The following is a 72,089-nucleotide window of genomic DNA, read 5'->3' as shown; positions in this document are numbered from 1 at the left end:
CTGTATATAATATGTGTGTGTGTGTATATGTGTATATATCTGCTTGTATGTATATATATATATATATATATAAAGAAAATTTAACTTAAAGGAAAATAAGAGTGGGAAAAATTAAATGGAGCAGAGAATAAGGATGGTACACAAAAACCATGTTTCAAGATCTTATCTATACTCTACAACAGATCATAATTTTTGCTCTGAATCTTTTCAGAGCCAAAGCAGAGGAGGGAAATGATATGTAGTGTTCATATATTTTTTTTAAAGTGTTATTCAAAAGAAGCATGGAAGAAGTATCTCCCATGAGTGGTAATAAAGATTGTATTAAGAAATTTAGTAAGCATTGTTCTCAACATATTTAGAGTACAATGCATGTTTCACCTTTTTAAAAAATAACATTTATTGATTAATATAATCCTATGGCCAAACAATGCAGTCCAGGTATGTAACAGCAGTTTGATCTGGCTCTATCTAATAATAAAATGGATAGATGGATAGATTTGTTAGATAATTTTGTGTCACAGTGATATATACTTTTAGTCTAGGAAATAATTCATACTTCTTAATCTGATGGGGTATTGTTAAAGATGTCGAAAGAAAGAACTTTATTGACTAAAATTATGGAGCACCTAGAGTTAGCAAGGTATTACCATGTAACACAAAGAACACATTCCAGTTACATAATTAATGAGAATCTAATGAAGGGACTGTTCAAAGAGGTGTGGGCTTTGTTAATGGAAATTAACAAGGGGTGATAGCAACAGCCAGAACCATGATCACCCAGACCTATAGGGATTAGGGGAGGAAATGGTAACCAGAACCCAAGAGACCTATGGCTGTTGCTGGGTTTGTAGTTGTATTGTAGTTGTTCAGGAAAAGGTTCCCTGAAAGGAGCTATGGCCTTTTGTAGGGAAAGTCAGCCACTAGCATCCTGTGGCCTAACAGGGAGTGAGGGGAATAAATACCCTATCCTCTTCCCAGACTGCTTATCCTCCTGGTGCCTCCCACTAGCCGGACCCAAGTGGAAATGAGAGGGAAAAGAGCCTAACTGATAGAATCCGTAGAAGTCAGCCTCCCAGGCACAGAATAGAGAGAAGAGAAGGGAATTTTCTTGGAAGGGCAAATGGAACTTATTTAGCATATGTATAAATTCCTTTGTTGGTTTCTTTATTTTGAGGATATTCAAAAAAATAAACAGAAGTACAGAAAATGAAACATATTCCTATATTTCCACCACACAGAATATAAACAACTGTTAATTTTTCACCAGTCCCAACCCCTGGCAACCCCTAATTTGATTACTGTTCCTATAGTTTTGTATTCCCACCAGTAATGTATGAGAGTTCCAGTTGCTCTGCATCTTTGTTAGCATTTGGTATTATCATTTTTAAAAATTTTAGGCATTTAATGAGTGTCTAGTGGTATCTTATTGTGATTTTAATTTTCATTTCCATTATGATATCTGATGTTGAGCATCTTTTCATTGTTTATTTTCCATCTGTATCACTTCTTTGGTAAAATGTCTATTCAAATCTTTTTTGCCTATTTTTAAGATGAATTGTATATTTTCTTACTATTGGGTTTTGAGGATTCTTTTTCACTTCACAAAAAAATTATTACCAGTCCTCTTTGAATGAAGTTGCAAAAATCTTAGTCTTTGCATCAGGATTGTTAGTTACATATATTGAGTTGGAGAGCTTTTTATATGCTCTTTTTAGAATAATTTTCTAACGTTCTGTAGTGTCTTCAGTTAAATGTTCAGTTCATTTCTCTTTCCTCTTAACTGAAATGACTTCACTTTAGGCCATATTTTTCCTCTGAATTTGAAAATATTCTATAAATTTGTATTTGGATTATTTTCATTGTTCATATGTTTTAAATTTAATCTAATCCTAATCTAAATTTTTCAGGGGTGATTCTATTTTATTTTTTGGCTATCCATTTACTGTTAACATATAGGTTTATTGCATTGTGTTCAGCAAGTATAGCCTGTGTGGGTTCTTTTATTTATTTACTTACTTATTATTTATTTATTTATTTTAGTAGTGAGAGCCTTGTGGACCTCGGTGAGGTAAAGTCTATGTGGTTGAGTCCAAGTGTGTATCCTCCATTTTTGCCACTACTGTGTGGGTTCTAATTTTTGAAGTATTGAGATTTTCTTTGTAACCTAACATGTGGAAATTTTTTGGAAAATGTTCTAGGGGCTATTAGTCAAAAGCCTATTCTAGGTTAAATGCTGTTAAATCTACCTTATTATAATTTTATTATTCTAATCTTCCATGAACTATAATTTTTGATCTCTTTAATTTTTTGATTTCTGAATGAGGCATGTAGATTTCACTATTATAATGGGTTTGTTCATTTTTTCTTGCCTTTTTAACATGATAATTTATTTGGCTGGTGTGGTAGGTTCACATAATTTCATGACTATTATAGTTTCTTTGTGGATTTCATAGGATAAAAATACAGCTTTTCCAGTAAATGCTTTTTTTGTCCTGAACTTTATTTATGTAGCACTAATATCAGTATGTTAAAAAGTATTTTGCAGATATATATTTTTCTACTCATTTATTTTCAAACTGATGTCATTGTTTCTTATAAATAGCACATCGCAAAATAAATACATAAATGTATATATTAGCCCAATCTGAAAATTTGTCTTTTTAAATAGGAGAGTTTGGTCTATTCACATTTATTTTGATAATTGATATGTCTGGTCTTCTTATCTTATTTTTTTCATTGTACATGTGTCTTCTTCCCTGTTCCCCATTTGTTTGTGTATTTATTTATTTTTAGCTCCCACAAACAAGGGAGAACATGTGGTATTTCTCTTTCTGTGCCTGACTTATTTCACTTAATATAATTTTTTCTAAGTCCAACTATGTTGCTGTGAATGGTAGTATTTCATTCTTTTTTTATAACAGAGTAGTCTTCCATTGTGTAGATATACCACAGTTTCCTTATCTACTCATCTGATGATGGACATTTGGGCTGGTTCCAACTCTTGACTATTGTAAATAGTACTGCAATAAACATTGGCATACAGGTATGCCTTCAACATGATGATTTCCATTCCTTTGGATATTTCCATTCCCAGCAGTGGAACAGCTGGGTCATTGATTTTTTCTTCAATGATATCTATGTCTTTGTTGAATTTCTTATTCAGATCATGCATTGTTTTTTTTTTATTTTGTTAAACTGTTTGTCTGTATTCTCTTGTATCTCAGTGAGTTTCCTTAAGATCATTAATTTGAATTATTTTTTCAGCAAGTCAGCAATTTCCAATTCTTTCGGATCAGTTACTGGATCATTGTTTTTTTGTGTGTGTGTGGTTTCAGGTTTCCTTAATTTTCATGTTTCTTGTTTCCCTGCACTGATATCTGTACATCTGGTGGGACAGTCACCTTTTTGAGTTTTATAGAGTGGGTTGTGTAAGAAAAGACTCTCACCTGCAAATGTGTCCCAGTGTGTTGATTGGGTAGAATGCAATGGCTTTGTTTCAGATGGATGCAGTAGTGTAGACTATCTAGTTTCTTCAACTATAATTCACTTTCGCTTTGTCTGCAAGTGACTCTGCAACCCATGTTTTGGAGGTTTGTGATAGTAGTGGCACAGCTTTGTCATGGGAGGTATTTGCTGGGTTGGTTCACAGGATACAGGTGTGTACATGCCTTTGGGTCACTGTTGCTACTGGCCCCAGGGCAGAGTGCACTCTCTTCGTGGCTCTGGCACTGTTTTTCATAGATTTGGGTCATGGGAGTGGGAGGGAGTACACAGTTTGAGCTAATGTTCTAAGAGTGATGCAGTGTGTTTTCTAAGGTGCTCCCCACACTTGGCTCCAGGCTTATCCTGCCAAAGGATCTGTGAGCCTCTGTGATGAGGATAGGAGTGGGTTGGGGTCCTCTGCCTACCTTTTCGCATCAAGGGAAAATTTTTCCTTCACCAGTCTTGGTGTCAGAAACATGGGAGCTGATACCATGTGCTTCTCTCTACTCTTTATGCCACCATCCTAGTCTTTTGTGATCCATAGGGATCTCATCAGTCTCCTGCTGTACTCCTATGCTCTTCCACCAATGCTCCCATCAATATCTAGCTGTCTGTTAGTCGTTCTGGTCCTTTTGTGTGGAAGGAAAATGCCCTAAGCACCTCTAGTGTGCCATCTTGCCTCTGAACATATCATGTCTGGTCTTAGGCTTGCCATTTTGACTTGTGTTTTCTTTTAAGTAGTTTTTAATAGTTTGAGTGCTTTTCTAGTTACTGCCTTTTAGTTTTTAAACAACATATTATAGTGATATCAGCGTTTCTATTAATGTCAAGAATTATTCAGAACCTATAAATCTCTTCAATCTCCCGGAGCAGACAACTGCTTGGCATTCTTCCTCTTCAACACCACATCATCAATTTTTATTTTAAGATGTTTAAAAATTTTTTTTGATTGATTTGGGTGTATTTACCTTCTCATTGTGTTTCTGATTCTTGATTTCTTATGAATAATTTTTTAGGAATTGAACTAACTTTAGAGATAATTATCTATTTCTATTTAAACTCAACTACAGTTTATCTTTTCTTTGCTTCTCTTTTTTTAATATTATTCTCTTTCTTGAATTTAGTTTTTACTTTGTTAGAGTACAGTATTTTGTAATTTTCAGAAAGGTTATGGGTGTTACACTTTGAGATCTAGCATATTATTATTTTTTCTGCCTTTAAAATAGTAGTTTAACTTGGTATGTACATTATATTTTTCCCTTATTAATTCAAGTATTGCTTCATTGTCTTCAAGCATTCTTTATTGCAGATGAGGACTCTAATGGTGTTTTAATTTTCCTTTTTATTTCCTTATATTCTTCATCTCTTTCATAGTTTATTAGAATTTTCTTTTTATTAGAATTCATATATTTTAATTGAATGTGTCTAGATTTTATTCTTGCACTGCTGTCTATGACTTCTTTCAGTATGAAGAAACTATCTGGGGGAAATTTTGTTGTTGATATTATTGTTTATTATATTTATTATTATTTATTTGTTTGTTTCTATTTTATGTACTCTTGAACTACTATTAGATGGATGGTAGAACTTTTAGATCTATTCTACATATCTCTTATCCTTTCTTTCATCTTTTTCATCTCTTTGTCTTTTCACTGAATTCTGATAAAATTTTTCAGTTTTACTTTCCAACTCACCAATTTAATCTTGAGCCTCATTCATTTTCCAATTCAGCCCATATTTCAGAAATCTTGATCATTTGCGAAAAACTGCTTCTTTTTTTTATAGCATCCTGTTTTGTTTGATGTATTTTTTTAGTGGCACCTTTTCCTTTTGAAACTACCTGCAGTTACTAATTTTAGTTATTTTACTATTCTTTGCAATTTTCTATAATTTTATTTCCTTGGGGATTAGTTCTTTTGTGTAGTTTGGTGCTTTTTATTTTATTTATTTGTTTATTTTTATTTTATTTTTTAAAAAGATGACCGGTAAGGGGATCCTAAACCTTGACTTGGTGCTGTGAGCACCACCTTCTCCCAAGTGATCCACGGGCCGGCCAGCTTGGTGCTTTTTAAAACATTCAATTGACCTTATATGTTTGGTTTTTGGTTACCTGTTCATATTAATAAATGAAGGTCTATATTAGAGGTCTTCATTTGAGAGCCACAGATCACTAAGCAGTCCCTGGATAAAAATCAGGGGGTTCATGCATTCAGATGAAAACATTATACATATATTTTTACTACCCTAGAGATGAAATTTAGCAATTCCTTCCATTATGAATGTAGGCAACAACTACAGGAATATTAGAAGTATTTGTGACTTGGTCACTGATAGATATCACAGATATTTCCATACCACATTAATTTATAAATGTGGATTACAATCATCACTACTTCAAAATTTTAGCAGTGTTAGACCTACTGCTTGGTCTTGTTATCTTATATATCAATAAATAAGCAAGTATAGTTACATATTATGATTTAAAAAATATTTTGATAGCTTCATTTCAATGTAATTGGCTTCCTTTTAAATACTTTTTTAAAATACACATATTGTAAATTTCAAAACATTATTCTAAGAAGGGGTCTGTAGGCTTCAGCAGAAAGCCAGAGAGGTTCATGGTACAAAAGAGTCTAAGAATCCCCAGTCTGGGCTGATTACTATTGCTTGGTGGGCCATCAGTCTGGTTAACGGTATTTGTTCCTTGCTAAGTATATGAGCCCTGGTTCTGTTGGTTGTGCAAAGGAGAGGTATGATGAGCTCTAGAGCAGACTTAGGTGTGGGAGTTACTTGTTTTTTGGTGCAAGATCCCCCAATTTGTGAGAGCACTACAAGAGCCTGCTATTTGTGATAGCGGCAGGGGTAGGGGGAACATATACCTTCCAAGGCCCTCAATATTCATTCTGTATTAGAACTCCCATTTTTATGTGTGTGTGGTGGTTGGGGGGCAGGGGGGTAAAGAGAGAAATAAGTTCTCGTGTTCTATTGCACAGTAGGGTGACTGTGATTAACAGCTAAGTTTTGTATAAAACTCCCATTTTTGTCAGAGAGCAGGACTCATGCTTTCTGTTTGGGCCAACACCATAGCAAGTGGAGATTTCCTCAGCTATTCTGCTGCCCTTAAGTATCTGCCTACCCCAGGCCTACTCCTCCTACCCCCTCTTGCCATTGATTCAGAGGTTTAATCTAGTATTCTGTTAGGTTCAATCAAATTTTTAGATTCTTTCTTTTTTTTTTTTTTTTAATTGGATTAAGGTGTATTTTTTGTTTGGTTTGTTTGTTTCCAGCTCATTTGGAATTTGTGCTCATTCTTATCTAATCTACCAGAAAATTCTTTCTTTTGATGCACATTAATGCTATCCTTCAGGCATTCCAGGCTTGCTCTGGATTTATTTCTATTTTTAAGCTTCCTCTGATTTAGGGGAGGTGAAACAGATGAACAACCGTGTTTAGTTTGCCTTTTTTAAACCAGAAGTCTTATCTTCTTTATATTGATTTATATTGGTTTAAGTACTAACTTAGAGTATATAGCAATGGTCCTCAAACTTACAGACCCATTTCATATTTTTTTTGAAATGAAAAAACAATTTTATTACAATAGTATCAAAAACAATGTAATACTTAGGAATAAACTTAACCAAAGAGATGAAAGGCTTATAAATGGAAAGTACATTAATGTTCCTGAAAGAAATTAAAGAAAATACAAATAAATGAAGAGACAACTGGTTCTTAACTGGTAGACTTAACATTGTTAATTTTTTTTCATTTTAAAAAAATTGATTATGCATATTAATGGAGCATAGAGCTGACCATCAGAACCTGTGCACAAGATTTAATGATCAGATCAATATTATCAGCATGCTCATTACCACAAATTGCAATTATTCCCTCTGTTACCCACCCAACCTCTCCCCAGCCTCCCTACCCTCCACCACTCTCCCCATAGCAACTCTAGGTCTGTTCTCTCCCTCTGCAAGCCCAATGCACCACTGTTGTCTTTCTTTCCTTGCTTCTTTCTCTCTTAGCTCCTATTTATGAGTGAGGATATATGGTATTTTTCTGTCTATGCCTGGCTTATTTCACTTAACATAATTTTCTCTAAGCTCATCCATATTGCTGCAAATGGCAGAATTTCATTCTTTTTTATGGCTGAGTAGTATTCCATTATGTATATATATCATATTTTCCTTATCCAGTCATTTGTCAATGGACATTTAGGTTAGTTCCATATCTTGGCTATTGTAAATAGAGCTGTGATGAATATAGGAGTGCATGTATCCCTTCAGTGTGATGATTTCCATTGCTTTGGGTATATACCTAGAAATGGGATTGCTAGGTCATATGGTGGATGTGTTTGTAGTTGTTTGAGAAACCTCAATACTGTTTTCCTCAGTGGATGTACTAATTTACAGGCCCATCAGCAGTGTAGAAGGGTTCCACATTCTCTGCGTCCTTGCTAGCATTTGTTATTCTCAGTGTTTTTGATTTATAGCCAGTCTGACAGGTGAGATATCTCAATGTGGTTTTAATTTGCATTTCCTGAATGATTAGTGATGTTGAGCACTTTTTCAAGTATCTGTTGGCTGTTTGTATGTCTTACTTCAAAAAATGTCTGTTCAGCTCCTTTGCCCATTTTTTAATTGGATTATTTTTTTTACTGTGTAGTTGTGTGAGTTCCTTGTATATTTTGGGTATTCGTTCCTTGTAAGATGTAAAGTTTGTAATATTTTCTCCCATTCTGCAGGTTGTCTTTTCACTCTGTAAATTGTTTCCTTTGCTGTGAAGAGGATTTTTAGTTTAAAGTAATCCCATTTATTAATTTTTTCTTTTGTTGCTTGTGCTTTTGGTGTCTTATTAATAAAGTGTTTGCCAGTCCTACTTCCTGAAGTGCTGCCCCTCTGTTTTCCTTTAGTAGCTTTATAGTTTCAGGTCTTATACTTAAGTCTTTAATCCATTTTGAGCTGATTTTAGTATACGGTGAGAAGTGCAGGTCTAGTTTCATACAGGCATTGAATCTGTAGATCACTTTTGGTAGTATGGATTCAACGCAATGTTGAATCAATGTTGATTCTTCCAGTCCAAGAGCATGGAATGTCTTTCCACCTTTTTGTGTCTTCTTTAATTTCTTTCAGTAGTGATTTGTAGTTCTCTTTTTAGTGATTTTTCACCTTCTTGTTTAAATTTATTGCTAGGTATTTTATTTTTTTGGTCCCTACTGTAAATGGCCTTACTTTCTTGCTTTCTCTTTCTGCTAGTTTGTTGTTGGAGTATAAAAATGCTACTGATTTCTGTGTGTTGATTTTGTATCCTGCAACATTACTGAAATTGTTAATCAGCTCTAACAGTTTTTTGGTAGAATCCTTAGGTTTGTCTATATGTAGGGTTATGTCATCTGCAAACAGGGACTTTATTTTTCAATCTGAAAGCCCTTTATTTTTTCTCTTCCCTGATTGCTCTGGCTAGTACTTCTAATATCATGTTAAATAAGAGTGGTGACAGTGGGCATCTTTGTTTTGTTCCTGTTCTTAATGAAAAAGTTTTTAGCTTTTCTCCATTCAGGTTGATATTGGCAGTGGGTTTGTCATATATGGCTTTTATTGCATTGAGATACTTTCCCTCTATACCTAGTTTACTGAGAGGCTTTATCATGAAGCAATGTTGAATTTTGTTGAATGCTTTTTCTGCATCTAGAGATAATCATAGGGTTTTGTCCTTGATTTTGTTGATATGGTGTGTCACACTTATTGACTTGCATATCCTTGTCTTGTTGAACTATCCTTGTCTCCCTGAGATGAATCACACTTGTTTATGGTATTTAATTATTTTCATATGTTGCTGTATTCTGATTGCTAGTATTTTGTTGAGGATTTTTGTGTAAAACTACAGGATATTGGCCTGTAGTTTTCTTTTTTTGTTATATCTTTGTCTGGTTCGGTATCAATGTGATGCTGGCCTCATAGAATGAGTTTGAGAGAATGGACTCTGTTTCAATTTTTTAAAATAGTTTGAAAAGAATTGGTATTAATTCCTCTTTAAAGATCTGATGGAATTCAGCAGTAAAGCAATCCAGCCCTGGGCTTTTCTTTATTGGGAGACTGCTGTTTACTGCTTCAATCTCATTGCTTGTTATTGGTCTGTTCAGGTTTTCTGTTTCTTCATGGCCAGTCTTGGTAATCTGTATGTTTCCAAAAATTTATGCATTTTCTCCAGGTTTTCAAATTTGTTGGCATATAGCTGTTTATAATAATCTCTAATGATTCTTTGTATTTCTGTGATATCAGTTGTGATGTCTCCTTTTTCATTTTTGATTTTTGTTGTTTGGATCTTCTCTCTTTTTTTTTTCTTTTTTTTTTTTTTGTTGTTGTTGTGACCTAGCTAATGGTTTGTCTATTTTGTTTATCTTCTCAGAAAACTAACTTTTTGTTTCTTTGATATTTTGTATTATTTGGGGGTTCTCTATTTCATTTAATTCTGCTATCATTTTAATTATTTCTTTTCATCTGCCAACTTTGGAATTGGATTGTTCGTTAAGGTATACCATTTGATTGTTTATTTGAAATCTTTTCATATTTTGATGTAAGCATTTATTGCAATAAAATTCCCTCTTAGGACTGCTTTTGTGGTATCACATAGGATTTGATATGATGTGTCTTTATTTTCATCGGTTTCTAGAAATTTTTTGATTTCCTGTTTAATTTTTCTTAGATGCATAAGTCATTCAGGATCCTGTTGTTTAATTTCCATGTATTTGTATAGTGTCCTGAGTTTTTCTTGGTTTTAATTTCAAGTTTTTATCCATTGTGGTCTGTAAAGATACTTTAGATAATTTTGATTTTTTAAAAATTTGTTGATAGTTGATTTGTGACCTAACATGTGGTCTATCCTGGGGAATGTTCCACATGCTGATATGAAGAATGTATATTTGTAGTTATTGGGTGAAATGTTCTATAGATATCTGCCAGGTCCAATTGGTTTCAAGTGTAGTTTAAATCCTGTTTCTCTGTTGATATGTTGCTGGATGATCTGTCCAGTGTTGAGAAAGGAGTGTTCAGGTCCCCCACTATTATTGTATTGGCATTTGTCTCTTTCTTTAGGTCTAATAGTGTTAGTTTTATATATCTGAGTGTTCTGATGTTGGGTGCATATATATTTATGATTGTTATGTCTTCTCGCTGGACAGATCCCTTTATCATTATATAGTTGCCTTCTTTGTCTCTTTTTATGGATTTTGGTTTAAAGTCTATTTTATCTGATAGAAGAATAGCTACTCCTGCTCATTATTGGTTTGCATTTGGGTAGTATATCCTTTTTTTTCCCCATCACTTTTTGTCTGTGTGTGTCTTCAGAGGTGAGGTGAGTCTCTGGTATAAATCATATAGTTCAGTCTAGCTTTTTAATCCTATCCATATGTCCCAGTCTTTTGAGTGGGGAGTTTAATCCAATTACATTTAGGGTTGTTATTGAGAGGTATTGTCTTACCCGTAGCATTTTATTGCTTTTTGTTTAGATGTTTTAAATATATTTTGTTCCTTTCTTCCCTTTTTTTTGTGTGTGTTTTCAATGTTTATTGTTTGTCTGAGGTGTAAGATTTAGTTTCTTTTCTCTTTTTCCTTTGCATTCATATTTTACCAGTGGGTTTTGTTCTTTCTTGTTTATTCATGGTGGTGATGATTGTTTTTTGGATTCCAGATGCAGGACTCACTTGAGAATTTCTTGGAGGGCTGGTCATGTGGTGGTGAACTCCTGCAGTTTTTGTTTGTCTGGGATATACACTATTTCTTCCTAATTTCTGAAAGATAGCCTTGCTGGCTATAGTATTCTTGCCTGGCAGTATTTTTCTTTTAGTATTTTGAATATGTCATCCCATTTTCTTCTCACCTGCAGAATTTCAGTTGAGAAGTCTGCTGTTAGTCTGATGGGGGCTCCCTTATCACTTGATGCTTTTCTCTTACTGCTTCTAGGATTATCTCTTTGTCTTTGAGCTTTGACAGTTTGACTATAATGTGTCTCAGAGAGGGTCTTTTTGGGTTAAATCTGTTTGGGTTCTTTGATCTTCCTAGATCTGATGGTCCATATTTATTCCTATACCTAGGAAGTTTGCCATTATTATTTCATTGAATAGATTTTGAATGTCTTTACTTTTCTCCTCTTTTTCTGGAACACCCACAATTCAGGTGTTTGTGTGCTAGCTCTTTACTTTCCTCATTTTTTTTAAAAAATCTTTTTTTCCATTTTTTTTTTGTCTGCCTGGATTATTTCATAAAGTACATCTTTGAGATCAGAAATTCTTTATTCGGCTTGTTCTAGTCTGCTGCTTAAGCTCTCAGTTGTGTTTTTTTTATTTCATTGAATGAATCCTTCAGTTCCAAGCATTCTGCTACATTATTTTTTAAGCTATTAATCTCTTTTTAAATGTCCTCCTTCATATCCTGGATATTTTTCTTTGTTTCATTGTGTTGTCTGAGTCTCCTTTTATCTCATTGAGTTTCCTTAAGATTGTTACTCAGAATTCCTTTTCAGTCATTTCAAGGGTTTCCTGTTCTGCAGGGTATGGTACTTGAGTATTACTACATTCCTTTGGCAGTGTCATGTTTTTTCTTTCTTTCTTTTTTTTTTTCTTCAGATTTCTAGTATCTCTACTACAGTTTCTGGCCATCTGGTAGATCAGTTGCATCTTCTATCACTCCAGAGTGGACTTTGAAGAGAAAAACTTTCTCTTCTCTTTCCAGGTTCCTCTGGTGACTCTCCTTGTGTCATTGAAGTCAAATATGCTTGGGCCATCTGCACGATGGTCATGGCTGCTGCTGTGGCAGCAAGCCATCCTTGAGGTATGAGAAGCTGTGGTGGCAGCTGTTGCAGAGTACCTCCACAGAAGTGGTGTATATTAGTTTGTTTCTCTTGCTTATAACAAAATACGTGGAACTGGTAAATTTATAAGAAAATAAAATTTATTTGCTTATAGTTTCTGAGGCTGGGAAGTCCAAAGTCCATCTGGTGGTGGTGACAGCAATCCAGGGGTCTCACACTGCAAAATGGTGGAAGCAAAGAGAACAGAGAAAGATACAGAATCTCCTCTTCTTTTAAAGCCCTCAGAATCATGCCCCTAATCACCATTTCTAATCCATTCACTATTGCACAATCCTACAATCCAATCACCTCTTCCAGGCTCCACCTTTCAACTACCATAATAGGGTTTCCTACCCTCTTAACAGGCACAGTGGGGGGCCAAATTTCTAATACATAAAACTTGGGGAGCACAATTCAAGATTCAGTGAGTTTTGGGGGAACATAATTCAATCCACTGCATGGTGTGAGGCCTGCCTTCTGTACAGCAGTGGTGTTCCTCCTGCCTTCTGTATAGGTCGGGATTAGGAGTGCCCAGGGCTTTTCCCTGCCTTGGACCTCCCTGTCATGGTAATGCCACTCCTCTTGCCTGCAGACCCATTTTAAAGAAAAGTCAAAATTTTTGCAGACTCATACAGACTTAGGATGAAAATCACTGTTGTACCCCAAAACCCCCATTGGATTTGAACTTACTTTATTCTTTTATTTTTTCCTTCCTTTCTTCCTTTCTCTCTTTCTTTCCTTTTTCTTTCTTTCTTCCTTTCTCTCTTTCTTTCCTTTTTCTTTCTTTCTTTCTTTCTTTTGGTCTTTCTTAATTTCCCTATCATTTCAACAATGGCATTTGTAAATAGGAAAGTCGTTCCTCTCTCAGGGCAGTGATTATCCTGTAGTTCTTTCTCTTGACCCAGCATACCTCCTGCAGAGTTTGTAGTGGTCTGTTTAACTATAATTATATTCTTTGGTGAGACACCTATCTTATATTAGGCATTTTTAACCGATGGGGTTCAGAACATATAACCTCAAGATATGGCACCTTGGCATACTGAATAGTTTGAGCTGAAGGAATTCGAAAAACAGGAAGTGTAGATAGAACTCTGAACTTTTCCTGAAGCAGGTCAAACAAACAGGAATGTGAGAGGAATCCAAACAAGCAGACCTTGCTAACTTTCCCCCAGTTTACTACTTTTAGCCCATATGCTTTGTCCTATCACATTTTTCCATGACACTTCACTCCAAACTTAGCATAGAAATGTGCTCAGGTTTAACCATTTAGTGGGCACCTTCATTTTCATATGATGTTTCCTGAGTTATATTAAACTTATATTAAATAAATGTGTATACTTTTATCTTGTTAATCTTATTTTGTTACAAGGATTTAGAAGAGAAGAAAGATTTTTTTCTCCTTTATATAATCATCCTTTGTTTGCTTGCTAAGTGAAAATAATTTGTGTCATATATTTAGTAAATTCACACGTATATTTTATCTGTCAGGTTACACTCTTTTGCCTGATATCCAGAGAGTTCCAGTGTTGGAGCCTTATCTATATGGATCCAGGGTAAGTCACACTTGCAAGGACTGCCAACAATAGAATTCTGTACTTTACATTTTCCAACATTCAAAAAAGTCTCAATGATTTGACACTGACATAAAGGTATTTTGATTTGCATCGCATTAATTATCACTACTTAAATTTGGAGATCTAAGACTTGGCTCCTGCTTATATTTCAGTTTTATAATTGTATCAGAACTTTTTAAATGGCAGGGAAGAATTTTATTTGGGAGAGAGAAGATAAAAAATTGAAAAAAACCATTCCACTTCTCCTAGTCTTAAGCATAAAACTCAAAATCTAAAAATCTTAGTCCCATCTTGGGTTATGTTTAAACAAAAGAGTGCCAAGGGCTGGCTCCCTAAATATCACCAACACAATCTATTGGTAAGGTAGAGCTGAATTTCTTGCTTACTATTCTAAGGTATTAAGAACTATATCACAAAGCTTTGTCCATGCCTGGGAGGGGAGAATGTAAGATCAGAATTTATTAAGGATTAGGAGTTTGGTTTACATCTGCTCTTTAAGTGTGAGGACTTGATGAGGATTGTATAAGATCAATGATATAACAGATTTGTAGAAAGAACCAGGGGAGGATTTTAAGGCAAGGGATTCAAATAGTCCAAGGCATAACTGTCTGTTCATACTTTCCATTTTTGTAATGAATACTCAATCCATTTGTTTGAGCAGAACAGTCCTGGAAAGTAAAAAAAAAAATGCTAATGAAGACAGTGGAATAGCAAAATCATGTGAATATAGGCTGTAAGGTGTGGTTTCCTTTCTCAGTGCCCAGGCCGCATCTGTGAATAGATGGTTTTGGTTTTCAAGAGTTATGTAGATTGTATAACCTGCATTTGCTGTACAATTAAATCTCAATGGGATCCTCCTAATTCTCTACAACCCCTCACTGGAAAGTTCTTGAACAAAATTTCATCTAAAGTGAGAATACTTATAGTGTAACTGGCACATTCTGAAGTCTTTGGATCATGATGTGAATATCTGAAGCTCACATCTAGGAGACGAAAGACCTGAGAGCCAGGTCCTCTACTCCCCAGCATGGGCTACCTACACTGAGTATTATAACTTGGTAAGCAGCAAAGAGGATTTAGCTATGAAAAAACAGTCACAGGGTGAGAGGTTATAACATCTAAGCAATTTGTTTCTAGGGTGACCAGTGAGGCTATGAGGACAGGATTAAAATTACGAATCTTCAGGGGTGGTGTCTTTGTTTGGACTGCTGCAATAAATTACCATAAACTGGCTTAATTCCATACAGTGGCTTAAATAACAAACATTTATTTCTTAATGTTCCGGAGGATGGAAGTCTGAGATCAGGATGCTAATATAGTTGGGTTCTTGGTGAGGGTTCTCTTCCTGGGTTACAGACAGCTGTCCTCTCCTTGTATCCTCACATGTGAGAGAGAGAGAGAAAGAGAGAGAGAGCTCTTGTCTCTTCTTCTAATGGCACTAATTACCTCCCAAAGGCCCCATCTCCAAATACTATCACATTAGGGATTAGGATTTCAAATATAATTGGGGTGGGGGGGCGGGGCAAACATTCAGTCTATAGAAGGTGACTTTAAATTTCTCCAAAGCATGTGCCATCCAGCCTTCTCCTTCTCCCTCCAAATACATACCACTTCCTTACCTCTATATAGAAATCCAAACTTTCATTTTATTAAAATTTGTGCAGAGGCTTCTGGTTATCTACCCTCTTCTATTATTAGGGAACTTTAAAAGAAACATGATACCCAAAGTATCATAGCACAAATCAAGTTATTTTGTGCCTATGTATTGAACCAGAAAAATTATATATTTTTAAACAGTAACAAAAGAAGAGGAGGAGAAAGGATGAGTAAGAAAAGAAAATAAACATTTTAAAGTTTTTTTTCAGTGATGCTTAAAGGATCTCTCTTACTCTCAGAAACTTCAGAGAAAAGACCCTTTTTTCCCTTCCTTCCTTCCTTCCTTCCTTCCTTCCTTCCTTCCTTCCTTCCTTCCTTCCTTCCTTCCTTCCTTCCCCCCATCCTTTCTTTCTTTCCTCTCTCTCTCTGTCTCTCTCTCTTTCTTTTTTTGTAGTCTGAAGCAACTTCCTTGTCAACCACCAATCTAACCTCTGTCAGTAGAAAGCTATGTGCTGGCAAACTGTTTTTAACAGTTCATGGCTGGAGAACCCCGGCCAACCCCCAAGGGTGGGACAGAACCTAGGCGCCAAGAAGTATCCCTAGGCTGCTAATTTGCTGGACACACAGAGCCCTCTATAACCTCCCCCTAGGTTGTGGGTGAGTGGAACCCATTAACATTTAAAAATATTTGGAGAAATCAGAGGGGGGAAAAGGTATTTCTGGAGGGCCAGTACTCACTGCACTTTCAAGCATGCCAGAGTTTGTGGGCATGGCTCAGGCTTTGATAGAGAACATATGGGCGTCTGCTGCTGCCGCATAAAGATGAGGAGGAGGGCAGGGAACAAAGGGGGCTTGTGAGGGAATGTTCGAGTGGAGGAAATACTCTCTGTGGAGGAGGTCTTACTTAGTGCCTATCCCATGCTCAGCTGGGGGAGGGGAGAGAGGACAGGAATGGAAGATTTTACCCTCACATGGCTTCAAGAATAAATGCTGGAGACTGAATGGCAGCATAGAACTGACTGGTTGGGCTGCAGAGACTTGTTTCTGCTGGTAGACAGACATATGCTTAGGGGTGAAGATGCAGCCAACAGCAGCCACCACCGGTGGTATCCTAATGTTGCTCCTTCTCTTGGAGCCTCTTTGTTGGAGGGCAAGAAAACAAGGAGATGGATTGGAGGGGAGGAAGGATTCTTTCTACTTTCAGTGGAGACAGATTTGTCCTTGTCTCCCACCCTTTGCCCATCCCATTCACATCGAAACAAGAGAAAATGAGTTACATATCATGACTAGGTATATTTCAAACACAAAAGTGTTATTATTAACTAAAGGTTAGGGTCAGACTGTTGAAAAAAACTGTCATTTTTGAGTAGAATTTTATTTTGGGTCCTGGTTTATGTATGACTCACCTTCCCCAGCATGTTTATGTAAGAAAAGTCCATGTTTAGGCATTTACTAACTCATGCCAATGCTAATATATGATAGGAACCACTATAGTTCTTTATAAGAATAAGTAAACTACTACTGCCTTTACTCAGATAATGATTGTAGATATAAGCTAGTTTATGTGTTTCCATAAACATGATATACATATTTCATTTACAATGTCCTCCCTTCCCCTTTCCCTTTGCTCCCCAGCCCATTACTCACCTTCTGCCTCAGCTTCGAAAAACTAGTCCCACATTTTTAATACTGCTAAGAGCTCTCTTCTCTGTGGATTCATCTATGTACCCAGACATTAACACTTGAAACTGCTACAGGATTGTGATGGCAGCGAAATCAGTACCAATTGGTCCAAGCAGGCCAAGCTTGTAGAGTCTTCAGACTCACTTCATTCATTCAACAAATATTTATCAAGTACCTACTGAGTCATGGGCTTTAGGGATATTCGATAAGATAGTCCCTGCTTTCCAGTACTGGACATCACAGTGATGCATTTATTATGTCAAATAGTTGATTCTGGCTTGCTTGAAAATCAAGCAGAGTACCATTACTTCATTAAATTGTCTTTATTGCTCCAATGATTTCTATTTTATGTTGACTCTATCAATTAAGTTTGGCTAAATCTGCCTTTGTATGTATTTTAAGTTTGGCCTGAAGGTTTTTCCATACATAGTGAACTGTAACATAACTTGATGTGTAAACAGACCATAACCTACCCTTGTAACAAGTAGCAGCGTCTCAGCCAATCACAGCAGCCAAACTTTAGTCAAACACAGGCAGCCAACTGTTCAAATCAGGTTCAAATAAGGCAAATGCCCAGCTGTAACCAATCCAGCTGTTTCTATACCTCACCTTCACTTTCTATTTCCTTTTTCTGTCCATAAATGTTGTCCAACCATGTGGCGGGTCTGGAGTCACTCTGAACCTATTCTGGTTCTGGTTGCTGCTCAATTTGTGAATTGTTCTTTGCTCAATTAAACTCTGTTAAATATAATTTGTCTAAGGTTTTTCGTTTAATAATTCTTACTATTTCAGATTGTTCACAACATATTTAAACTTATGTTACTAAGATTGCCTGTTCTACTGTTCAAAAACTGGCAGTAAAATGATAAGGCTACTCTGTGGCTTTGAATTTTAGGTGCTTTATAGTTTCCATGGTGTGTGTGTGTAGCCTACAATACACCCATTAGTGTCAGAGGTTTAGTTTTGGCAAAAGCAATTTAAAAACTGCTGTTAATTAAAACACTGCTTAAAAACTAATCTTGAGTTTGCTTCAACTGTTTGTGTTAAAAATTACATTTTGCTGTTAGTGCTTTCACATTCCTTATTGCTTTTTAACATTTTAAGACTTTTCTTTACATTTAATTTGTTCTAAGCATTTCCTCTTTCCTTCTCCTTCTTCTCCTAAGCAATTAGCCAGATCCATCTGAATGTCAAATTTATGGTCAGTTACTCCATGAAAAAGAGTTTTTTAAACTAAAATCACTGGAGATTACTTCAGATCTTATCAGATATTCCATCTATAAAGTATAATTATTATAAACTATCAGTCTCCTTATCTCAGAAATAATACACATCTGGTGCTATCTAGAAATAGAGCCTACAACTCGAAGTCTAAAACAATGGTCTTGACCAATTTTTAGTCAGATGAAAACTATGATTTCTTTTACCAGAAAAAAGACAGTGCACATTAACACCAAATTTTGCCTTCATCCTTGATGGAAACATTCGCGTCATCTTTCAATTTCATTTTTCAACCAAATTTTTGAAGTACTCTCATATATGTTAGTAAAAACTGCACCTCAGGTGAATAGCTATACTTCCTTTTGAGGTTAACTTACATTTTTATGAGCTTATTGTCCCTTGGACAAAGACCATTTTTTATGTACCTGAGAATCAGTGTTTTGGGTATAGAAGGCATTTAAGTGTTAAATAGAACTTACGTTCCTGGAAACAAGCATCATAGGGAATGAGAAAATGGAATATTAGTCTTGGTCATGTCAGTAGATATAGAAATTGACCTAAAAATCCTGAAAATACTCTTAAATTTATCTAGTTTTTATTGATTGAGAGCAAACAAATGCATAGTATGCTTATGTCTCTCATCTCAAAATTGCCAGATCCCTTTTATGTGAAGATTCAACTGCTGGAAATTATTCATAAAGTTCCAAAGAAAATCCAGAAATTATTATTAAATTCAACAGTGATTCTCTGAATTCACTGTTCTGATGCAAATAATTAAGTCTGGACTAGAACCGTTGAAGATTCTACTTCTGTTACATTTTCTTCACCAAGCTAATTATAGAGTCCTTTAAAATTAATTATGCATCAGATTAGGGAGGAGTTTCAAGATGGCGGTGGCTGCGGCGGCTGGCACGCGGAGTAGCTGAGGTGGAAAAGGTGGCCACTGGGCCTCAGGCAGCCGGGAAACTTGTGGACCTTCCTCTTGCCATCTCTTAAGGGAGGACCACTGCTGCTGGCCGGTCGTGGGGGGTGACCGCCACTTTGCCCCCGGCAGGAGAGGCTGCCTCATTTACAGGCAACAGCTTTGAAGTGTGGAGCAGGAAAAGAACTGTTTCTTAGCTGCAAAAGCGAGTCTCTAAACAGGGAACACGGCGCCAGGGCTGCTGTGGATGCAGCCAGGATCCCAGAGGCCGGGGCCGCGCTGAAGGCGGCCAGCTGCCCTATTCAGGATTCGAGGTTTCAGGCCGGCATTAAAGAAGATTCCTGGGAGCGCCCGAGCCGCACTGCGACTGAACCGCCCGAGTCGGCAGCAGCCGAGAACACGGAAGGCGACAAACCAGAGACAGAGAGCGAGCACCTGACCTGGCACAGCACTGTGAGTGACCCCCTGGTCCAGCTCTGTTCGGGGGGCGGATGCCCACCTGGCTCCCGCCTGCACCACCAGGCCACTCACCGCCTGGTGCTGCCTCCATTTTCCCAGGTGCGGGCAGCTCCGCCTGCTCGGCCATCACTGAGCCCTCCCACTTGCTTGGCCTGGCGCAGGGCTTTCCGGAGCCTGCAGACCGGCCTCCTCTCCCACTCCCTCCCCAGTTCTCTCGCGGGGCTGGTGGCGGTGGGCGTCCCCAGCCAGTGTCGGGAGGGCAAGGATGTACGGGCAGGCCGACTGTCACTCCACCACACCCTGGACTCCGGCCCCCGGTAAGCTTCCTGTTACTGGGAGGCAGATACCATCTCTGCGGCCACCAGTTTGGAAAAAAGCCTAACAATTTTCTGGTTGGGAATAGTGTGGTAGGAGAGTTCCCAGGTCCGCTTGAACCTGCCAGAGAGCAGGCTGCAGGCGGGCGCTAGGCTCGGTTTATACCGGGGGAATACAAAGGTGAACAAGACCCGAGAAAGATCTACACAGTGCTACAAAGGCACCCAGAGCGACCGGTCGTCTGTGCCTAGCAGAAACCTGGTAGACTTCCTGGGCGAGGCGGTGCCGAGCAGGGTCTTGAAGGCCCAGCTGATAGATGAGGGGTGCAGAAGACACGCCCCAGCCCAGCACAGTGCGCACAGAGGGGAGAGACGAGCGGCCAGGGAGGCGGAGACTCGACAGAAACCACACACCCGGTGGGGTCGCCACTGCACGATCTAACAGCCTGGGCCAGAGCACACGGAACGGGGAGAAGTCCTGCACAGGAAGTGAAAGCTCAACAGAGATCACACACCCTGTGGTACGTGATCCACCAGCCCAGCAGAGTCCAAGCTGACCAGAAAGGTGGCTCCCCGGAGAAGCCCAAGACCCGAGGCAACCACACACACAAGGCACTAGAGGCCAACTGAGCAGTCACGGAGGGAGCCATACCAAATTGCCAACCACAGCAACATCCTAGTTAGTCATTAGTCTCAAACCGGTGGTCTGTGCAACCCCCTGCCACAATGAATAAACACCAAAAAAAAAGATACCAGAAATACAAAAAATCAAGAAAGTACACCACCGAAAGTTAATAAATCTCAAACTCTAGATCCTATAGAACAAGAAGCCCTTGAAATGACTGACAAGGAATTTCGAGTGATAATTCTAAGGAAACTGAATGAGATACAAGAAAACTCAGCTAGACATCATGATGAAATGAGGAAAAGTATACAGGATCTGAAAGAGGAAATGTACAAGGAAATCAATGTCCTGAAAAAAGATGTAGCAGAACTTGCTGAACTGAAGAAGTTATTCAGCGAAATAAAAAACACAACAGAGAGTTTAACCAGCAGGCTTGTCGAAGTTGAAGAGAGAACCTCTGAACTTGAAGATGGGCTTTTGAAATAACACAAGCAGACAAAAAGAAAGAAAAAAGAATCAAGGACATGGAAGAAAATCTGAGAGAGATATCAGACAACCTCAAGCGCTCAAATATCCGAGTCATGGGTATTCCAGAAGGGGAGGAAAATGGAGATTCCATTGAAAACATATTCAACAAAATAGTGGCAGAAAACTTCCCAGGTATAGGAAAAATCACAGATCTTCAGATCCAGGAAGCTCAACGATCTCCAAACGTGTTCGACCCAAAAAGGCCTTCTCCAAGACATGTCATAGTCAAATTGGCAAAACTCAGAGACAAAGAGAGAATCTTAAAAGCTGCAAGAGAGAAGCGTCAAATCACCTATAAGGGAGCCCCAATCAGATTAACATCAGACTTTTCATCACAAACCCTAAAAGCTAGAAAGGAATGGGATGATATTTTCAAAATACTAAAAGACAAAGATTGCCAGCCAAGAATACTCTACCCTGCAAGGCTATCCTTCCGAAATGAGGGGCAAATAGTATATTTCTCAGACAAACAAAAACTGCGGGAGTTCACTACCACACGACCACCCTTACAAGAAATCCTCAAGGGAGTACTGGGTTTGGTTCCTGAAAAATAACTACCACTGCCATAAAAACCCAAGAAAAATCTAAACCCGCTAGTATAATAAAAATTGGCATTCATGAAGAGAAAACAAGCTAACAGAAACACTATCTACAACCTAAGGAACCACCAAACAAAGAAAGCAAACAGTAAATCAGAAAGCAAGGAACAAAAGAAACCTAAGACAACCAAACAACCAATAAAATGCTAGGAATAAATCAACACCTTTCAATAACAACTCTTAATGTAAAAGGCTTAAATTCCCCAATTAAAAGACACAGACTGGCCGACTGGATCAAAAAGCAGGACCCAACTATATGCTGCCTACAAGAGACCCACCTCACCCATAAAGATTCACACAGACTAAGAGTGAAAGGATGGAAAAAGATTTACCATGCAAACAGAAAAGAAAAACGAGCTGGAGTGGCTATTCTTATATCTGACAAAATAGACTTTAAACTAAAAACCATAAAAAGAGACAATGAGGGACACTACTTAATGATAAAAGGTCTGATCCATCAAGAAGACATAACAATCATAAATATGTACGCACCCAATGTTGGAGCAGCCAGATTTATAAAACAAACTCTATTAGACCTAAAGAAGGAAATAGACACTAATACCATAATAGCAGGGGACCTGAACACCCCACTGTCAATATTAGACAGATCATCTAGGCAAAGAATCAGTAGAGAAACACAAGATCTAAACAAGACTCTAGACCAATTGGAATTGGCAGATATCTACAGAACATTCCACCCAACAACCTCAGAATATTCATTTTTCTCATCAGCACATGGATCATTCTCCAGGATAGATCACATATTAGGTCACAAATCAAGTCTCAATAAATTCAAAAAAATTGGAATTATCCCATGTATCTTCTCAGACCACAATGGATTAAAACTAGAAATTAATAACAAACGAAACTCTGGAAACTATACAAACACATGGAAATTAAACAGCATTCTACTTAATGACATATGGGTCCAAGAAGAAATCAAGCAGGAAATCAAAATATTTATTGAAACTAATGAAAACGATGATACATCATACCAAAACCTGTGGGATACTGCAAAAGCAGTATTGAGGGGAAAATTTATTGCATTAAATGCTCACTTCAGAAGAATGGAAAGATGGCAAGTGAACAACCTAACACTTCACCTTAAAGAACTAGAAAAACAAGAACAATCCAAACCTAAAGTTAGCAGACGGAAAGAAATCATTAAGATCAGAGCAGAACTGAATGAAATTGAAAACCAAAAAACAATTCAAAAGATCAACGAATCAAAAAGTTGGTTGTTTGAAAAGATAAATAAAATTGACAAACCACTAGCATGGCTAACAAAAAAAAGAAGAGAGAAGACTCAAATAACAAATATTAGAAATGAAAAAGGTGATATTACAACTGATTCATCTGAAATACAAGGAATCATTCGAGACTACTATAAACAACTATATGCCAACAAATTTGAAAATCTGGAGGAAATGAATAAATTTCTGGACACACACAAGCTCCCAAAACTGAACCGTGAAGACGTAGAAAATTTGAACAGACCAATAACAATAAAGGAGATTGAAGCTGTTATCAGAAGGCTCCCAACAAAGAAAAGCCCAGGACCAGATGGATTCACAGCAGAATTTTACCAAACATTCAAAGAGGAATTGACACCAATTCTTTACAAACTATTCCAAAAGATTGAAACAGACGCAAATCTCCCAAACTCATTCTATGAAGCAAACATCATCCTGATACCAAAACCAGGTAAAGATATAACCAAAAAAGAAAATTACAGGCCGATATCCTTGATGAATATAGATGCAAAAATCCTCACTAAAATACTAGCAAACAGAATACAGCAACACATACAAAAAATTATTCATCACGATCAAGTGGGATTCATCCCAGGGATGCAAGGTTGGTTCAACATACGCGAATCAATAAATGTGATACACCATATTAATAAACTCAAACACAAGGACCATATGATCAACTCTATAGATGCTGAAAAAGCATTTGATAAAGTTCAGCACTCATTCATGACAAAGACCCTTTTTAAGTTAGGTATAGAGGGAAAGTATCTCAACATAATTAAAGCCATATATGCCAAACCCACTGCCAATATCATCCTGAATGGGGAAAAGCTGAAAGCTTTTCCTTTAAGAACAGGCACTAGACAAGGATGCCCACTCTCACCACTCCTATTCAACATAGTGTTGGAAGTACTAGCCAGAGCAATCAGAGAAGAGAAGGAAATAAAGGGCGTCCAGATTGGAAAAGATGAAGTCAAACTGTCCCTGTTTGCAGATGACATGATCCTATATATCGAACAGCCTAATACCTCTACAAAAAAACTGCTGGAATTGATAAACGATTTCAGCACAGTAGCAGCATACAAAATCAACACACAAAAATCAGTAGCATTTCTTTTCTCCAATAGTGAACATGCAGAAGGAGAAATCAAGAAAGTCTGCCCATTTACAATAGCCACCAAAAAAATAAAATACTTAGGAACTGAGTTAACCAAGGAGGTGAAAAATCTCCATAATGAGAACTACAAACCACTGCTGAGAGAAATTAGAGAGGATACAAGAAGATGGAAAGATATTCCATGCTCATGGATTGGAAGAATCAACATAGTGAAAATGTCCATACTACCCAAAGTGATATACAAATTCAATGCAATCCCCATCAAAATTCCAAAGACATTTTTCTCAGAAATGGAAAAAACTATCCAGATATTTATATGGAACAATAAAAGACCACGCATAGCCAAAGCAATGCTGAGCAAAAAAAAATAAAGCTGGAGGCATAACACTACCTGACTTTAAGCTATACTACAAAGCTATAATAACCAAAACAGTATGGTACTGGGATAAAAACAGACACACTGACCAATGGAATGGAATAGAGAATCCAGAAATCAACCCACACACTTACTGCCATCTGATCTTTGACAAAGGCACCAAGCCTATTCACTGGGGAAGGGACTGCCTCTTCAGCAAGTGGTGCTGGGATAACTGGATATCCATATGCAGGAGAATGAAACTAGATCCATACCTCTCACCGTATACTAAAATCAACTCAAAATGGATTAAGGATTTAAATATACACCCTGAAACAATAAAACTTCTTAAAGAAAACATAGGAGAAACACTTCAGGAAATAGGACTGGGCACAGACTTCATGAATACGACCCCAAAAGCACGGGCAACCAAAGGAAAAATAAACAAATGGGATTATATCAAACTAAAAAGCTTCTGCACAGCAAAAGAAACAATTAAAAGAGTTAAAAGACAACCAACAGAGTGGGAGAAAATATTTGCAAAATATACATCTGACAAAGGATTAATATCCAGAATATATAAGGAACTCAAACAACTTTACAAGAAGAAAACAAGCAACCCAATTAAAAAATGGGCAAAAGAGCTAAGTAGGCATTTCTCTAAGGAAGATATACAAATGGCCAACAGACATATGAAAAAATGCTGAACATCACTCAGCATCCGGGAAATGCAAATCAAAACCACATTGAGATACCATCTAACCCCAGTTAGGATGGCTAAAATCCAAAAGACTATGAACGATAAATGCTGGCGAGGCTGCGGAGAAAAAGGAACTCTCATACATTGTTGGTGGGACTGCAAAATGGTGCAGCCTCTATGGAAAATAGTATGGAGGTTCCTCAAACAATTGCAGATAGATCTACCATACGATCCAGCTATCCCACTGTTGGGAATATACCCAGAGGAATGGAAATCATCAAGTCGAAGGTATACCTGTTCCCCAATGTTTATCGCAGCACTCTTTACAATAGCCAAGAGTTGGAACCAGCCCAAATGCCCATCATCAGATGAGTGGATACGGAAAATGTGGTACATCTACACAATGGAATACTACTCAGCTATAAAAACGAATGAAATACTGCCATTTGCAACAACATGGATGGACCTTGAGAGAATTATATTAAGTGAAACAAATCAGGCACAGAAAGAGAAATACCACATGTTCTCACTTATTGGTGGGAGCTAAAAATTAATATATAAATTCACACACACACACACACACACACAAAACCGGGGGCGGGGGGGAAGAAGATATAACAACCACAATTATTTGAAGTTGATAGGACAAGCAAACAGAAAGGACATTGTTGGGGGGGAGGGGGGGAGGGAGAAGGGAGGGAGGTCTTGGTGATGGGGAGCAATAATCAGCTACAATGTATATCGACAAAATAAAATTTAAAAAAAAATACATATATATATAAAAAAAAAACTCAGCAAGAAAAAAAAAATTAATTATGCATTCAAGAGTAGTGCTAGTGGTATATAGGTCCATATCATAATTTGTTCCTTAATCTGTATCCTGTCAACAATAGCATTTAATATTTCATGTCTGTTTCCTTTCTTCATCTACTAGTAAAACTGAAACATAGGTGCCTATCTTGGTTTGCAAGGAAACTGAAATAACAAAAACATCCAGTGGTCATTCTTAAAAATGCTATGGCTTATTCAGATTATCCACAGTTACACAGTTGTTTTTTAAAGAGGCCTTCTGAGTTTGATGTCAGGGACCTAGTGCCAATGAAGCATCTCAGGAGTTAAGATTACCTCAAGCAGTTGTTGTCTAGCCTTAAGCTGTCCACTGGATACAGATCTGCATACACAGAAGGGGTTTGGAGTTACCCAGCTGGACATGAGGGGAAGACTGCCCCAGCAGCTGCAGATGATCCAAAAGCTCTTTGTTTTCCATTACGAATTTTATAGCCTCATTTCAGCTCATCTCTGGTTGTACTCAGCTGTCCTGCCCTGCACTGTATTTGCAGAGTGGCTCTGCTTTGGAGTTTTAGTCTGTTAGTCCCAGTCTTGGCACATATGCAGTGAGGCTTCATCAATAGCAGTAGATACTATCTTATTTGCACCCTTCATATGCGGAGATGTAACATGTTTACTAAGCTGCATAGGTATCTGTCTTACATAACTCTGCAAACAACCTCCACTGCTGTCTGAAATTCTGAACTTGTTATTTGCCATCCACTTGGCCTTGAGCCCATCCATATTTGAACTATTTTAACAACCAGGTCCTGAGACTAGCAAAACCCCACATCCTTGTCACAATCCACTCAACAATCACCCACAGCCTAGCACTCATGAAATTCAATAGTCTATTGCATGTTTATTCCCATTATAATGTAAACCCTGCAGTGGTTTTATTGATGTGAACTAAAGTATTAGCTGATAATTTTTATAATATGAATTTGTACTTATAACCATGTTCTCTCATTAATAACAAGCTTTCCTAAAGCACTCAGGAATTTGGTGGAAGATGAGATCAAGGCGTTCCATTTATACAGTTTTGCAGAGCTGCACAAGTCATCTTGAATTGGTCATTATTAACCAAAGAAAGGTGATTTTTTTTCTTTTGTGTAAAATATTAAGTAAAAAATGTAGCCTTGATGAGAAACCACATTCAAGAAATAAGGTTGAAAAGACACTGAGCACATATCTCAATGATGCAAAGAAATAAAAATCTAACAGGTTAAGTCATATACTTCATAGCAGAAGGCAACCAGACCCTTAGTATAAACTAAAAATACTTTGCTCTTATAGCAAAATTGTGCATATCAGTGCAACTCTCAAATGACATTTACAAAAAGAGTAACATATATTAAATTTGTATAAAACTTACATCATAAGAGTAATGCTTATTTTTCCATTATAAAATGAATATAAGATTAGCACCTCTGTGAAGAGGTGAATTGTCATTCAGGGATCCTGTTTATCTGACTTAGTTATTCCTTCTAATAGAATTAGCAACAAAGATCTGACATAGTTACTACAATAAAATCTTTGTTGAAACACTAACACTAGTATTCTAATGTTTATAATCTGATATTTTAGGCTCCATTTACTACAGAAGAGATTAAAGGCTACAAATCGTCTCCTTCCTGTAGCATGCTCCATGGGGAGAACATGTTGTCCCTAGTGATGTTTCAGTAGTTCTCCAGCTGGTGGGTTTCCATAGGTGTCTCTCAACCTTTTTATAACCTCTGCCCTTCTTTGATAAAGAAAAATCTCATATTTCTCTGGAATTACTTTATGCTCAGCCTGCAAAAAAGGAAGATGAAGAAAGGTGAGGAAAGAGGGAGGGATCCTTGCTCCATTTGTTTTGTGTTTCCTGGTTTTCTTACCATACATCAAAATTATATCAAAATTGTTTTTTTCTGTCACTTTTGGAAAATCTTGTACTGTTTATTTGTTTCCAAATATATTTTAAAAATTGAACATGTTTTATTCAAGTTATGTACTTTTTATTCTTAGGTTTTATTGTCCCCTTCTAGATATGCAGCTTATCCTGAAAAAAAAAAATAGGAAATGTTTAAAACAGGCTAAATTTTGGGAGCATGGGATATGTTTTTGAGGGTAAAAATATGGATTTGGCTTATGTATACTTCAAAATTATAATCTCGTTTCTTAACTATTGAACAACTGGTTTGGGGACAAAACAGGCAGCAACTGACTTTGTAAGACAATGAAAAATCTATTGTATCACTCCACTTATCCAGCCAAATACAACATGAAGCATTCCTAGGAAGTTTCTTGAAACTATTAATAATCACTAGCTAGCAATACTCTGAAGGCTATCGTGCTTTCATTTCTTCTTGTCTTCTCTAGTTGATACACTTTTTCATTGATGACAATACATCTTAATATCTTTTACCCATGTAGTTCTTAAAATTATTTTGAATTATTATTGAAATCTACTTTTTATTCTAGTCCTGAATTTGGTTTATATGGCTACTAATAATTAATTGATTTGTTGCGGAAATGAACTCAAAAAGGAAGCAGCCTCAAACACTCGGAAGGTTGGAGAGCCAGGTGTTTATTACGCTAGCGGGACCAGATGGGCTCATGTCCTGAAATCCTGGTCCCCAAACCTAGGTCTGACAGGGCTTTTTGTAGATGGACTGTTCCAGGGCTCTTTACACATTTTTTTTTTTTCTTTTCTCAGCAGTTTAGCTGGCATATGCGGTTTATGCAGATAAGCTCTTGTTACAAAAGCCAAAAGAGCAAGCAGAGATTTATAGCCAGAGCAAACAAAGTTAGTTTTAAGGACAAGATATTACTTCTAAAACAAAGGCCTGGGAGAAAATTATTTTCAACTAGTGGAGTGTGCAAATATAGTTTCAAGGACAAAACAGGTTTATGAGAAAGTTACTTTTACATTTTCCAACAGTTTTACTTAGCAAAACGGGAGATTTAAGTGGGATTTCTGGACTTGTCATGCCCTCTCACTTGTAATGATAGCATAGCACAGTGTCCACATAACTTTTGTAAAATCTTTTGGTAACATCTCTGATCCCCTGGAGTAGTCATTTTTTCTGTTCTTGCTGTGTGCCAGTGTTGGGCTGGATCACAAACCCCTCTACTCTGTCCTGTGCAGGTCCTGAGTCAGGGAGTTGAAAGTGAAACCCAGTAGCTGCCGGCAAAGTGGACATACTTTACTCTTAGAGCTCTGCGGACCAGCAGTTCAGAGCCACAGTCTTCCATACCAAAGAGTACACAACAATGGCAGCAACAAGCCAAAAGGTACACCGGCCTGCGTGCGCACTAACTCTATTCCCATGAAATTTGTTTACAACAGATGTGCTGAATCATACCCAGCACGGTATGAGGTGAGGGGGCCTGACCAAACTCACTCCACTTTCCTCACAGCCAGACTCCGGATTAAGCATTCATACACATGTGCCACCTTATCCTCATAGCAGTCCATTGAGGTAGTCAATGTTATCCCTACTTTCCAGATGCGGAAATTGAGGTTCAAGGAGATTGAGTAACTTGCTCCAAGGTCACTCAACTAGTGAGTGATTGAGCTAGAATTCAAACCCAGATCTATCTGACTCCAAAGCATGTAGTCTGCAATGTGACTCCAAATAGCTTTCAGAAGTAGTACTTGATCTTTTATCTTATAGCATTCTGTAAATCCTCACTGAACTACTTCTGGAGCCAATCAATTTACTTGATCTATCTCGTCTATACTTTCGATAAAGAAATATCTCACACCACCCTAGAAAATATGTAGGCCACATGATGATGCTCCCGTTCTTCTGGTCTCCCATCACCCTCATCTAGAGATTATTACTAAGCAAATCCCTGATATAGTCTCCTCAGGCCAAATATGTGAATGTCTTCTTCTAACTTATAGAGGCAATTTTTCTCCTTAGAACTCATATGAGTGAAATAAGAATAATTTTTCCCCAAACTTAAATGTTCAAGGAGCTGCTAGAGACATTAAAATATTGCCGTCTGTTACAAGTTAGCAAAGTCCACCGATGACCACAATTCAACACTCCAAAACTCTTGTTTGAAAACAATCCAAAGCATTGCCATCACAGGATATAGGGATGATGACTATGTCTCTGGGAGCATTTTTTCCATTTTTGCAAATTGAAGGATGTTAGCTGACAGGAATAGAAGAACATGAGAGGGTCTTTTGTGTTGGCAGTGAAGGCTCTGTATATTAAAATACACAGTCTCGAGTTTCTTCAGTGAGGGAAACCAAATTTGAGGATCAACTTCATTTCTCTCAGGTGTCTTATTTTCTTTGCAATGGTACCATTTCACCTTGTGGAATTTTGTCTTGGAAGTTTCTAATGATGAAATTAACTAATATTGCTATGCTCTACACTAAGAGGTAAAAAAATCACATTTGGCACTTTGGACCAATTCCTTTTCCTGACAGTACTGGTGGCAAGCTGGTTGAATTCCACAAAACATAATCACTGACTTTCAGCCACTCCTGAAATACGGGAAAGTATCATTTTTATGTGCTGAATGATGAATGTCCTCTGAGGAGATGCAAAAGAATAAATGTTAGCATAAGAATAAATGTTAGCACAAGTACTATTCAATATCCTGGTTAACAGCAAAGATATTTAAGAAGATACAGGGACAAATATAAACAATAAAATTTTAAAGACCAATATTTTAGGAATTCAAATATATGGTATATATTCTTCCACTTAAAACTAGGTGCAAACAAAACAATGTTGCATTGTATCAATGGAATAGATTCTAATTTTAGAAAATTCAAGTGCTAAGCTTAAATTGAATTATAATTTGACTGAGATATTTAATGAATGAGTCAGTTCATAAATACTGAGAGTATTTTTTAGGTAGATGACAATTACATTGAATTGTTAATCAGCTGTCTGAGTGTTCCTGTATGTTTTTTAATTCAGTTTATTTAATTTGGTAATGTACAAAAGATTAGTCTCTGAAATAGGGAAATATCAAAAATAAGTCACATAAAAATTTGAAATTATTTGTTGGATTCCAAAGTCTGGAAATATAATAAAATTTTTTTCTCAACAAGCTCTGTATATCACTAAATTCTTACTAGATGCAATCATCAGATCTAAGACTATGTTGCAGATGGGTATTGCTTTTCCCCAAAGAGTACATTTATTGTTTGGAGAACATAATATATCCTTCTTGGAAGTAGCTCTGCTGGATGGTTTCCCTGTTGTGCACAACTGAGTTATTCTGAGTTTACAAAAATGAGAGTTTAGTTCATTTTATTGATATTTATGCAATGTCTATGCTAGAATGTGGGAAAGACACAAAGTATTACCCATCCCTAAATTCCAGGAAGATACCATCTGATAGGAATACTTTATTTTTGAATAGTACTACTATTTGCCTTTTACAGTGAATGCTACATGCCACATTTTCATTTTATTCCAATAACTGAAACAGAGCAGATGAGAAAACTGGACATAGAGAGCTTATGGAATCTATTTAATATGCAATAGTTGGTGTAGAGATCAGGACTAGATCCAGTTGTCTAATCCATAAACCATAAAACACCAGAAGTCTGAAAGGTAGGCTCTCTAGTCTTGGTTGACCAGTTGCTAGTTTTGCAGCTTCGAGTCAATCACTACCTCTGGCACCTCTGTTTTTCCAGGTGTATAATAATAAGATTGGGATAGATGATCTCTAATATTTATTCTAGTTATGAAGTTCCAAGATCATATTTAAGAGAGGAAGTGTGACAACATGGAAGGCTAAGGCATAGTTTTTTCAGCTTTCTCTTCCTGGGTTAATACCCCTCTGTCTCTCTCTATAAATCCAAGTAGAACCGAGTTTTTCTGGGTTTTTTTTTTTTTTTCCTTTTTTTTAATTGTAAGATAGTTGGTTGTACATATCTGTGGGGTACAGAGTTGAATATCAATACCTGTGTGCAATATGTCATGCTCAAATCAGTACATTTAGTATATACAACAATATACAATGTAATCATTTTTCATGGCCCTTTATCAATTGGTAAGTAATTGAGATTTTCTAAAGAGGTCTATGTTATCTTCTCTTCCTAAGTCACTTCATTATAGGTTCTTTAATGCTTCACTGCAGTGGTTCCCATTTTTAGGGTCTCTTTTTCAAAGGCATATTTGGCTCCTCTGACCATGTTAAAGCTCCCTGCATTAGAAAACTCTCTGAAGTCTCTTCACCAACTTGCAGTGCTTGTTCTTGAAGGACTCATTGTAAGGATTTAAAGCTACATCCACATCATCTTCCATGACCTCATTAAGACGATCCAGTTGTACAAAACATGGAGTGTTGGGAATTTGAGGCATATTAGGTTCAAGACTAAGGAAATTAGGTTCACTCTTAAATTAGACTTCTTTCCACACACTGTTCATATCACTTCCCACCATCATTTTTCAATATTTTTCTTAACCTGGTGGTAAAATTGTGCCAAAATCCTTGACACATACCACCCTCAGCCTCAGTATCATTGATGAGCTATAAAAATGGGTGTCACATCTACTCCATCTTGGATACACAATGACTCTCTGTCTCATTAGCTGCTGTATGGATTTGTGTTGAATGGAAGAAACTTAAAATTTAATGCTTTCTTCCAAGGACTCAAAATTTATTGAGTGATCAGGGGCATTATTTAGAAGTAGCAATGCTTTTTTTTTTTTTGAAAGGGCATTATTTTCATGATACCTATTTGTAGTTAAGCAACAATCACAAATCAATCACTTATTGAATATCTCAAATAGCTCCTGCTATTCTGCTTGAATACCATAATACTACCAAGTTTGATTTGCTGTTACCCTTTAGTAGTGGATGGTTTCCTGTGTGATGAACAAGCTGGAGTTTTAATTTTAAATTCCCAGTTGAGTTTTTTCTGAGCAAGAGAGTGAGGTGGTCTTTGACTGTCTTAAAGGCAGGCAGTCTTCTTTCACATGTAACAAACATATAGGAAGGTATCTGTTTCCATGAGAGACTCCATCTGCATTAAAGGCAAATTGCAGAGGACATTCACCAATTTCTATTATGAAGTTCAGAAGCCCAGGAAATTTCTCTACTGTTGCCAGTCTGTATTTACTCCTTATCCTAAAAATTTGGTGCTAGACAAGTGTCTGTAGAATTTCAATCAGTTAGGTTAACTATGTCTAGTGTTTAAAACCCCTTCAATTGTACTCTCATATTCACATAACTGAATGCCTTATCTATTAATGTTCAGAGGCAGCGAATGTAGTAGAAAAGGCACTGAGGCCATCTTTCCAGACATGGCAATGGGAGGTATGTGGTAGTGATGGTGGTGGTAGTGGTGGTCATGTTGGAGTGTGTATGTATAGGTGGAAGTAGGGGAGGGGGTGCAAGCCTCATAAAAATCCCACTGACAATATTGCATGTTAACTTGGATTTGCCCCCAGCCTGGCTGGGACATATTATGCCCCAATGAGAAAATCTTCTGGTTACACTGATTTCTTGGACTTCTTCTTCTGATCTCTGCTTTCTGATGAATCTGGTTGATTCTACCTGTCAGTTACTTTCATGACTCAGGTGAGAAGTTGTCTCTTTGGTGAAACCTTCCCTGGCATTTCCAAGCTCCAGGCAGAACTAATAGCTTTCTTCTCTGTGCTTGTTGCTTTTTATGTACTGGTGATAAACATTACAGTGGGTGTTCACAAATCTGTCTCTCCAGCTGGATTCTGTCTTATTTGAGGGTAGCAATTATGTTTTATACTTTTTAACAGAGGCAGTGTAGCAAGTGAGGAAGAATCTGAGCTTCAAGCAACACTTTATTTCAAATCAATTTCTGTACCATGTGCTGTGTTGCCTTGAATAAAGTACCTAAAGCTCAGCCTCAGTTGCCACATGTCAAATGGGTATAGTAATACCTAATTCCCAAGGGTCTTTTTAGAAGTGCAAAACAGCGCTCACATATTTCATTTCCTTATATATTACCTAAAGACTAGTACCTACCAGAAACATAAGAAGTATTCAAAATTCCAATTTTCATTGACTTAGAATATCCTGCTAATCTAAAGTTGTCCATCTCTTCCAAAAGAAGTTGGCACCTTCTCAATAATAGTGGCCTGACAGGGATGGTGATGCCTTGGTGATGGCCAGACTTCATCACTTAGCTTCACAGAGACCATGGTGAAAGAGTCAACTGTTCAGAAAGCTATAAAAAAGATGTCATCTCTATGTAGAAGTTTAATCCAGATGACGTCATTCATTCAACACATAGTTTTTGACCACTTATTACATGTTTGCCAGCTGTGCCAGACTCTACGAAGATTACCATCTAGTGGATGGCAAATATTTAAAAATTAAATAAATAAATAATTACAACTAAGTAAAGTGTTGTGAAGGAAATGAAAGAAATAAATAAAAGCTGAGATCCTGAGTTTCTTTCCAAATGTAACCTATATGATTCAATGTCTAAATTTCCAAGAAAATAGAAAATTGATCCACCAATTGCAAATGGAACTTTCAAGGTCCTTTATAAATTTGTTCAGACCTCCTTATTTAATCTTTTGCTCTATTTCTTTCTGATGGGCCTGTGTAGTCAGGGTCTTCTCCTGGTGGCACAGTCAGCATCCCTGTGTCTATGCAAATGTTGTTTCCTTTACCTAGAACCTTCTCCATTCCACAGCTTAAAATGCTGTTCTTCATCCTGAGCCTAGTTTCTACACTTGTAAAATGGGCCAGTGAGACTAAATGATCTTTAGGATTTGAAATATTTTGGTTTCTTTAGCCCTGGCAGTGAAGGAAGAGATAAGATTGTGCTCTCCACATTTTCACTTCTAAATTTTATTTTCTGTGCTTGGTCATCATGATTTACTGTTTTTAGCTTGTCCTGGTATTAGAGTTCCAAACAGAAGAAGCTGGAATGTAGGGCTTGCAAAACATGAAAAGTGAAATGTTTTGAAAGACTTTGAAGTGTTGAATAAGAATATTATATTAAGAACATTCCACCAAATGCGAGAAACCTGGTAACTGGACAAGATGCGGATGTGCAGATGGTATTATAACCATCAGTCGAATACAGAACACAGTCTATGTGTGCAGATCGATATGTCATGTGTCTCTGTACATTGGGATGTACCAAGAAGTTGTTAGCAGTTGTTATCTCTGTATGTATTGCCTCCAAGGAGAAAAGTCAAATTGCCCGTGTTACACAGTCTAGAAATTTCAGTTTCTGAAACAATATGAAGGAATTCATTTAAGGTGTCTCATATGAGAGAAGATGTTTTCATAAATGCAAACTGACATCAAATGAGTTTGTTTGTGCATGAGTTGGTAGAGGGTGGGGGCAGAGAGGAAGATCCCCTAGCTTTATAGTTCCTTAAAAAATCTCCTTTATTCTAATATCAAACAGTCTACAAACTGTAATAATCTAGTGTGCTCCATATCACCCCATGACATTTGGCAATTAGAATGTGGGTGTATTGCTCTGCCTCAGTCAACACTAATGTTAAAGAACAGCAGAGTCGTTTAGGTAAGTATTAGCATGAGTCAGTCACCACTGGCGTATTACAGAGAGGTGTTATTTCTTAGAGATAAGGGAACAAAGAGGTCTTAATATCCGGCTCAGCCAGGGCAGGAAATTGCCTACTTCCTGAGCCAGTGTGGTAGAGGCTGTGGGATGGGAGCCAGATATTGGAGGGAGGAGTCAAGTAAGCACTGGAGACCTCAGGATTTTATTGTAGGGCACATGGACTTTGTATCAGAATGTCGAAAACTCATTTTGTCTTTAGCACAGAAAGATGCTTGGCAAAGAATTAATGACACTAAAGCATTCTTATAAATGTCACGGATGGTCGTTAATTTTCTCAGATGGACATTTATTCTCATATGTTTATGTTTCCATTCTTGAACCTCTCTCTGTCTGTGGTATGTGCCAACATTTTAATTTTAAAGACTATCAATTATCCTGTTAATTCTAAGTTCTGTTATAAAGTGTAAAGTACCAAGTTGACCTTACATCCCTAGTCCTGATTACATACATATGTTTTTATAGACTGCTATCCAATACCAATGACACTAACAAACTAGCCTGCAAAGCTCTTAACCTTTCCTTCTTTTCCCCCTGTCATTTGTAAATCAAGAGTGTAGAAGTAGATGATCTCAAAGGTTCGAGTTCCAAAAAGTGGCAGAAATTCCATCAAGTACAAGGCTGTTTAATGGGAAACGGAAACCTTTGGAATCTGAGATAGCTGAATTTAAATCTCTGTACCTCCAATTATCAGATGTGTGACACTGGAAACACTCTGTAATCTCCTCAAGCTGGTTTCAACCCCTGTAACTGGAATAATACTCGAATTAATAGGGTTGTTGTAGAATTAAATGACAGGGCATTAAAGTGTCTGGCAGATATGTATTTAGTAGTTGTTCCTTTTCTTTCCCTTCTCTTCCTCTAGTGTTATGTAGACTTAATAAATTTTACTACTTTTTATTAGAAAAAGAACACAGGTTTAGATGGTTGTGTTGAAAGAACAGAAGAGAAAGATTAATTTACAGGATGATCTAAAGATGAGTTGAATTTTGACAAGCAAAAAATAAAGATGAAAAGCATTCTACACACGTAAGTATGTAATCAAAAGTATGGTAGCTCTAACAAAAAGGTGTTTGTGGGGAATAATAAGTAGTCTGATACTACTGAATGTGAAATATAGTAGTCAGAGTTAAGACATATTTTATCTTTCTAGAAATCTATCATTTTTTCTAAGATGTTTTATATCATATGCAATGTTCCACATTCTTTTTTTTTCCTTTTAAAACATATCTTGGAAATTATTTCATATCTATACATAAAAATTTATTTACTACTCTTAATGTACCATTATATGCATACATTATAATTTGTATAAGCAGCATTCTATTGATGGATATTTAAGTGACTACCATATTTTGCTTTTATAAACAGGGTTGCAGTGAATAATCTTGTAGGTAGGTGTATATATGTGTACATATGCATATATTTTTCTTTTCACATGTGTAAGTAAATCTGTAGAACAAATTTCTAAATGTGGAATTGCTGGTTAAACGGTATATGCATTTGTAATTTTGTTGCAGATGATCAAAATGCCTTGCAAACAGGTTTTATTGATTTAAATGCATATAATCTATGTATGAAAATGTTTGTTTTTTGAATTCTGGACAGTATAGAGTTAATCTTTTAGATTTAAAAATGGTATTTTAGTGTATTTTTAAAATTGTGGTAAAATATATTTAAGATTTTCCATTTTAACCATTTTTAAGCATACAATTCCATGGGATTAATTACATTTGCAATGCTGTGTAACCATCACTTCTATCTATTTACAAAACTTTTTCATCACCCTAAACATAAACTCTGTATTCATTAAGCAACAACTCCCATTATTCCTTACCCCGTTTCTGGTAATCTCTACTTCTGTCTCTGAATTTTTTTTCTTTTTTCAATTTATTTTCTCTTAATTGACTTATGATAATTGTGTATATTTATGGGGTGTAATGTGATATTTGGACAGAGTGTAATGATCATATCAGGGTAATAAACATGTCCATCACTTCAAATATTTGTCATTTCTTTGTATTCAAAATCCTCTCTACCAGCTACAAGAAATTGTACAATAAATTGGTGTTAAGTAAGACACTAAATCTTATTCTTCCTATCAGTTGCAATTTTGTATCCAATGACCACCTCTCCCTACCCCTATTTCCCCTACCCTTATCAATCTCTAGGAACCAATATTCTCCTCTCTACTCTCTACTTCCAGTATTCTACTCTCTACTTCTATAAAATCATCTATTCTATTCCATTGGTTTTTGTGTCTGTTTTTCTACCAGTACCAAGCTGTTTTGATTACTATAGCTTTGTAGTATATTTTGTAGTCAAGGAGTATGATGCCTCCAGCTTTTTTCTTTTTGTGCAGGATTGCTTTGGCTATTCAGGATCTTTTGTTCTATACAAGTTTTAGTTTAGTTTTCTTTGGTTTTTTCTTGTGAATTATGTTACTGGTACTCTGATGGGATTGCACTGAATCTGTAGATCACTTTGAGTAGGATGATCATTTTCACAATATTGATTCTTCCAACCCATGAACATGGGATGTCTTTCCATTTTTTTGTGTCATCTAAAATTTCTTTAATCAGTGTTTTATAGTTTTCATTGTGGAGATCATTCACCTCCTTGATTAAATTTATTCCTAGAAATTTTATTTATTTATTTATTTATTTGGTCATTATGGTAAATGAGATTGCTTTATTGACTTCTTTTTCCTCTAGCTCATTCTTGGTGTATGGAAATGCTACCAATTTTTGTATGTTAATTTTATATCCTGTAACTTTACTGAATTTATCAGGTCTCAGAGTTTTTTGGTAGAGTCTAGGTTTTTCTCTCTCTATTAAAATCATGTCATCTACAAACAGGGACAATTTGACGTCTTCCTTTCCAATTTTGATGCCCTTTATTTATTTCTGTTGCCTAATTGCTCTGGCTATGACTTCCAAGACTATGTTGAATAAAAGTGATGAGAATGCACATCCTTGTCTTGTTCCAGTTTTTTCTAAAACTTTCCCCATTCAGTGTGAATTTAGCTGTGAATTTGTCATATATGGCTTTTATTATGTTGAGATACTTTCCTTCTATACATAATTTATTCAGACTTTTTATCATGAAGGGATGTTGAATTATAGCAAATACCTTTTCTGAATCTATCAAGATGGTCATTATTTTTTTCCCAGGTTTTCAAATTTGTTGATGTATAGTTGTGCATAATAGTCTCTCATGATTCTTTGTCTTTCTGTATCAGTTGTAATGTCTCATTTTGCATTTCTTGTTTTATTTATTTGTGTATTGTCTCTTTTTTCCTTTGTTAGTCTAGCTAATGGTTTGTTGATTTTGCTTATCTTTTCAAAAAAACAACTTTTCATTTGATCTTTTGTATTGTATTTTTAGTTTCAACTTCATCTATTTCTTCTTTGGCTTTTATTATTTTTTTCTTTGACTTGTTTTGCATTTGTTTTGTTTTTGATTTTCTCATTCCTTGAAGTGCATTATTAGACTGTTTATTTAAAATCTTTCTCTTTTTTTAATGTAGGCATTTATTGCTATACATTTTTCTCTTAATACTGTATTCCAAAGGTTTGGGTATGTTGTGTTTATTTCTTCACTTGTTTCTAGAAATGTCTTCTCTTCCTTCATAATCTATTTTTTGACTCATTCATTGTTTAGGAGCATGTTTTTAAATTTTTATGTATATTTATAATTTTGAAGGTTCCTCTTGATATTGATTTCTAGTTTTATTCCATTATGGTAAGAAAAAATAGTTGATTTGATTTCAATTTTTTTGAATTTGTTGAGGCTTGGTTTATGGCCTAACATATGGTCAATCCTGGAGACTGCTCCATGTGCTGATGAAAAGAATGTGTGTTCTATAGCTATTGGATAAAATGTTCTGTAAACATGTTAAGTCCGTCTGGTCTATGGTGCCATTTAAATCAGATGTTTCTTTGTTGATTATCTTTCTGAATGATCTGTCCAATGCTGAGAGTGGGATGTTAAAATCCCCAACTATTATTAGGTTGATGTCTATCTCTCTTTTTAGATCTGATGAAATTTGTTTTATATATGTAAGCACTCTTGTACTGGGTGCATATATATTTTACAATTGTTATATCCTCTTGCTGTAATGATCCCCTTATCATTATATATAATGCCCATGTTTGTCTCTTAGTACAAATACTGACTTAAAGTCTGTTTTTTCTGACATAAGTATAGCTACTCTTCTTTACTTACAGTTTCCATTTGTGTGGAATATTTATTTCTATCCCTTCAGTCTATGCATGTCTTTATTTATTTTTATTTTTTCGCCTCTGGCTGGTACAGAAACTATGCATGTTTTTATAGGTAAGATGTGTTTCTTGTAAGCAGCATATGGATGGGTTGTTTTTAAAATCCATTCAGCTAGTCTCTGTCTTTCAACTAGGGCATTTAATCCATTTATGTTCTAGGTTATTATTGATAACACGAGATCTTACTCCTGTCATTTTTTTTGGGGGGGGGGTTATTTTCTGATTGTTTTGAGTATCTTTTATGTTTTACTTCCTGTCTTTATCTTTGTGGTTTGGTGGTTTTCTGTACTGATGAATTTTGATTCCTTTCTCTTTCTAATTTGTGTATCTGCTCTACCAGTAGGTTTTATATTTTTGTGTATTTTCTTGATGGTAATTAGCATTCCATTTTTTCATGAACTTTTTGAAGTACCCTCATACGTGTTAATAAACTTGTCTGTTTTTCTCTTGTTTTGTACCTTCAGATGATTTTCTGTTACACATTAGTATCCATTTCTTTCAGATTGAAGAACTTCCTTTAACATTTCTTATAAGACAAGTCTGGTGTTGAAGAATTTCTTCAGCCTTTGTTTGGGAAAGTCTTTATTTCTCCTTCATGTTTGAAAAGTAGCTTCATTAGGTACAGTATATATATTTTTTTCTTCAGCACTTTGAGTATATCATCCCACTCTCTGCTGGCCTGTAGTATTTCTGCTAAGAAATCTGTTGAAAGCCATATTGAGACTCCATTGAATAAATACATTTCTTTTCTTTTGCTGCTTTCAGTATTCTTTGTTTTTGATTTTTGATAATTTAATTATGATGTGCATTGGGAAATTTCCCTTTGGGTTGAATTTGACTGGTAACCTTGAGGTTCCTGTATCTGTCTTTTTCCAGATTTGGGAAATTTTCAGCCATTGTTTACTTAAATGTTCTTTCTAGACCTTTTTCTTTCTCATTTCCTTTAGGAACTCTTATTGTGTAGAGATTAGTTCACTTGGTATCCCATAATTACTGTAAGCCATCCTCACTCTTTTTTTTTTTTTTACTTTTCTAATTTTGTAATTTCATATGTTCTGTTTCAAGCTTGCTGATTCTTTACTGTTGATCAAATCTGCTGTTGAAGATTTCTATTGAAATTTTCAATTCAGTTATTACATACTTTATTTCGAGGACTTCCATTTGTTTTTAGTTTTTTTTTTCTATTTCTTTATCAAATTTCTCATTTTGTTCCTGATAGTTTTATAAATTTTATTTAATTTTCTATTCATATTTTCATGTGATTCCCTGAACTCCTTTAAGAGAATTATTGTGAAATCTTTTTCTGACATTTCATAGATACTCAATTCTTCTGTGTTTATGGTGGAGCTTTTATGTGTGTGTGTGGTGAGAACATTTATTCAAAATATTTTAATGTGTATTTGTATATATTTGTGGGGTACAATATGTTGTTTCAATAGATGCATATACTGCACAATGATTCACTTAGGGTAGATAGCATAGTTTCATACCCTTTAGTCTACCATTTTTCCTCCTCCCCCCACCCTCTGGGCTCTGGTAATCATTATTCTACTCTTCTCTGAGAATCAATGTTTTAAAAAAAATTTAGATTCCACATATGAGTGATCTCAGATAAGATTTGTCTATTTGTGCCTGACTTACTTCACTTAACCTGATGGTTTCCAGTTCCATTCATGCTGCTGAAAATGATAGGTGATAGGGTGTGTGTGTGTGTGTGTGTGTGTGTGTGTGTGTGTGTGTATACAGCTAAGTAGTATACCTTTGTATATGTATACCACAGGTTTTATTTTTGTTTTTATTTTTACTTTGAAATCTATTCACCCACTGATGGACTATTATGGTATTTGTGAATATTAGCACTATTTGTGAATAGTGCTTTGTATTAGTCCACTACTGTTGCTTATAACAAAATACCCGGAAATGAGTGATTTGTAAGAAGATGAAATTTATTGCTTACAGTTTCGGAGTTCAAAGTCTGCGGAACACATCTAGTGAGGTGACTCTTTGTTGGTGACTTTACAGCAAAGCAGGGGTCTCACCTGGCAGAACATGTCAGAGGAGAGAGAGAGAGTTCCTCATGTACTTTCCTTTTAAAGCCCTTGGAACCATGCCCCTGACCACCATTATTAATCCATTAATTATGGCATGGTCCTATAATCTAATCTTCTCTCCAAGGCCCCACCTTTCAGTTACCATAATAGGATTTCCCACCCTCGGCAGTTACAGTAAGATTTAAGCTTCTAATATATGAGCTCTAGTGGACACAATTCAATCAATCCACAGCATACTGTGATGAACATGGGAGTGCAGGTCAACTTTAAGATATGTTGATTTCATTTCCTTTGGGCATATACCCAGTACTGGGATAACTGACTCATAAGGTAGATCTATTTTTAGTTCTCTGAGGAATCTGTACTGTTTTCCACAATTGCTGTACCAATTTACGCTTCCACTAACAATGTGGGAGAGTTCCTTTTTTCTCCATATACTTGCCAGCATTTGTTATTTTTTGTCTTGTTGATAACAGCCATTCTAACTGGGGTGAGATGATATCTCAATGTGGTTTTAATTTGCACTTCCCTGATGACTAGTAATTCTGAGGATTATTTCATGTGCCTGATGGCCATTTGTATGTCTTCTTTTGAAAGATGTCTGTTCAAGTCTTTTGCCCAGTTTTTTAAAATTTTTAAAATGTATTTTGTTGTTGTTAAGTTCCTTACATGTTCTGGATAATAGCTGCATGTCTGATGTGTAGTTTGCAAACACGTTCTCCATTCTGTAGGTTGTCTCTTCATTTTATGGACAGTGCCCCTTGCTGTGTAAAAGTTTTTTAGTTTGATGTAATCCCATTTATGTATTTTTGCCTTAGTTGCCTGTACTCTTATAGACTTGCTCAAAAAGCATTGCCCACATCCACTTGGTATAGCATTCCTTATATGTTTTCTTCTAGTTGTTTCATAGTTTAGGTCTTAAGCTTAGGTCTTTGATCCATTTTGAGTTGATTTTGGGGTATTGTGAGTGATAGGGGTCTAGTTTCATTCTTCTGCGTGTGGATATGCGGTTTTCTCAGCACCATTTGTTGAAGAGGCTGTCTTTTCCCAACTGTATATTTTTAGTATCTTTCTCAAAAATCAGTTGGCTCTGAATGTGTGGGTTCATTTTGAGGCTCTCTATACTATTCCATCAGTCAATTTGTCTGTTTTTTCTGCCAGAACTATGCTGTTTTGGTTTCTTTAGCTTTACAGTATATTTTGAAGTCAAGAAAACAAAGTCCAACTTTGTTTTTTTTGTTCAAGATTGCTTGTGCTATACAGGGTCTTTTGTGGTTCCATACCAATTTTAAGAATGTTTTTTCTATTTTTGTGAAGGATGACATTGGTATTTTGATAGGGATTGTGCTGAATGTATAAATTGCTTTGGGTAATATGGATATTTTGATGATGTTAATTATTCTGACCCATGAACATGGGATATTGCTGTGGATTGATTGAATTGTGCGCCCCAAACTCCATATATTGGAAGCTTAATTCCCACTGTAACTGTCAAGGGTGGGAAATCCTTTTATGGTGTTATAAAGATAGTGCCTTGAAGAGGTGATTAGATTGTAGGATCATGCCATAATGAATGAATTAATAATATGGTCAGGAGTGTGCTTCTGAGGGCCTTAAATGAGAGCACATGAGAGTCTCTCTCTCTCTCTCTGCTCCATGATTTTTTGCCATGTGAGTTGCCTGCATTGCTGTAAAGCCACCACCAAAAATACCCTCACCAGATATGTTACCTTGATGTAGGACTTCTCAGCCCCTGAAACTGTAAGCAATAAATTTTGCTGTCTTAAAAAATACCCAGTTCCATGTATTTTGTTATAAGCAACAGAAATGGACTAAGACAGGTATCTTTCCATTTACTTGTGTCCTCTTCAATATTTTTCACCACTGTTTTATAGTTTTCATTGTAGAGATTTTTTACCTTCTTGGTTAAATTTACTTCTAGATATTTCATGTTTCATTTTTTTGGTAGCTGTTGTGAATGAGATTACTTTATTTATTTCTTCTTTGGCTATTGCTATATTGGCAAATAGGAAGGCTATTGATTTTCATGTGTTGATTTTGTATTCTGACAGTATATCGAATTCATTTATTAGTTCTAGTAATTTTTTGGTGGAGTGTTTAGGGTTTTCTGTGTATAGGTTCATGTCATTTGCAAATAGGAATAGTCTAACTTCTTCCTACTGATTTCAATACCCTTTATTGCTTTGTCTTGCCTTACTGTGTTGACCAAAACTTCTAGTACTATGGTGAATAAGGGTGGGGTAAGTGGGCATCTTTGTCTTGTTTCAGATGTTAGAAGAAAAACTTCCAATTTTTGTCCATTTAGTATGATATTGGCTGTGGATTTGTCATATATTCTCTTTATTGTATTGAGGTACATTCCTTTGATACCTAATGTGTTTAGTATTTTTATTATGAAAGGCTGAATTTTTAAAAAGCTTTTTCTGTGTCTATTGAAATGATTATATGGGTTTTTTCCTTTCTATTGATGTGATGTATAACGTTTATAGATTTGCATATGTTTTGTTTTTTGTTTGTTTTTATTGAAACACAAAAGATTGTACATATCTGTGGAGTACAGCTTTGAATATCAGTACCTGTGTGGAATATGTGATACTCAAATGAGGATTATTAGTATATTCAACATTACACAATGTAGGCATTTTTTATAGCCTATTAACAATTTCTTGCTAACCCTTCTCTCTCTGTCCCTTTTCTAACTATGGTGGTTTCAGTTCTGTTCTCTCATCTTGAAATAAATTGGTTAAACAACCGATTATTGTGATTGTGGTGTCTTTCTTTCTTTCTTTCTTTCTTTCTTTCTTTCTTTCTTTCTTTCGTTATTTATTTTTTAACTCCCATTTATAAGGGAAGACATGCAGTATTTCTCTTTTTGTATCTGTCTTATTTCTCTTAACATAATCTTCTCTAAGATCATCCATGTTGCTGCAGATGGCAGTATTTTATTGTTTATATATGGAAGGGTATTATTCCATTGTGTATATACATATCATATTTTCCTTATCCAGTCATCCGTTGAAGGCCATTTAGGTTAGTTCCAACTCTTGGCTATAGTGTATAGAGCTGCAATAAGCATGGGAGTGCAGGTATCCTTTCAACATGGTGATTTCCATTCCTTCAGGTATATACTGAGCACTGGGATTGGTAGATCATATGGCAGTTTTATCTGTAATTGTCTGAGGAAACTCCATACTGTTTTCCATTATGACTGCATTAATTTACAATCCCACCAAATATGTAGAAGTGTTCCCCTTTCTCTGCATCTTTGCCAGCATTTGTTATTCTTACTTTTTGATAATAACCAGTCTAACTGGGGTGAAGTGATATCTCAGTGTGGTTTTGATTTGCATTTTCCTGATGCTGAGAGACGTTGAACATTTTTTCATGTGTCTGTTGGCCATTTGTATATCTTCCTTTGAGAAAAGCTTATTCAGCTCCTTTTACCATTTTTTAATTGGGTTACTATTTTTTTACTGTTAAGTTGTTTGAGTGTCTTGTATATTCTGGATATTAATCCTTTGTCAGATGCATAGTTAGCAAATATTTTCTCCCACTCTATAGGTTGTCTTTTCACTCTGTTAATTGTTTCTTTTGCTTTCCAGAAGACTTTTAGTTTGATATAATCTCATTTCTTTATTTTTTTCTTTTTCTTGTCTGTGCTCTGGGGTTCTTATTCATAAGTCTTTGCCCAGTCTTACATCCTAAAGTGTTTCCCTCATGCTTTCTTCTAGGAGCTTTTTAGTTTCTGGTCTTTTATTTAAGTCCTTAATCCATTGTGAAGTGATTTTGGTATATAAAGAGAGGTGTGGGTCTAGTTTCATTCTTCTACATATGGATATCCAGTTTTCCCAGCAACATTTATTGAAAAAGCAGTCTTTCCCCCAATGCATGTTCATGGTGCCTTTGTCGAAGATCAGTTGGCTGTAAGTAAGTTGGTTGATTTCTGGGTTCTCTACTGTGTTCCATTGACCTGAGTGTCAGTTTTTATGCCAGTGCCATGCTGTTTGGGTTACTATAGCTTTTTAATATAGTTTGAAGTCAGGTGGTATTATCCCTCCAGCTTTATTTTGTTTCACTTTATTTTATTTGTTTTGCTCAGGATTGCTTTGGCTATTCACAGTCTTTTGTTGTTCCATATGAATGTTAGGATTATTTTTTCTATTTCTGTGAAGAATGTCATTGGTATTTTGATGGGGATGGCATTGAATCTGTAGATCACTTTGGGTTGTATGGACATTTTCACAATGTTAATTCTTCCAGTCCAAAGCATTGAATATTTTTCCATCTTTCTGTTGTTTTTTATTTTTTTCAGTAGTTATTTGTAGTTCTTCTTGTGGAGATCTTTCACCTCTTTGTTTAAATTTATTTCAAGGTTTGGTTTTTTTTTCTTTTTTTTTTTTTTTTTTGGTGACTGTGGTAAATGGGCTTACTTTCTTGATTTCTTTTTCTGCTAATTCATTATTGGAGTTTAAAAAGCTAATGATTTTTGCGTATTGATTTTGTATCCTGCAACTTTACCAAAATCATTGGTCAGCTCTAAGAGTTTTTTAATAGTCTTTAGGCTTTTCTTTATATAGGATCATGTCATCTGCAAAAAGGGACAGTTTCATTTCATCTTTTCCAATTGGGATGCCATATATTTCTTTCTCTTGCCTGATGGCTCTTACTAGTACTTCCAGTACTATGTTGAATAGTAGTGGTGAGAGTGGGCATCCTTGTCTTGTTCCTGTTCTTATGGGAAAATTTTCAGCTTTTCTCCATTTACGACGATATTGGCAATGGGTTTTTTGTAATGGCTTTTTTGTTTGTTTGTTTTGAGATACTTTCCTTCTATACCTAATTTGCTGAGAGTATTTATCATGAAGGGATATTGAATTTTGTCATTGTTTTTTCTGTCTCTATTGACATAATCATATGGTTTTTATCCATGTTTTGTTGATGTGCTCTCACCATTTATTGACTTTTGTATGTTGAACCATCCTTGCATCCCTGAGATGGATCCCACTTGACCATGGTGTATAATTTTTTTGATGTGTTGCTGTATTTTGATTGCTAATATTTTGTTGAAGCTTTTTTGTGTCTATATTCATCAATGATATTGCCCTTTAGTTTTCTTTTTTTGTTATATCTTTGTCTGGTTTTGGTATCAGGGTGATGCCGGCCTTATAGAATGGGTTTGGGAGAATGGCCTCTGTTTAAATTTTTGGGAATAGTTTGAATAGAATTGGTATGAATTCTTCTTAAAAGTTCGGTTGAATTCATCAGTAAGTCATCCAGTCCTAGACTTTTCTTTGTTGGGAGATAGCTGATTAATGTTTCAGTATCATTGCTTGTTATTGGTCTGCTCAGGTTTTCTATCCTTCTTGGTTCAGTCTTGGTGGTTTGTATATGTCCAGAAATTTATCAGTTTCCTCCAGGTTTTCATATTTGTTGGCATGCAGTTGTTTACAGTAATCTCTAATGATTCTTTGTATATCTGTGGTGTCAGTTGTAATGTCTCCCTTTTCATTTCTGATTTTTGTTATTTGAGTCTTTGCTCTTCTTTTTCCTTTTCTTTTTTTCTTTTTTTTTTTTTTTGTTAACCTAGCTAATGGTTTGTCTGTTTAATTTATCTTCTTAAGAAACCAACTTTTTGTTTCATTGATCTTATTGATTTTTTTTGGCTCTATTTCATTTTGTTCTGTTCTGATCTTAATTATTCTTTTCTGTCTACTAATTTTGAAATTGGATTGTTCTTCTTTTTCTATTCCTTTGAGTTGTAGCATTAGGTTTTTATTTGAAATCTTTCTCTTCTCTTGATGTAAATGTTTATTGCAATAAACTACCCTCTTAGTATTCTTTTGTAGTATCCTACAAATTTTGGTATGATGTGTCTTTATTTTCATTAGTTTCAAGAAATTTTTTTATTTCCTGTTCATTCTTCTTGGCCAAATCAATCATTTCAGAGGTTGGCTTATTACTGATTTCTACTTTTAATCTGTTGTGGTCTGAGAAGATACTTGAAATGATTTTAATTTTTAAAAATTTGTTGTGACTTGATTTGTAACCTAACGTGGTCTAGCCTGGGGAGTGTTCCATGTGCTGATGAGAAGAATGTATATTCTGTAGTTGTTAGTTGAAATGTTCTGTAGATATCTGCAAGGTACAATTGGTCTAAAGTGTAGTTAAAATACTGTGTTTCTTTGTTGATATACTGCCTAGGTGATCTTTCTAGTGCTGAGAGAGGGGAGTTTGGGTTCCCAACTCTTATCATATTGGAGTCTATCTCTTTCTTTATCCCTACTGTGTTTGCTTTATATATCTGGATGCTCCAATGTTGGGTGCATGTATATTTATGATTGTTATCATTTCTTGTTGTATAGATCCTTTGTCATCATATAGTGGCCTTCTTTGTCTCTTTTTGTTTTTTGTTTAAAGTCTATTTTATCTAATAGAAGAATAGCTACTCCTTCTCATTTTTTGTTTCCATTTGCGTTGCATGTCTTTTTATAATCCTTAATTATTGGTCTGTGTGTGTCTTTACAGGTGAAGTGAATCTCTCGTAGACAACATATAGCTGGGTCTAGCTTTTTAACCCTATCAGTCTTCCACAATTTTTGTTTCTCTGGGAAATACACTATTTCTCCCTCATTTCTTATGAATAGCCATGCTGGTTGTAGCATTCTTAGTTGACAGTTTTGGTTTTTTTCTTTTAGCATTTTTAGTATATCATCCCACTCTCTTCTGGCTTGAGAGTTTCTGTTAAGAATTCTGCTGTTATTCAGAAGCAGACTACATATTAGGTAACTGATTTTTTTCTCTGTTTTTAGGATTCTCTTTTTGTCTTTGAGTATTGCCAGTTTGAGTATAATGTGTCTTGGAGGAGACCCTTTTGTATTGAATCTATTTGGGGATCTTTAAGCCTCCTGGATCTGAAGGTCTGTGTCTCTCCCTGTACCTGGGAAATTTTCCACTATTATATTGTTGAATATATTTTTAATATCTTTCCTTTGTCTTCCCCTTCCAGAACACCCAGGATCTGGATGTTTGTGTGCTTAAGGTTGTCTGCTAGCTCTCTTAGATTTTCTTCATTTTTTAAAATCCCTTTTTTTTTTGTCTGCCTGTGTTATTTCAAAAAGATTGTCTTCAAGATCAGAAATTATTTCTTCTGCTTGCTTTAGCCTTCTGCTTAAGCCCTTGGTTGTGTTTTTTATTTCATTGAATGAATCCTTCAGCTTCATGAGTTCTGCTGCATACTTTTTTAAGTTATTAAGCAATTTATAAATTTCCTCCTTCATGTCCTGGATTGTTTTTCTCATTTTGTTGTGTTGTCTAACTGAGTCTTCTTGTATCTCATTTTATTTCCTTAAGATAGTTGCTCAGAATTCCTTTTCAGTCATTTGAAGGGTTTCCTGCTCTCTGGGTCTCATACTTTAGAATTGTTTTATTCTTTTGGTGGTGGCTTTTTTTTTCTTTCTTTTCTTTTTTGTATTTCTAATATCTCTATGCTGATGACTGATCATGTGGTGAAACAGTTGTTGCTGTGGTGGTGGGCCACTCTTGCAATGGCAGTGGTGGCCTGCCACCTTGAGGTGGTGATGGCTGTGGTGTTGGCTGTGTTGGACCTGTGAGCAGTGGCAGTGTCTGTGGCAGTGGCAGGCTGCTTATGGAAGAGCACCCCATTTATCTGTTGTCTTTAGATGGAGGTGCCCTTGGCTCCTGAAGGTTCCTGAGCTCTTGCTGGCTATTAGCAGGAGTGGGGGTTGCCCTTGGTTCCAAAGGGGCCATGTACTCCTGCCAGCCATCAGCAGGGGCTTCCGTCAGCTCCTGAGGAAACCCATGCTCCTGCTGGCCATTGGTGGGGGCTGCCCTGAGCTCCTCAGATTTGTGTGTGTTGAACCATCTTTGCGTCCCTAGGATGAATCCCAGTTGATCATGATGTATAATCTTTTTAGTGTGTTGGATTCTGTTTGCTAGTATTTTGTTGTAGATCTTTACATCTATGTTCATTAGGGATATTGGCCTACAGTTTTCTTTTTCTGTTGTGTCATTTTTCGGTTTTGGTATAAGGGTAATGCTCATCTTATAGAATGAGTTTTGAAGTATTCCTTACTCTTCAATTTTTTGGAAGAACTTGAGAAGAATAAGTATTAGCTCTTCTTGAAATGTTTGGTAGAATTTAGCAGTGAAGCTATCTGGTTACTCAAGTTTTGATGGTTTCTTTTGGTGGTGTCTTATTTCCCTGATTTTTCACAATCCTTTTGTCTTTACATTGATGTGTGAACATTTTAAGGTATGGACCTCTTCCAGCTTTTCAAGATGTTTGTTGGTAGCATTAGACAATTACTACTTCATATCAGAACTTAATCACTGGACTGTAGTTGCTTCCCATTCTGGGGAGAACTTACAGGGAGCACCAAAACTTAAATGCTGCACCAGAGCTAAATTGCTTCCCTGCCTTTACTGTCTGGTCTGGGGAAGACTTATTGTAATCACCAAACTTAAATGCTGCACCAGAACTTTTATAGTCTTGGGAAGGCTTAAGAAAGCACTAGAACTTTATTAACAACTTTTTAGTTGCTTTTATGTCAAGGGAAGGCTCTTCATAAGCACCTAGGCTATGTGGAAAATTTGGCCAAAGACTCAGGACTTTCCATGGATCATGCTCCTGCGTGCTGTGGAGCTTCCAGTCACTTCAGTGCGGTGCCTCCTCTGATCAGAATGCAGAGCAACTTCCAAGATCCATGCATCTGTTGCTGTGATCAGCACCTGTGTTCTTTGTCTCCTATTTACTCCAGGTGGTTCAACCTTCCTTGCACTTCCAGTGCTGCCCAGGAGACAGGACCAGAGCAAGTTTCCCATAAAGATTTCCAGACAGATATATCAAATGCCCACCTCCAATTCTCTCATCTCACCTTAGGAATGATGTGTCCAGTCAACTTCTCCTTGAGTGGTGTTATGCTGACTTGGGGGAGGGGATGGTATGGTCTAAAATGATTGTTTCTCTTACCAGTTGCAGCTTTTCTTGTTTCTGTGGGTGCAGGGAGTTAATCTGCTTTTCCCTCAAGTTCTAGTAAATTCAGGGTGGCATTCTTGTCTTTGAATAGTTGCTAGTTGTACTTTCATCAGGGGAGAAGAAATGATGCCATGGGTCTTCTATTCTGCCATCTTGCCGACATCACTCTGTTTTTCTCTGTTAATCTGTCTTTTGTTACAGGAATCCACCCCAGCTAAGAACTATGAAGATGTAAGAACAGAGGGAAAGCTTTCTTTCTGCCCTCTGAAGGTTTACTGCTAAAATGAACTGACAGTAAACTAATTAATAGGGAAAAAAAATACAAGCTCTACTGGTGACTCTTCTCAGTTCACAATAGCTAAGATATGGAACCAACCTAAATGTCCATCAATGGATGATTGGATAAGGAAAATGTGGTATATATACATGGAATACTACTCTGCCATAAAAAAGAATGAAATTCTCCCATTTGCAACAACATGGATGAGCTTAGAGAAACTTATGTTGAGTGAAATAAGCAAAGCACAGAGGGATAAATACCATATGTACTCTCTCATAAGTGGAAGCTAAGTGATAAAGAAGAAAGGAAAGAAAGACCACAGTGGACTTGCAGAGGGAGAGAACATACCTAGGGATACAAAGTGGAGTGGGGAAAGGGGGATGGGGAGGGAGATCAGGGATAATTAAGGGGATAATTGGGTGGGGGACATGGGGTATCATCATAATTTGTGGTAATGGACACACTGCCAGTATGGATCTGGCCATCACATCTTAGGCACGAGTAGTGACAATTTGCTTTGTACCCCATGAATATTCATAACCAGTAGAAACAAGATAGAACATAAAATAAAATAAAATAAAGAAAAAATACAGATATATTTACTTGCAAGTATGCATGAGAATCATACAAAATATAAGATTCAGAGAAGGGCCAGATGGTTGAGGTTTCATAGGAGAGAGAGAAGTGGGGCAATTTTATGGGGGTAGTAAATAATTTTTAGAGGAAATGAATGGACCCAGGAGGCAAACATTATCTTGTAAGTGATTCTCTTCAGAATTTGAATGAGCTTGAGAGACAGACAGTATCTTGTGACAAAGCCCATCCAGGTATGCTTACATTCCTCAGTTTTAGGGAGGGGATGGAAAGCAATTGTGTTCTCTTTGCCAGGTCGTCTTAAGGGAGATAAAGGAACTTCAGAGAAAACTTTCACCCTCTTCTGGGGGTGGCAGGGTGACAGGAATGTTTAGAAAGTCCTGATTCTAAGGCAGCTTCATGGCTTTTTTATTTTAGTTGAATGTGCTGAGCATGCCAAAGTGCCAAACTTTTGAAGTATCCTTTTCTGAGCCCTGACAAAGGGTAGAAAGCAAATTATTTTTCCTCCCCTACACTCTTAAAATTGAAAATGCATATAGCTTGTGTCCTTGCATTTCTACTTGTAGAAATATGCCCTGTGAGTACGCTTAAATGTGTGTATTTATAAAGATATTTGTTTCACTATTGTGTATAGTATCAAGGTTTGTAAAATAGTCTAAATGTTTAATAATATGGGCCTGGTTAAATGAGCTATGACACACACATTCAATGAAATAATAGAAACTATTTACAAGGATTAAGATATAGACATGATTATCTCTGTAATACATTTTTATGTTCAAAAAGCAGGGAGAGCACAATCTAATGTATGTTAAAATATAGTATTAATATATATGAATATACTATGCATATGTATACATATACACATAAACACAGGAAAACTCACATGTGTACATGTATACATATGTATGCCTGTAAATACATAGTTTGTTTCCGTAAGGATAACTAAGAAATTGTTTAGAGTGTTTGCTTCAAGAGGAGAACCGTATGTCTGGGCAGAGAAATGGGCAGAAGGTATATCTGCTGTTCACAGTATATCTTCTGTGACTGTTGAATTGGTGTCACATTACTCATTCAAAAAAAGTATTTTTAAGAGTGATGACAAAATAAAGGTATTTCAAACATATAAAGTCTCAGAAATTTTTCTTCCATCATCATACCTTTGCTGAAAAAATTACTAAAAATACATTTTAGCAAAAAAAGTCAAAACTATTGAATATTACTATATTCCAGGCATTATTTTTTAGTGTTTTAAATATCTCATTTAATTTAATCTACACAACAACTTGATGAAGTATGTACCATTATTATCTTTATTTTACAGATGAGAAAATGGAAATTTTCAGAGATGAAATCATTTTCTCAAGGTTACTCAATTGATTGTCAGAGTGTGGATTAACATCTAGGCAGGCTAATGTTAGAGCCTGTATTCCTCAGGTACTATTCTGTCTCTTCAGATTTTAAGAGTGAAATACAAGAAGCAAGTGTAAGCATATAAATCAGAAAAACATATTGACCATTCTAAGTAAATATATTGTTACAATAATTACTGGGTATTTTTTAAGTAAATCTAAATCTAGGTAACACTAATTTGTTACTCTGATAGGAGGATTTTGGAGGGAAATTAAAGTGTACTAATCTCATTGTCTTGTTAGGGAACAAATACAAATACTGATCTCTAGGCACCCCCCCCCCTTTTTAGCAAAATATAAACATTTAGGGTAATAAAAAAGAGTAATGGCTAATATAGTAAAGTTTATGTAGTAAAAGTGAAGGAGACAAAGAAATATGATATTCTCCATGGAAGTTAGAAAAGGAGAAAAAAGAGAAAAAAATTCATGATAAGTGGCTAAAATAACATAAAGAGATAATCATATCTATAATGCATAAAGACAAAAATATAAATGAGTTCATTGAATAAAAGTCTTTTAACAACATGATATCTATAAAAAATACGAAATAAAAACAAATGACATTAGTCTGAAAATAAAAGAGACAAAGATACACCAAGCAAAATTATCCAATTAACTGAGAGCACAATTTTAGCTGTGCTTTTAACAGATCAAAGATAATTTAAGGCATCACATGTTCCACATTTTCCAAACTTCTTTTAATAAATTATTCAACCTATCATCTATAAATCTAAGACACCTTATTTTTGCTTTTTATCTAGGAATGTGTTTTTAAGAGGAATTTGTATGTCTTTTTGATCTTTTATTTAAAAAGTTTAAAATATTAATATACAAGGTAATTTTCTTAAGTTAGGAAGGCATTCTTAGTCATTTATTTTTTGTAAGGTGTGCTGTGAGATGTTGATCTTCTCAGCCCTTAAGGATGCCAGAAGATACATGTAAAGCTTCTGAACTAGTTTTCTCCACGCATAGGAGCTTTCTGAAGGATGCTGGGTAATAAAAGCATCTCAATTTGTTTAGGAATTTCCCTCTTTTAGTACAAAAGTCATTTGTCTTGGGAAACTCTCAGTACCAGACAAACCAGAACACCTAGTCACTCTTCCTCAGGGCAGTCTGGGTACAACGGGGTCTATGGCAAGCCCCATGGTCCTCGCAGGCAGGAAGAACTTAAGCAGCATTCAGCTCTTGGCTGCTCTTCTGTGCCATGCATGACCAAGAAGGTGCTTTCCACCTGATCATAAACTTTACTAAACTGTGTTTAAAGTCATTTGTTCATTTAACGTAAGTGTTTAAATTATTGGTACAGTCATTTCTAATATTTGTTATTATCCTTTTAATGTTTGTAATGATGTCTCCCACTTTATTCACCCCTACCATTTTTGCTATTATTGTCATATGCTTCTAGATGTTATAAACCCCACACGGCATTGCCATTATTGTTGCTTTACAGAGTCAATATTCTTTTATATTTAACATGCATTTACACTTTCCAAAGCTGTTCATTGCTTCTTGTACTACCTTTTTTCGTTTTCCTTCAGCCATAAAAATGTTCTTTCATATTTCTTATAGTGAAAGTCCGTTGGTTGTGTATTATTTCAGCATTTGCTTGTGTGTGTGTGCGTTTTCTTCCAGCACTTCCCTGGTTTTATCTGTTATTAGTTATTTATTCATCAAACCTGAATTGAATATGTCCTGCTCAGTCTAAGCTGCTTTCTATGATAAACCTTTATAAGTTTACTTAGAAAACTTTTCTACTGCTCAACTGATACATCTTATGTGAATATTTTTATATTTTCATATATGCATCCATTCTTTAGTCTTCCTTTTTCCCTAGGCTTTATCTTGGTCATGGCTCCACAGGTAGGCAAAGAAGACAAATGAATGTATGGGATGAATGAATGAATGAATGAATGAATGAACAAATGAGGCATATGTAAGTACTAGGGAAAACATAAATGTTATCCAAAGGCAAAGTGAAGTTATTAGGATTTTTTTTATTGGTTATGATTATTCATGTGATAGAAAGCTGATTGCCACTCCTCATGCCAATGAAGTGAGGGCAAGATTCATACTGCCAGCATACCCATTACCACAAATTGTATTTGTACCCCGTGTCCTCCACCCAATTATCCCCAACCTTCCTCTCCCTCCCCCTTTCCTCCCTACTCCATTTTGTAGCCCAAGGAATGTTCTCTCCCTCTTCAAGTCAAACACACTACTATGGTATTTCTTTCCTTCATTCTTTCTTAGCTCCCACATATGAGTGAGTACATGCAGTATTTATTCCTCTGTGCTTTGTTTATTTCACTCAACATAAGTTTCTCCAGGATTATCCATGTTGTTGCATATGGGAGAATTTCATTCTTTTTTATGGCAGAGTAGTATTCCTTGGTGTATATACACCACATTGTCCTTATCCAGTCATCCATCAATGGACATTTAGGTTGGTTCCATGTCTTAGCTATTGTAAACAGAGTTGCAATGAACATGGGAGTGCAGGTATCCCTTTGACATGATGATTTCCATTCTTTTGGGTATATACCCAGAAGTGGGATCTCTGGATCATATGGAAGATCTATCTGCAGTTGTTTGAGAAACCTCCATAGCAGTTTTACTAATTTACAGTCCCACCAACAGTGTAGGAGTGTTCCCTTATCTTCATACCCTCACAAGCATTTGTTATTCACCGTCTTTTTGATTATAGCCAGTCTCACTGGGGAGAGGTGGTATCTCAATGTAGTTTTAATTTGCATTTCCCTGATGACTAGTGATGTTGAGCATTTTTTCATGTATCTGTTGGCCATTTGTATGTCTTCCTTTGAAAAATGTGTATTCAGCTCCTTTGCCCATTTTTTAATTGGGTTATTTGTTTTTTTCCTGTGTAATTGCTTGAGTTCCTTGTATATTCTGTATATTAATCCCTTGTCGAATGCATAGTTAGCATAAACTTTTTCCCACTCTGTAGGTTGTCATTTCACTCTGTTGATTGTTTGCTTTGCTGTGCAGAAGCTTTTTAGTTTGATATAGTCCTATTTGTTTATTTTTTCTTTTACTGCTTGTGCTTTCAGGCTCATGTTCATAAAGTCTGTGCTCAGACCTAGTTGCTGAAGTGTTTCAACTATATTTTCCCTTAGTAATGTTACTGTTTCAGGTCTTATACTTAAGTCTTCAATCCATTTTGAGTTGATTTTAGTGTATGGTGAGAGGTACGTATCTAGTTTCATTCTTCTGCATATGGATATCCAGTATTCCCAGCACCACTTGTTGAAGAGGCAGTCTTTCCCCCAATGTAGATTTTTGTTGCCTTTGTCCAACAGATGCTGTAAGCCCGAGGGGTGATTTCTGAGTTCTCAGTTCTACTCCACTGGTCTGAATGTCTATTTTTATACCAGTACCATGCTGTTTTGGTTGCAATAGCTTTGTAGTATAATTTGAAGTCAGGTAATGTTATACCTCCAGCTTTATGTTTTTGCTCAGGATTGCTTTGGCTATTTGGGGTCTTTTGTTGTTCCATATGAAGGGTAAGATTGTTTTTTCCATTTCTGTGAAGAATGTTGTTGGTATTTTGGTGGGGATTGCATTGAATCTGTAGATTGCCTTGGGTAATATAGACATTTTCACAATGTTAATTCTTCCAATCCAAGAGCATGGGATATCTTTCCATCTTTTTGCATCTTCTTTAATCTCTTTCAGAAGTGGTTTGTAGTTCTCGTTGTAGAGATCTTTCACCTTCTTGGTTAAATTGATCCCTAGGTATTTTATTTTTTCATGACAGTTGTAAATGGGCTTACTTTCTTTATTTCTCTTTCTGTTAGTTCATTATTTGTGTATACAAATGCAACTGATTTATGGGCATTTATTTTGTATCCTGCAACGTTACTGAAGTTATTAACCAGCTCTAGTTTTTTTCGAGAGTCTTCAGGTTTTTCTTTAGATGGTATCATGTCATCTGCAAATAGGGAAAATTTGACTTTGTCTTTTCCAATTGGGATTCACTTTATTTCTTTCTCTTGCCTGATTGTTCTGGCTAGTACCTCTGGTAGTACGTTAAATAGAAGTGGTGAGAGTGGGCATCTTTGTCTTGTTCTTGTTCTTAAGGGAAAGGCCCTCAGTTTTTCCCCTTTCAGAATGATATTGGCTGTGGGCTTTTCATAAATGGTTTTTATTGTGTTGAGATATTTTCCGTCTCTACCTAATTTGTTGAGGGTCTTTATCATGAAAGGATGTTGAATTTTGTCAAATGCTTTTTCAGCATCTCTTGAGATAATCATATGGTCTTTGTCCTTGAATTTGTTGCTGTGATGTATCACATTTATTGACTTTTGTATGTTGAACCACCATTACATCCTGGGGATTAATGCCACTTGATCATAGTGTATAATTTTTTAAATATGTTGCTGTATTCTGATCGCTAATATTTTGTTGAGGATTTTTGCATCTAGGTTCATCAAGGAAATTGGCCTGTAATTTTCTTTTTTGTTGTTGTGTTTTTATCTGGTTTTGGTATCAGAGTTATTTTGGCCTCATAGAATGAGTTTGGGAGAGTAGCTTCTGTTTCATTTGTTTGGAATAGTTTGAGGAGAATTGGTATTAACTCCTCTTTAAAAGTTTGATAGAATTCAGCCGTAAAGCCATCTGGTCCCAGACTTTTCTTTGTTAGAAGATTGCTAATTACTGCTTCAATCTCCTTGCTTGTTATTCATCTGTTCTGGTTTTCTATCTTTTCTTGGTTCAGTCTTGGTAGTTTGTATGTGTCTAGAAACTTATACATATCTTCCAGATTTTCATATTTGTTGTCATACAGCTGTTTATAATAGTCTCTAATGATTCTTTGTATTTCTGTTGTAGAGGTTGTAATGTCTCCCTTTTCATTTCTGATTTTTGTTATATGGGTCTTCTCTCTTCTTCTTCTTTTTTTTTTTTTTTTTGTTAACCTAGCTAATGGTTTGTCTATTTTATTTATCTTCTCAAAAAACCAACTTTTTGTTTTGTAGATCTTTTCTATTATTATTTTGGTCTCTATTTAATTTAGTTGTGCTCTGATCTTAATTCTTTCTTTCCGTCTGCTACCTTTAGGTTTGGATTACTGTTGTTTTCAAGTTCTTCGGTGTAGTATTAGGTCATTTATTTGAAGTCTTTCTATTCTTTTAATGTAAGTATTTATTGCAATAAATCTTCCTCTTAGTACTGCTTTTGCACTATCCCACAGATTTTGGTATGATGTGTCTTTATTTTCATTAGTTTCTAGAAACTTTTTGATTTCCTGTTTAATTTCTTCTTGGACCCATAGGTCATTCAGGAGCCTATTATTTAGTTTCCATGTTTTTGTATAGCTCTCAGAGTTTTGCTTGTTATTAATTTCCAACTTTAGTCCTTTCTGGTCTGAAAAGATACTTGGAATGATTTCAATTTTTTAAAATTTGCTGAGGCTAGATTTGTGACCTAATATGTATTCTATCCTGGAGAATGTTCCATGAGCTGATAAGAAGAAAATATATTCTTTAGTTGTTGGGTGAAATGTTCTGTATATATCTGCCAGGTCCAGTTGGTCTAATGTGTAGTTTAAATCCTGAGTCTCTTTGTTGATTTGTTGCCTGGAGATCTGTCCCAAACTGAGAGAGGGGTGTTCAGGTCACCCACTATTAATGTATTAGGGCCTATTTCTTTCTTTAGGTCTCAAAGAGTTTGCTCTATATATCTGGGTGCTCCAGTATCAGGTGCATATATATTTATGATTTTTATGTCATCTAGCTAGATAGATCCTTTTATCATTATATAGTGGCCTTCTTTGTCTATTTGTATGATTTTTGGCTTAAAGTCGATTTTATCTGATATAAGAATAGCTACTCTTGCTCATTTTTGGTTTCCCTTTGCATGGTATATCTTTTTCCATCCCTTCATTTTTAGTCTGTGTGTGTCTCTATATGTGAGATGGGTCTCTGGAAGACAGCATATACTTGGGTCTAGTTTTTTAATCCAATCAGTCAATCTGTGCCTTTTGAATGGGGAGTTTAATCCATTCACGTTTAGGGTGGTTATTGACAGTTATTGTTTAATTCCTGTCATTGAATTGCTTTTTGTTTAGATGTTTTAAATATCTTTTGTTCCATACTTCCTCTTTTATTTCTCTTCTTCAATGTTAGTCAGATATTTGAGGTGGCATGATTTATCTTCTTGCTCTTTCTCACTGGCATTTTTGTTTTAACAGTAGGTTTTGCTCTTTCTTATTTATCCATGGTAGTGACATTTGTTATTCAGATTCCAGTTGAAGGACCACCTTGAGAACTTCTTGCAGGGCTGGTTGTGTGGTGGTGAATTCCCACGATTTTTGTTTGTCTGGGAAATACACTATTTCTCCCTTATTTCTGAAGGAGAGCCTTGCTGGGTAAAGAATTCTTCACTGACAATTTTTTTCTTAGTGTTTGAATCTATCTTTCCACTTTCTTCTGGCCTGTAGGGTTTCAGTTGAGAAGTCTGCTGTTAGTCTGATAGGGGTTCCCTTATAGGTGACTTCATGCTTTTCTCTTTCTACTTTTAGAATTCTCTCTTTGTCTTTAAGCTTTGCAAATTTGACTATAATGTGTCTTGGAGAGGATCTTTTTGGAGTAAATCTGTTTGGGGACCTTTGAGCTTCCTGGATCTGAAGGTCTACATCTCTCTCTACCCCTGGGAAGTTTTCTGTTATTATTTCCTTGAATAAGTTTTCAATACCTTTTCCTTTCTCCTCCCCTTCTGGAATATACACAATTCATATGTTAGAGTGCTTGAGGTTGCCTGCTATCTCTCTTAAGTTTTCCTCATTATTTTTAATCCCTTTTTTCTTGTCTGCCTGGGTTATTTCAAAAAGACTATCTTTGAGATCTGAAGTTCTTTCTTCTGCTTCCTCTAGCCTGCTGCTTAATCTCTCTGTTGTGTTTTTTATTTCATTAAGTGAATCATTTGTAGGAGTTCTGCAACACTCTTTTTTAAGGTATTAATTTCTTTGTAAATTTCCTCCTTCATATTCTGGATATTTTAGTTTCCTTCTGTTCTCTAATTGAGTCTTCTTTTATTTCTTCAAGCTTTCTTAAGATCATTGCTTGGAATTCTTTTTCAGACATTTCAAGGATTTCCTGTTCTATGGGGTCTGGAATTTGAGCATTACTGTATTCTTTTGGTGGTGTCATATCTTCTTGTTTTTTTTTTAGTTCTAGTATTTTTTTGTTGGTGTTTGGTCATCTGGTAGAGGACTTGCTTTTTCTGTTACTCTGGGGTTGGCTATGAGGATAAAGACTTCCTCCTCTATTTGCAGGCTCTACTGGTGACTCTTCTTATATACTCTTCTTATATCAATGTAGTCAAGTGAGTGACAGGTTTCCTGTAGAGTGGCCCTGGCTGCTACTGTGGTGGTAAACTGTCCTTGTGGTGACAGAAGGTGTGACGGTGTCAGTATTACACCACCTTGGCTCCTGTTCTAGCTTTCCATGGCTGTAGACTGAGCCTCTGGTATGGTGCAGGTCTCAGCTCACCTTGAGGCCTGCTGGGCTGTGTGTGCTTCGCCCCCCCCCCCCCAGGGCCTAAGACCGGACCCTGATGCCACAAGGGTCTGGTCTTGGTATACCTCAGTGGGTGCTGGGCTGTGTAAGCTTCTCTCTGGGCCTTAGACTGGGCGCCAGTGCCACAAGGGTCTGATCTTGGCTCACTTCGTGGCTGCTAGGCCTATTAGGATCTTATTACTCCTAGATATATGTCTTTTAAAGACATCAACACTCTGTCAGTCTTATTTTTTCAGTCCACATTTTTTCTTCTAATGAGATTATAAACATTTATCAAAGTTCCTGTCTCATAATTTTATTCTATGTGACTCATTTGGTATTGTGGCAATTATCAAGACTAAATTGGAAAGTAGCTTCTTCTGGGATTCTAGTTATAGTTACAAATACCAAATTCAGAACATATGATATGCCACGTCATATGCATATTCATCTCATAAAATTCAACCATACATGCTACACCAACTTGAAATGAAGCACACTTTGAATAGGGTGGAAGATTTCACCCACCATTCCCCTCAGTGAACACATGAGCCAGGCAGAGTGGAAAGTGGAGAGATGTAAATCTGTTCTTTTTTCATATGGTCTGAGTTCTTATGTGCCTCCCCTGGTGTGAGTGGCTTACTTTCCTAACCACAGAGCCTGACCCCCGACACAGCACAGTGCCTTCATAAAAACACATTTGTAGTTAGCTGGATATTCTTTTAAATTCTAAAATAAACCCTCTAATTACTCAGTAGCATTTGCACATCCTATTTGACTATCACAAATAATTTTCTCATAGACGTATGATTTAATCAGAGGCCATCTTCAACAACATGAAATGTATCCCTGAGATTTTATTAAATGCCTCGAATAGTTGCCATATTTTCTCTTACAGATTCTCATGATGTAGGATTACAGTCTAGCTAAAACACAAAAAACAAGGAGCAATATATAATACTCCATGAAAAGTGCTAAGATAGAGACATGCACGAGTGCCTGTGGAGGAGTCTTAGATCTAAGTGTCTAGGAATTAATAGGTAGGCAAATAGATTGAGGCAAAACATTACAACCAAGTAGAATAGCATGAGCAAAGACTCCAAAGCACAAAATTATGCAGCAGGTTTTTTAAAAGCAAGATTTTTTAATAATTTAAAACTCAAGTATATATTGAGGTTAAAGGGGATTGGAAAAGAAAGTTATTACAAAGTAAATGAAAATGCTATTCTAAGAAATTTGGACTTGTTTCTTTTGCTACAAAAAGCCATCATCTGATTTGGTTCTCATATGTCCCTTGTGAGAAACTGTGACATAAGTAATATTGGACTTCTGCAACACGTGTCAGAGGTGGGACTTAAGCTCAGATGCCTCAATTCAAATTCAGTGCTTTTTCACCTCCATCCTACTGCCTTTCAGTGGTGAATGCCAAACCACTTCTATCTACAAGTAAAGTTAATCTTACTATTTGCTCACTACTGCTCTGGCAGTAATCTCCTCTCTCCTGTGTTATGGAATAGTCCAAACCCTGACAATGAATCTGGGTCTTTCCTTCATTTGGTATTTCAAGATGGTGGTGAATCTAAAAAGTTGTCAAAAGCAGACCGTTGGAAAGTGGAATTACTGGGCTGTGAAATTTCTGTGGAAAATTCAAAACACCCTGCACTTAACACAATGCCAGAGCTGATTAGTGCAGTTTATTGAGAAGCCCCGAGGGACACCTGCAGGCTTTTACCTTCAGTCTAGAACCACTGGCCTGAGGGAAGGTGTAATGCCACGTTAGTTCCACACTCTTTCTATTAGAACTTACTCAAAGCTGCCGACACCAGATGTGTTACAAACGAATGTTAATTCTCCTCCAGCATCTGGATCGCATGTACAATGAGGGGCAAGATTTATGCCCTGCTGAAGCATTCCCCGGTTTTTAGCACAGAAGTGATTGAACTCCAGATGTTAACAAGATGCAGAGACCTTTTAGTATGATTAAAAACATGATTTCTTGTTTTGCTCATGACAAAAACCATTGGATTAACTTATTAGAAGTGGAGCTGCCGTCCTGCTCATTGGAAGCTGTGTCGACTTTAGCTATTGGAACTTGTCGTCAAACATTTTATGAAGAAAGAATGACTCACCAAGTCCTGTAATTGACAACTTTCAAGGCTTCTCTCAAAATCAGGGGTTACAAAGGTAGAAATTCTTGAATATCTGTGAATAAAGATTCAGATGAGAATGAAAGCTAACACGTGTTTGTATGAATTAATCAAATTAGGATCTGCTCCTTTTCAATAACTTTTTTTGTTATGAGAAACATGGCATCAGAGCCTAAGAGCCCTAGAGCTAGAATTGTTGTTCAAAGATCTTCTGATCTTTACTTCCGTCTTTTTCTTTCTTCACCTTTCAGGCAGGAAGAGACTAGTCTCCTTTTAGAGTCAGGCAACTGAAAACCAAAAAGATCTAATGCTTTGATACAGGTCTCAAAACTAGTAGATAGTGAACTTGCTGAATTCAAATCTGCTATTTTCAGAGTACAATATTTCCTCAATCATAAGATGGGCTTTGCCCATAATTGACTTTTTCCATAGTTGGAATGTGTCTTATACTCAATATGGTCATTTAATTTAGTTTTTTGTGCCCAAAGTTCTTATTAATAGTGCATATGTAGTAGATTGAATTATATCCTCCTAAAACTCACTAAAGCTTGAATTGTGTCCCCCAAGTTTTATGTATTAGAAATTTGGTCCCCACTGTGGCTGTTAAGAGGGTGGGAAATCCTTCTACGGTAATTGAAAAGTGGAGCTTTGAAGACGTAATTAAATTGTAGGACCATGCTGTAGTGAATGGATTAAAAATGATGGTCAGAGGTGTGGTTCTGAGGACTTTAAAAGAGAGAAGAAAGTCTGTCTTTCTCTCTGCTCTCTCTGCTTCCACCATCTTGCAGTGTGAAACCCCTGAGTCACAGTCACCACCACCAGATGGACTTTGGACTTCCCAACCCCAGAAACTGTAAGCAATACATATTGTTTTCTTTACAAATAACCCAATGGCATCTTAGAATCAATGAAATATGTTAACTTTTGATTTCTTTAGACAGAAACTAATAAGCAATCATCTGGAATTTTTACTACTGCCATCATCTGGGAATCTGTAAAAAGTGTTATCCTGATGAGAAAATACCTTCCTGTGGAGATACTCATGGGGTTCTCAGCCTCACCTAGTTAGGAGGAAGGAGGAACTAAATTGATTTTAAAATAAGCTTCAAAATAGAAAATATAATCATGTCGAATAGTCTTCATTAATCATGAGTTTAGCCTACTGCTTCCAATATACCTTTCAAGAATTTGTGGACTTAATATGTCAATAACTTATAAATTCTAGGACCTTAAATCTTCATTTGCCTTCAATGTCTTTGGCTATTTGTTCTGTTCTAGTGTTTGCCAAATAAAATTCATTATCTTGTGTCTTTTGGTGTAACTCTGAAAAGTATAATAAATACTCATATACATATAATTTGTGAGTAAAAAATAGTGTACTCATAATCAGGAGTGGCGAATCATCCTCACAACTGTATCTATGGTTAAGTCGAAGAATCAAGAAGTACCTTTTCATAAATTTATTCATAGCATGCTTTAGTGTATGACCCTGAATTTCCCTTGTCAAGCTTACTGTAGAACTTAGCACATTTCATGTTTCCTCAAACAAATCATACATTGTAGATTTAACTAAAGATTTTGTAGAGAGATGGGAGGTAGGTGTTGAGTTTTTATTGTAAACTTATTGAAAACAATTTAAATACATTTCTTAGCTAACAACTTAAACATCTCCAGTAGACATTTTAATTCTTCCCCAAAAGGTGTTTGCTTTGTTTTGATTTCTTCTTCTCAAACACAATATGCAGCCTTTCATTATTGTTACTATTATTCTAAACAGTTGATTATTTTCAAATAAAGTAAATGACAAGTAAACAAAGATCTTATATATTTGTTCATATATGCCATTTTCAGAGCTTTTCATTTTTTTTATAGACCCAAATTTCCTTCTGGTATTTTTTTGGCCTTGAAGAACTTCAATTAACAGTTCTTTTAGTGAATATTTTCTAGTTGCAAATTCTCTCAGCTTTTGTTTATATTTAAATGGTTTTAGTTCACCTCCATGTTTGAAGGATATTTCTTCTGTATATCAAATTCTAGGTTGACGATTTCTACACTCAGCACTTCTAGCTTTTTTATTTCTGAAAAGTCATTAATCAGTCTTGTGTTTGTTTTCCTGTAAGTAATGAGTCTTATTTTTTTCTGGCTGCTTTTAGTATTTTCTCTTTACTACTGGTTTCCAGTAATTTGATAATGTAATGATAGGCTTAGCTTGTTGTTTTTTGTTTGTTTGTTTGTTTTTTATTTTGCTTCTTGAATATGTGGACTTTTTGAATAGATAGGTAATAGTTTTCATCAAATTTGGAAAATTTTCTGCTTTTATGTCTTCAAATAGTTTTTCTTCTGGGAATCCATTTACCTGTATGCTCAACCACATGGTATTGTCCCACAAGTCACTAAGTCTTATCTTTTTCTTAAGCCATTTTCTTTGTGTGCTATAGTTTGCCTATAACTTCACCTCTAGAGCTTCAATTTGATTCTTGTTTATAAGTTTCTATTTCTCTTGTTCTTATGTTCATGTTTTACTTTAAGTTCATTAAGATCATATATATAATAACTGTTTTAAATCCTTGTCTGCTAATTACACCATCTCTATTATTTCTGCATCTGCTTTTATTCTTTCATTTTTCTCTTGGTTATGGGTCATATTTCCTGGCTCCTTGCATATTTAGTAATTTCTGATTGGTTGCTAGACACTGTGAATATTACATTAAAGAGTCTGTACCTTTTGTTTTCTTCCTTTGAAGAGTATTGAATTTCATTTTGGTTTTTTTTGTGTGTTTATTTTTTTATTTTAATTTATCAATATACAATGTAGTTGATTTTCATGTTCCTTTGCCAATTTCTCCTTTCACCCCCTTCCTTTATCCCTCTTCCCCCATCAACATCATCATGTCTGTTCACTTATCTTAACAATTTCAAGGAATTATTGTGATTTCTGTGTCTTCTTCCCACCCCCCACCCCCATTTATTTGTTTGTATATTATTTGTTTTTTTAAATTAGCTCCCATAAAGTTCAGCTTAACTTTTTCAGGCTTATTTTTAAGCTTTGTTAGTGAATGTATAAAATTGCCTCTCCTCTGCAGCTAGTTTAGTCCTACAGCTAAGGTGCAATACTTTTTGTTTCTCTACTACATGCTATGGATGCATTAAAAAGGTCTCTCCATTCTGGATAATTGGAATTTCAAATATGGTCACAAAAGTGTTTTCAGGAAGAATGTTTAGTGATTGTAGAGTTCACCACATTTTCTTCCCTTCTTGTAGAGAGTATAGTCTTGTTCCAGAGAATTGTTGGGGTTTTTTTTTTGTTTTTGTTTTTTTTTTTTTGACCTGTTTTTAGTTGTTTACAACAAAAGAACAAGTTAGGTACCAATTATTCTGTCAGGGTCAAAAAAGTAAGTTTCATCTTTATATTACATAAAAATTTATTTTGATAGATTCTAAATTCTCTGCAATGAGCATGTGTAACTCAAAAATATACATAATATTATTGCATGTGTTTCCTATTGCTTATGGAACAAGTTACCACTGAGTGGCTTTAAAAAACACAAATTTGTACCTTATAATTCTATAGGTCAGAAGTCTCATTGGGCTAATATCAAGGTGTTGACATGGCTACATATCTTTTAATTGGCTCGAGGGGAGAATCTGTTTCTTTGCCCTTTCTAGCTTTTAGGGGTTGCCTGCATTTCTCGGCTCATGGCCACTGTTTTAAAAAAATTATTTTTAATTGACACATATTAATTATACACATTTATAAGGTAAAGAGTTATATTTAAATACATGTATACAATGCATGATGATAAAATCAGGGTAATTAGCACATCCATCATTGCAAAAATTTATCATTTCTTTGTGATGAAAGCACTTACACTCCTCTCTGCTAGCCATTTAAAATATTTAATAGATTATTGTTCATTACAGATACCTCACTCTGCTGCAGATCACTAGAACTTATTTTTCCTATCAAGCTGTAATTTTATTTTTCTTAACCAAACTCTCCCTATACCTCCTTCCACCTCACCTTCCTAGTGTCTAGTAACCATAGTTTTATGCTCTACTTCTATAAACAACTTTTTTTTAGCTCTGACATGAGAACATGAGGTACTTATCTTTCTGTGCCAAAATTATTTCATTTAACATAATGTCTTCCAGACTTATCTATGTTGCTGCAAATGACAAGACTTCATTCTTTTTTCATGGCTGAGTAGTATTCCATTGTGTACATATACCACAATTTCTTTATCCATTCATCTGTCAATGGACACATAAATTGATTCTATATCTTGGCTATTGTAGGTAGTACCACAGTAATCATAAGGGTGCAGATATCTCTTCAGTTTGCTAATTTCTTTCCCTTTTGATAAATACCCAACAATGGGATTGCTGGACCATATGGTAGTTCTGTTTTCAGTTTTGAGTTTCAGTTTCAGTTTCTGTCTTCCATAATGGGTGTACTAACTCACATTCCCACCAATAATGTATAAGTGTTCCCTTTTCTCCTCATCCTCATCTGCATTTGTTATTTTCTGTCTTTTTGATAATAACCATTCTAACTGGAGTGAGATGATATATTATTGTGGTTTTGATTTGCATTTGCCTTAGTGAAGTTGAAAACTTTTCATAGACCTGTTGGCCATTTGTATGTCTTCTTTTAAGAAATTTCTATTCAGCTCATTTGCCCATTTTTAAATTGGATTATTTGTGTATTTGTTTTTGCTGCTGAATTGTTTTAATTATTTATTGAATGAATAGTTTGTGAATATTTTCTCCTATTCTTCCAGGTGCTTCTATACTCTGTTGATTGTTTCCTTTGCTGTGCAGAAGCTGTTTAGTTTGTATAATTGTATAATTGTATAATTTAGCTGTATAATTGCATTGGTCTATTTTTACTTCTGTAGCTTGTGCTTTAGAAGTCTTCTCCATAATTTTTTTTGCCCAGATCAATGTATTGGAGTGTTTCCCTTATGTTTTCTTCTAGTAATTTCATAGTTTCAGGTCTTACATTCAAGTCTTTAATCCATTTTGAGTTGATTTTTGGTGTATGGTGGGAGATAGGGGTCTAGTTTCTTTCTTCTGTGTATGGCTATTCAGTTTTCCCTGCACCATTTATTGAAGAGGCTGTTGTTCCCCCAGGTGTATGTTCTTGATGCCTTTGTCAAAAATCAGTGGCTGTAGATATGAGATTTATTTCTGGGTTTTCTATTCTGTTCCATTGGTCCATGTGTCTGTTTTTATGCCAGTACCATGTCATTTTAATTACTATAACTTTGTAGTATATTTTGATGTGAGGTAGTATAATGCCCCCAGCTTTGTTCTTTTTGCCCAGGATTTCTTTGGCTATTCCTGGCTTTTTGTGGTTTTATATACATTTTAGGATTGTTTTTTCTATTTCTGTGGAGAATTTCGTAGGTATTTTGATTTGGATCACTCTTGGTACTATTCTTCCAAACCACAAACATGGAATGTCTTTCCGTTTCATTGTGTCCTCTTTAATTTTTTCATCAGTATTTTCTGGTTTTCATTGCAGAAATCTTTCAACTCCTTGGTTAAATTTATTCCCAGGTATTTTACTTTTCTGGCAGCCACTTTAAATGGGGTTGCTTTCTTGATTTTTTTCAGCTAGATTTTTGATGGTGTATAGAAATGCTACTGATTTTTGCATGTTGAGTTTGTGTCCTGCAACTTTACTGAATTTATTTATCATTTCTGTGAGTTTTTTGGTAGAGTCTTAAGGTTTTTCTATATATAAAATCATGTGATCTGCAAAAAAGAGACAGTGTGGGACAATTTGACTTTCTTTTTTTCTAATTTGAATGCCCCTTTTTCTTCCTCTTGCCTAATTGCTCTGGCTATGACCTATATCTTGCATAAGAGTGATGAAAGTGGGCATCCTTGTCTTCTTCCTGTTCTTGGAGAAAAAGCTTTCAACTTTTCCATGTTCAGTAGGATGTTAGCTATGGGTTTGTCATATATTTCCCCTACTGTGTTGAGGTAGTTTCCTCCTATTCCTAGTTTGCTAAGAGTCTTTATCTTGAAAGGATGTTGAATTTTATCAAATGCTGTTTTTGCATATATTGAGATAATAACGTTTTTTGTCTTTCATTCTGTCATTGTTATGTGTCACATTTATTGATTTGTGTATGTTGAATCACCGTTGCATCCCTGAGATAAATCCCACTTGATCATAGTGTATGATCTTTTTGCTGTGCTGTTAAATTTGTTTTGCTAGTATTTTGTTAAGAAGTTTTACATCTATATTCACCAGGGACATTTGCCTGTAGTTTTCTTTTTTGTTGTTGTTGTGTACTTGTCTGATTTTGGTATCAGGGTGATGCTGGCCTCATAGAATGACTTTGGAAGAATTTCCTCTTTTGATTCACTGGAATAGTTTGAGAAGAATTTGTGTTGGTTTTTTTGTTGTTGTTTTGTTTTAAGTTTGGTAGAATTCAGCAGTGAAGCCATTCATTGGTCCTGGGCTTCTCTTTGTTGGGAAACTTCTGATTATCAGTTCAATCTTGTTGCTCATTATTGGTCTGTTCAGGTTTTCTACTTCTTTTTTGTTCAGTCTTGGTAGGTTATATGTGTTCAAAAATTTATCCCTTTCCTCTAGGTTTTTAAATTTGTTGGCATATATTTGTTCATAATAGTCTCCAGTAATTATTTGTATTTCTTTGGTAACAGTTGTAATGTCTCCTTTTTCATTTCTTATTTTATTTATTTGGGTCTTCTCTTTTTATTAGTTGAACTAATAGTTTGTCAATTTTGTTTATCTTTTCAAAAAATCAATTTTTCTTTTCATTAACTTTTAAAATGTTTTTTGGCTGCTATCTCATTTCATTCTATTCTGCTCTGCTTTCTATTATTTATTTCTATCCAGTAATTTTGAGATTGGATTGTTCTTGCTCTTCTAGATCTTTGAGGTGCAATGTTAGGTTGTTTATTGAAATCTTTCTCCTTTTTTTGATGTAAGCACTTATTGCTACAAACTTCTCTGTTAGTACTGCTTTTGCAGTATAACATACATTTTGGTACGTTGTGTTTCTATTTTCATTTATTTCAAGGAATTTTTTTGGTTTCATTATTAATTTCTTCTTTGACCCATTCTTTAGGAACATGTTGTTTAATTTACATCTGTTTGTACAGTTTCCAAAGTTTCTCTTATTATCGATTTCTAGTTTTATTTTGTTATGCCCTGAAAAGATACTTCATATGATTTCCATTTTATAACATTTTTTGAGACTTGATATGTGGTCTATCCTGGAGAATATGCATGTGCTGATGAGAAGAATGTGTATTCTGAAATTGTTGGATGAATTTTTCTGTAAACAGGTTAAGTCTATTTGGTCTATAATGCAGTTGAAATTCACTGTTTCTTTGTTGATTTTCTTTCTGGATGATCTGTTCAATGATGAGAGTGACCCCATTATTGTATTGGGGTCTATCTCTTCCTTTAGCTCTATTAATATTTGTTTTATATATATTCGTGCTCCATGTTGGGTGCATATATGAGGGTACTTCTAATAGCTCATTGAAAATTAGAATTAAAGGAAAATATAAATCTTTCCATGAACTTTATGAAGTACCCCACATGTTTATAATTGTTATATCCTCTTGCTAAATTGATCCCTTTTTCATTATATAGTGACTTTCATTGTCTCTTTTTCTAGTTTTTGATTTAAAGTCAATTTAATCTGAAGTAAGTATAGCTACTCCTACCCGTTTTTGATTTCCACTTGCATGGACTACCTTTTTCCATCCGGATCTTCACTATTAATCTATGTGTGTCTTTACAGGTGAAGTGAGTTTTTTGCAGGCAACATACAGCTAGGTCTTGTTTTTAATTCATTCAGACAGTCTATATCATATAAATGAAGAATGTATCCATTTACATTCCAGGCTGCTATTGAAAGGTGTGCTCTTACTCCAGACATTTTGTTAAATTTTTTATGATTGTTTTATATATCTTTTGTTCCTTTCTTCCCCTTTTATTTTTGTCTTTGCAGTTTGGTGGGTTCTTTTAATAAGATATAATTTCTTTTCCTTTCTCATTTGAGTATCTATTCTACCAGTGAGTTTTATTCTTTCACATGTTTTCATGACAGCAGTTATTGTCCTTTTGCTTCCAGATGTAAGACACCCTTAAGGATTTCTGTAAGACACTCTTAGGGCCAATGGTGATAAATTCCCTCAGTTTTTGTTTGTTTGGGAAAGACACTGTTTCTACTTCATTTTTAAAGGATAGCTTTGCTGGGTATAGAATTTTGGCTGGCAGGTTTTTTTCCAGCACTTTGAATATATCATTCCATTGTCTCCTATCTTGTAAGATTTCTGCTGAGTAATCTACTGTTAGCCTGCTGGGGGTTTCCTTAGTGGAGAACTGATGCTTTTCTCTTGGGGTTTTACAATTCTCTCTTGTCTCTGATTTTTGACAGTTTGACTACATTGCACCCTGGAGATGACATTTTGGGGTTAAAACTGTTTGGGGATTTTTGAGCCTCTTGGATCTGGAAGTCCCTATCTTTTCTGAAACCCCAAAATTTTTCATCTATTATTTTGTTAAGTAGGTTTTCAATGTCATGGCCCCTTTTTCATCTTCAGATTCAGATGCATAACATTTTCAAATATCTCTCTGATTCTGACTTCCTTGTCTTTCTCCTTCACTTAAAAAGACCCTGTGATTACAGCAATTCCAACTGGATAATCCAAGATAACCTCCCCATCTCATGATCCTTAACTGTATCACCTTTGCAAAAACCCATTTCAAGAGTTAGGAAACAGATATCTTTGGAGGACCATTATACTGCCACAATTTTTAAGGTATTTATCATGATTTATTAGGATAATAAATCATTACTCTTAGAATGTATTATAACAAAATATAATCTATTGGTATATTCTGCACACATTCTGAAAGACATTAGGGCACCTAGGCTTTGCTAACTTATAAGCAAATTTAGCGATTTATTTTCCAAATGCCATATAAAGTTTATATGTCTGCTTATGTGACTCTGAAATATACCTAGCCTGTAAAGTAGATAGCATATTTATAGACAATTTGAATTTGCTAAATATAGGCCTAAAATTTTTGGTTCTTGGTCTCTGATTTTCTCTAACCTATCCTGGATTTCTTGTGGCATCTCC

This window comes from Cynocephalus volans, chromosome 8 (genome assembly GCF_027409185.1).
Source record: "Cynocephalus volans isolate mCynVol1 chromosome 8, mCynVol1.pri, whole genome shotgun sequence".
Classification (NCBI taxonomy): domain Eukaryota; kingdom Metazoa; phylum Chordata; class Mammalia; order Dermoptera; family Cynocephalidae; genus Cynocephalus; species Cynocephalus volans.
The sequence above is the reverse complement of the archived record's forward strand: the minus strand, read 5'-3'. Positions refer to the sequence as shown.